The sequence below is a fragment of the Plecotus auritus genome, assembly GCF_963455305.1.
Source record: "Plecotus auritus genome assembly, chromosome: 11".
In the NCBI taxonomy this organism is placed as follows: Eukaryota; Metazoa; Chordata; class Mammalia; order Chiroptera; family Vespertilionidae; genus Plecotus; species Plecotus auritus.
Window position 1 is genome coordinate 9,927,580 of NC_137777.1, and position 71,449 is coordinate 9,999,028.

General features: G+C 45.5%; 2 protein-coding genes across 5 annotated transcripts; both read right to left on the bottom strand.

The window, feature by feature from the left end:
- Nucleotides 1-17,628: 17,628 nt before the first annotated feature.
- Nucleotides 17,629-41,819, bottom strand: CFAP418 (cilia and flagella associated protein 418). Of its 4 annotated transcripts, XM_080646849.1 has the most exons (8): nt 41,423-41,684; nt 39,330-39,417; nt 36,065-36,129; nt 35,451-35,516; nt 30,772-30,867; nt 25,230-25,372; nt 19,564-20,382; nt 17,629-18,309 (listed from the first exon to the last, which is right to left on the bottom strand). In XM_080646849.1, the coding sequence occupies exons 1-7, from the start codon at nt 41,614-41,616 to the stop codon at nt 20,303-20,305; spliced, it is 732 nt and encodes a 243-aa protein (XP_080502975.1). In that variant the 5' UTR covers nt 41,617-41,684; the 3' UTR covers nt 17,629-18,309; nt 19,564-20,302. The 4 variants fall into 4 exon arrangements, with proteins under 4 accessions (XP_080502975.1, XP_080502976.1, XP_080502977.1 ...); XM_080646851.1 differs by lacking the exons at nt 17,629-18,309; nt 19,564-20,382 and adding an exon at nt 40,157-40,272 and having other exon boundaries at nt 22,697-25,372; XM_080646850.1 differs by lacking the exons at nt 17,629-18,309; nt 19,564-20,382 and having other exon boundaries at nt 21,980-25,372; nt 41,423-41,819.
- Nucleotides 41,820-56,076: 14,257 nt separating this feature from the next.
- LOC308236755 (thioredoxin, mitochondrial-like) lies at nt 56,077-56,588 on the bottom strand (the record flags this gene model as incomplete). Its single annotated transcript, XM_080646741.1, has 1 exon — nt 56,077-56,588. The coding sequence occupies one exon, from the start codon at nt 56,586-56,588 to the stop codon at nt 56,088-56,090; it is 501 nt and encodes a 166-aa protein (XP_080502867.1). The 3' UTR covers nt 56,077-56,087.
- Between the last annotated feature and the right edge of the window lie 14,861 nt (nt 56,589-71,449).

The following is a 71,449-nucleotide window of genomic DNA, read 5'->3' on the forward strand; positions in this document are numbered from 1 at the left end:
TGTTGGGATACAGGAATTCCCAGGCCCATCCAGCTGGCTGTGCTAAGGGCTCAGGCACCTGGTCAGGAAGGGACTGCAATCTGAAATCTCTCCCACCTGAAGGCAAATAGGAGGAGGGTGCTGGCCCCAAGGATGGGCATTTGGCTTCGGCTTCTCCAGGAGTCGACACGAGGCCGGTGGAGGGACAAGCCTGGCCCTGTTCTGGGTGCCTTCGTGTACAAACCCACTCAATCCTGCGGCAACCTCATGAGCAGGTACTATTATCACCTCTACTTTATAGGAGAGGAGATGGAGGTGCAGAAAGGTTAAGTTACTTGTCTAAGGTTGCAGAGCCGTTAAGCGGCAGAGCTGGGATTCAAACCCAGCAGTCCGGCCCAGACCTCACGTCCTTATGACATTTCCTCTTTATTAAAACGTTTCTTACATACCATTCTATTGGCTGGACCGAGAAAATACTCGCTGTGGGCCGCACGCAGCCTGCGGGCGGCGAGTTGGACATGCTTGCTCTATCTAGGCGGAGATGGGGCGGGCCTCATCCCTTCAACGGGCTCCTCAGCCTTCCCACAGAGTGTGCCTCTGTTACCTGCCATCCAGAAACTTGAATCTTCTTAATCAGCCACACAGGATGTGTGTTCTGTTGGCCCTACTCAGGAAATTTAATCTTACAATGATAGCGATCTAGATTCTATCAAAATCTTGGCCCTCTAAGCATGTGCCCGTTTCAACAGTGATTCTTGCATTTATGCTCATTGCCGGAAAGTTCTAGCAAAAAACGACATTAGCCCAGTATCCTAGCAAAAGGGCTTCACTGTGTTGGGTTTTATGTTAAACCTTTGGAAGAAATGGCCACGTGAACACTCTGGTGCGTTCCAATAAAACTTTAAGGATGTTGCTCAGGATTTTGTTCATCATATAATATGGTATTTTTCTTTTTTTTAAAGTTTAATTATTAAAAAGTTTATTTGAAATAGTGTAATGGTATTTTTCTTTGGGGGGGAAAGAAACACCTGAAAATCATTGACATGTATTTATAGAGACCCTGTGTGCATGTCACAGACCCTCACTGACGGTTTCTTCATTAACTTGTACAGTGGTCGTTGGCCTTGGAATACATGTACTTAATGTTACTGTTCTAGCTCAGACCCTAACTTTTTGTCTTGCTTTTCTGAAATGACCATGTTATCCTTCATAGTTTCCACGATTTCTACTGGATTTTTGTGTGATTTACTAAACAATGTCATTTTTTTTTCATGCACAGCAATGTCTTCTTACAATGTGAATGCTAAAAACAAACAGAAAAAGAAAAAAAAAAAAAGAATTGACCAGATATATCTCTTAGTATCATGCTGCTCTGTCCTTGGCATTTAACATTTCAACAAATGTTTATTAAGACACTGACTATTGAGAGGTACTGTGCCAAGGACTCGAACTACAGAGGGAGAAGACAGATTTCCAAACTTTTAAGGAGCTCACAGTCTGAGGCGGGGTGTAGGGGTGTGTGGCATTAGAGTGGACAGACCAACTTATGACACAATTGGTTAAGTGTTGTGAGAGACCCACATAGGAGCCTGGAGCGGGGAGGCTGAAGAAGGCCTTCTGAAGGAGCTGAGTTTTGAGGTTTGAATAATTAATAAACGCGAGGAATGGGGAAAAGCACGTTCCCAGCAAAGGGAACAGCAGATGCAAAGACCTGGAGAAACGAGAGGGTGGGTGGAGGTGTTAGGAGCTGCACGCAGCCCTGCGGGCCGCTGGCTTAGGGGAGGGTACGAGGAAGCCAGGCTCCTGGGAGAGGCAGGGGGGCTGGTCATGTGGACTCTTTGGCCCGAAGTCTCCTTGCAGTGCTGGCACGTGCTTAGAGCCGCGGCTTGGAAATGTCAGCCTTGTCAACATAAACTGCGCAAGGAAGAGACGAAGAAGGGAAGCGGTGGCCATGGTTCAGGTGAGAAAGGATGTGGCTTTCGCTGCGGGAAGACAGGTGGCCACAAAGAGGTGGAGAGCGAGCCAGGAATTTTAAGGAAGAGGAACCTGCGGCGGTTTTCAGGCAGAAGAAGGTTCCAGGAGGAGCAGGTGAGGGCCAGGAGATGTGGAGCTTGACGGCGGATGTTTGCGATAGGGGTTGGCCCGACGTGCAGGGGGAAGGTGAGATTTAGGGGTTGCCAGTGCCCAGGTGCTGGTGAGAACAGGAATGTGCTCATCCGTGGTGAACGTTGTGATGTGCCTGCGGAGCTGTGAGACAGTTCTAATCAATCAAAAATGCTGATGGGATGCCAGCTGTGGGCCCGAAACCTTCACCATTACCTCCTGAGCCCCCTGGAAGGGCTTGTTTACTGAGTGCTGCCCTGGCTGGAGAAAGGACGGGCGCCTGTACGTTTCATTATCAGTCTGGCAGTGAGGTTCAGAGACGTGAACTGAGCAGCTCCAGCTTGGACCACACGACACGGGGCAGGGGGGATTGGGAGCAGGTTTTTACAGTGTTATTTATTTTTTAAAATGCTTTGATTGATTCGAGAGAGAGAGGAAGGGAGAGGGAGAGAGAAACATCAATGTTAGAGGGAAACATCCATCAGCTGCCTCATGCACGCCCCCTACTGGGGATCGAGCCCACAACCTGGGCATGTGCCCTGACTGGGAATCGAACGGTGTGACCTCTTGGTTCATAGGTTGATGCTCAACCACGGAGCCACGCCGGGCTTTTATTTGTTTAAAAGAAGTCATAGACGGCATAATTACCTTGGGACGCTACACTGGCCTTGTTGCTGTTCCTTCACATTTCACTGGTTTTCCGTCTTCCCTCCCTCTCCCCACAGTCGGCTACACAGTGCATCCTTGCAGCCATGTGCTTATTCCACATCTCCAACACCCTCATCCGCAGGGTCAGAGTTCGGGCGTGCGAACCCGCCCTGCCTGGGGGAGAAGTGTGCTGGGCCAGGCCTCCCAGGATGGCTAGCTCCAGGGAGACGCCAGGGGAAGCAGCAGCTCGCTGGCTGTCACTCTTCTGGATGTGGATGGGAACCTTTCAACATTGGTTCACGTGTTCACTGGTGTTTACCCGTCTGTTCTTGGTGCATGAGCCTTGCTCGCCCCAGCTCTTCTACGATTTCTGAGCCAATCTGGTCGGTCTCTGCAGCGATCTGCTGAGAATGCTCAATACTCGCCCTGGCCGGTGTGGCTCAGTTGGAGGGGCATTGCTCCATGCATGCAAAGGTTGCGGGTTCTATTCCCAGTCAGGGCGCATGCCTGGGTTGCAGGCTGGATCCCTGATGGGGGACATGCAGGAGGCAGCTGATTGATGTTTTGCTCTCACATCGATGTTTCTCTCATTCCCTCTCTCTCTCTCTCTCCTTTCCTGTCTCTAAAAATTAAATGAAATTAAATTAAAATTAAAAAATGAAAGAGAATGCTCACTACTCTGGCGGCCCGGTGCAGGCGGGCAGTGCCTGGTAAAAGCAGCGCCCGTTCGGACTGCTCCGGTGTCTGTGCCATATGTGTGCTCGGCCCCCAGGTGTGCCCTCAAGGTGTGCTTCTCGCTGCCCGGTGGGGCTGGCAAGACCCTTCGGTGGGCTTGACGCTTACGTCATAGGGCTTTGGGAAGATAGCCGTGCATAACGCACTTCCTCTTCCCTATCTGCCAGCATCTCACTTGCTTCCTGTTGCTTTTCATCAAAATCTCTTCTCTTCTGTCCTCCCAGTCCCCAGGAGCCACTCTGCCCCCCTCCACGCCCCCCCAGGTCTTCACGGAGGATGCGGAAAATGTGCGGCTTCTTGAAATGCTCAGAGGAGGCGGTGCAGGTGGCCATGGCTGGGATTCTGGGACCTGGACCCCTACCGACCCCTGAGGTCCGCCACCCAGCCCCGCAGGCATTTGGGTGACTGAGCAGGAGATGCTTACTTTGAGATGGAACTGGATGCTCTCCAGGGGGTTGCATGAGTCAGTGGAGCGAGGACAACCTGACCCTGACCTTGACTCAGCCAGAGTCACGCACTGGGTTCTTCATCTAGTGCCCCCTGGGGAGTCTCGGCACAGTGACCCCGGGTCATGTTTGGAGAGGGCTTGGCCCCCAGTGAGAGTGGGAGGCTTCCTGATTCTCTCAGTCCTCCGCCCCCCCTCCCGTCCTAGCGGCCGGAATGGAGGGCGCATTGAGCCAAACGACACCAGGGCAGGCCTGCCCCGCCTAGGCCAGGGGTTCCCAGCCTCAGGTGTTGAAAGGTTTGCACAGGGGCTGGGAGATGGGGAGCAAAGGGGGTGCCGGGTACGGAGGCAATGACACATTTAGGGCAAGGCTGGTATAGTGGGTTGAATTGCCCGCCTGCCCCCACCCCCTGCTCCGCTCCCACAAAGGTGGTCCAAGTCCTAGCCCCTGGCACCGGTGAATGTGACCTTTTTTGGAAAAGAGGTCTTTGCAGGTGTAATTAACAAACTCCCGATGAGAGCATCTTGGATTTGGGGTGGGCCCTAGATCCCTAAAAGCTGGGTCCCTAAATCCAGTGTTTTTTCTTTTTTTTCACTGAGCCAACACAGTTTATTAACTGAACGGCACTTTCACCTTCACACAGAGTATTTCAAAGAGCTGGAACAGGTGTGTGGCGGGGTTGCGGGCTGGCCAGGTGCCCCTCATAAAGAACACGGAGGTGTCGTTCTAAAAGAGAGGGAGAGGTGACAGGCATGGCCGAGGCAGCCTTCGGAGGGAGTGCAGGCCTTGATTTCCACCCAGGGACTTCCGTTTCACACTTCTGGCCTCCAGGTCTGTGAGAACACCCATGTCTCTCGTGTTGCTGTAAGCCACCAAGTTGTGGTAACCCGTTTTGGCAGCCCCAGGAAACGAATGCAAACTACCTGGCCGAGAAGTGGCAGGCAAGTGCCTCCTGAGGCCAGGCAGAGCTCAGTAACCACTCGGCCTTGGCCTTCTTTCCCCAGGAACCTCACACCCCATCTCATCCTGTCCACGGAGCCCTCCGGCACTGCCGCCCCGCGCCTGGAGAGGGCCGCTCCAGGAAACCTCCGCATCCTCGCCGGAGAGCCGCCCTCGTGCCTAACCCTGGGCGGGGCACTGCCAGGCCCTGTGCTCAAGGGCTGGGCGTCCTGCGGGTGCGGGTGTGGGTGTGCCGCCCCTGCAGCAGGAACAGCGCCGTCAGCCTGTGAACACCTGCTCAGGCCACCGGACTCTGCTCAGCGGCTGGGCCTCCTCCAGCTCCCGTTCCCCTTGCCCCCCCCCTCTCCGCCCCGCTGCCGTCCAGGGCAGCTCTGCAGAGGCCCCTGGGAGTGCTGGCTGCACCTGCGGGCGCCTAAACCACCCACTAAGCATTAAGCAGTGAGAGCCGCCCCTGGGGCCAAGAGGGTGAAGAAAACGAACCGGTGCCTGGGGGTAAGGCCTGTGAAATTCCCGAGGGAGCCTCCTCAACTCTTGCTGGAGCCACAGGAAGAGAGCGGCACAGAGGCAGCGTGACACGGGAGCTGGGGCTTGCAGGGGGAGTGGGAATGACCCGGCGTGGAGAAAGGGACAGAAATCACTACAGATGCAGCTTCCCCTGTCCTCCATGGGGGGAGGGGGGAGGGGGAGGGGAGGGGGGAGGGGAACTTCTTATCCTTCTGTCGAGGGCTGATTCCTCACTCAGGGCACTTTTTCCCTTCTTTTCTTCCTTTTTCCCGGCCCATCCCCCCTTTCTCTTTACTCAGCTTAGCCCTTCCATTGCTTACATCAAAATCACTGGCAAAAAAATAAAATAAAATAAAAAATCACTGGCTATATTTATAAAAACGCAGATTCCCGCCTTGACCGGTTTGGCTCAGTGGATAGAGCACCGGCCTGCGGACTGAAGGGTCCCGGGTTCGATTCCGGTCAGGGGCATGTACCTTGGTTGCAGGCACATCCCCAGTGGGGCGTGTGCAGGAGGCAGCTGATGGATGTTTCTCTCTCATTGATGTTTCTAGCTCTCTCTCCCTCGCCCTTCCTCTCTGTAAAAAATCAATAAAATATATTAACAACAACAAAACACACGCAGATTCCCGGCTGCATCCCAGACATTGAGAATCTCTGAGGACAGGACCGAGGCATCTGTGCCTTTAACAACCTCCCCAGGTGATCTGTGCACCATCAACAGGGACTGACTGGCCTAAAGGTACTTCGAACAGCGCACCGTTGGGACTGGCACAGAAGTAGGTGCGTGCGCTTTTAGGCAGAGCCCCATCTTCTGCTGGGAAACTGGTCACGGGACTGGAGGCTTCTTGGCTCAGAACAACGCCGATGAGTGGGCCAGTTTGGGCAGGCTGAGCACAGGGGTGTAGCTCTCAGAGGCTAGCCCGGGAACCAGTGAGAACGAATGGCTTTGCTACTTATTAGGTGGGTGGCTGTCAGCAAGTTATTTAACCTCTGTCTCCGTTTCCTCATCTGTGAAGTGGGACTATCAACAGAACCAGCTCCGAGGGTGGAGAGGACAAAATGAGGTGGGCATGTGACAGGCCTCATCTGGAGCAGAGCACAGAGTTCACTGGAACAAAGCTTTTTTTTTTTTAAATGATTATGATGAACAAAACTAAGTCATACCTTACCCGGAAGAGAGGAGGACTGGATTGAAAGCATCGTTACAAAGCCCAGTTGAAGCTGGGCTGTGTGGGAGCTAATGATCTAATTGGTGAAAATAGGCTCAGGTATGCCGGGAGGTCAGCAATGATTCTCGAATACTGCCCTTCAGTCACCGGGGGGCGTTCAAACACATCCGTGTCGTGATCCCTCCTCCCCCCCCCCCCCCCCATTAAACCAGAGTCTCTAGTGAGGAGGCATCACATTATTATTTTTTTTTAATGAAGAAAGAAAGGAAGGAAGGAAGAAAGAAAGAAAGAAAGAAAGAAAGAAAGAAAGAAAAAGAGAAAGAAAAGAAAGAGAAAGAAAAGAAAGAAAGAAAAAGAAAGGAAGGAAAAGTTTTCTCTGATAAGAATCATCTGAGGCACTTGTAGAAACCTCTCCTGCGGATTCTGCTGGAGGGGCTTGGGGTTGGGTCTGGATTGTGCATTTTATTTTATTTAAGTATATTTTTATTGATTTCAGAGAGGAAGGGAGAGGGAGAGATAGAAACATCAATGATGAGAATCATTGATTGGCTGCCTCCTGCATGCCCCCCGCACTGGGGATCGAGCCCACAACCCAGGCATATGCCCTGACCGGGAATCGAACCGGTGACCTCTTGGTTCCTGGTTCGACGGTCAACCGCTGAGCTACACCCGGCTGGGCTGGATTGTGCATTTTAAATCACGTGCTTCTGTTACCGGACAGGGGACCTGGCCCTGAGAGGGTCTGTCTCGGGCCAGCTGGGGAGGGGGGTGTGGGTTCTTGACTTCGTGCAGGAAAAATTTCACAACACGAGTCCAGGGGATATGAGGGAACGTTTATTAAAGCTGGGCCAGTGAAACAAGGGAGGGCTGAGCACAGAAGCTGCAGGAGAGCCGGGCGGAGCTGCTGTGGCTCCCTGGGAAGTCAGAGGAAAGGGGGCCTCGGAGACAGGGTCAGGGGCGCAGCCTGGATGAGTTGCCACAGCCCCTTGCTGGGCCTAAAGCAGCATTGTATGCAAACAATTGTTTGCTCTAAGGATGGTACTACACATAAAGACATTAGCATTAGCACCACTATTAGCTAGCTCATCTGCTCCATAGACATTCCTTCCTTCTGTTCACCTTTCTCCCAAGTACCCCTGGCCTCCATCTCCTAATCGGAACCCTGTTTGCGGTTCTGCCTGAATTGGTGCTTGTAGAAGTGGTTTGGATCTCAAATGCTTGTTGCCTCTCACGTTGGCCTGTTATTTTGCGGTGAACAGACTCAATCCTGAGTGGTGGGTCCCGCGCCGGATCCCACAGTCTTGGCTTCTGTCACCGTCAGCTTCACAGGCTGCTTTCACCGGGGGGCGCTGGGAGGGTGAGCAGAGTTGGGTGTTAACACACGAGGAGGGAGAAGACTGGCTGAGCCTGATTAAGATGGGAACCTACGTTTCACACACACTTCAGGGAGAAGCCGGAGTCGCTCTGCCATATGGATTAACGTCTGTCCGTCCGTCCGTCCGAGTGGGCAGGGAAGACCAGCTTTCCAATCACCCCAGAGCCGTGGTCGGCAAACGGCAGCTCGCGAGCCACATGCGGCTCTTTGGCCCCTTGAGTGTGGCTCTTCCACAAAATACCACGGCCTGGGCGAGTCTATTCTGAAGAAGTGGCGTTAGAAGAAGTTTAAGTTTAAAAAATGTGGCTCTCCAAAGAAATGTCAATCGTTGCACTGTTGATATTTGGCTCTGTGGACTAATGAGTTTGCCGACCACTGCCCCAGAGGATTAAAGGGGGGAGAAGAGGGAGGAACACTGAAGGGAGAAGTCCTCTTACTGCGTGCCTGAGCAGCGGAAGTCAAACTGGCAACCATAAAGGGGAGGAGACGAACCTGGGAAAATCTGGGGGGAAATCGGACAGGATAAGGACGCAAGCCCAGGAAAAGCCAGGAAAAGCCCAGGAGAAGCCAGGAAAGGGACAGAAGGTTTGAATGAACGCCTGCTCCCTCCCAAGCCCGAGGAAACCCAGGGGAGCTTAGCAAAGGCCCAGTCTCTGTCCGGCAGCTGCTGGGCCTCAGCTAGACCGCTGCTGGCTCCACTGGGGAAGCGCGGCCGCCTTTTAAGGGCATCTGCGCCCTGCGCGTCCCTCTAATAAACCTTGACACTGTTGCTCAACTCCTCCATTGCAAGTGTCCCTGAAATGCTTTGCCCAGGACACCGGAAGAACCTCTTCCCAGACTGGCCCTTCAGTAGGAGGCGGAGGACTAACCCTTCCCAGGTGCTTGAGCCGAGGAAGGGCCTGCCTAGCCAGCCCAGGGAGACGGGAGCAGGGAGAGGCTAAGACTCTCGCTCCTCCCCTGCCCCTTCTCTTTCTAAGGACCGTTCTCCCCATCCGACCTCCTGTCTGGGGCCGGCTGCCAGCGGGGCGGCTCTGCTGGCTGAATCCCCTGCTGCTGGGATTTGAGCTTTTCTGATAGGACTTCTGCAACAGGGACTGAAGGTCACACTTGGAGCGGGATCGTGCTCACATAGTCACGTTTGGAGGAGCCAGGCGTACCAAGCACGTTGCAGTACGGAATGGATCAGTGCTGGATTGACAGCATTCTTCCAAGGCTGGACCAAGGACATCAGATACGGTAGGAGCTCAACCGGGGCTTGCAAGGTAATTTAGGAAAACAATGAGAATCGGCTACTCTGCAAATGTACTAAAAACCGCTGAGCTGTACACTTTAAACGAATGAATCGTATACCATGTGAATCATATCTCAAAAAAACTGGTACGCCCACCTACCCACCCCCAAAAGAGAAGGATTAATGCTGAAATATAGATGATTCCCTGGAAAGGTAGTTTCTAACTTTAAGATATAATGACTGCCCTGATCGGTTTGGCTCAGTGGATAGAGCGTCGGCCTGCGGACTGAAGGGTCCCAGGTTCGGTTCCAGGTCAAGGGCATGTACCTTGGTTGTGGGCACATCCCCAGTAGGGGGTGTGCAGGAGGCAGCTGATCGATGTTTCTCTCTCATCGATGTTTCTAACTCTCTATCCCTCTCCCTTCCTCTCTGTAAAAAATCAATAATATATATATATTTTTTAAAAAGATATAATGACCAACCCTAGCTGGTTTGACTCAGTGGAAAGAGCTCAGCCTGCGGACCAAAGGGTCCTGGGTTCGATTTCTGTCAAGGGCACTTACCTTGATTGCAGGCTTTTCACCAGCCTGAGCCCTGGTTGGGGCACATGCAGGAGGCAACCAATTGAACTATTTCTCTCACATTGATGTACTCTCTGTCTTTCCCTCTCTTTTCCACTCTCCCTAAAAATCAATGGAAAAATATCCTCGGGTGAGGATTAATAACAACAACAAAAAAGACAGAATGACCAGCCTGTGTGGGACTTGGTTTTCTCTCCTGCCCTATCCTGTTTAGAAATACTTGTGATCACCCATCAACACCACATGCCAGAAGCCAATTCCAGCATGTCAGCAGGGCTGAATCATCTGGAAATGGCTGAGGGCATTTTCCTAAACCTGAAAAGGATGCATAAATTGATTGCTTGCTGCCAGACAGCTAAGGGCATCTTAATCTACATGTTATTGCCTCCTCCTGGCCAAACACCTGAACAGCTGGAGGTAATTCTTCCAATCTGATAATGGATTCTGTGTACTAAACCCTGGCCTTTGAAGTGCATATCTACCTTGCCTTAGGACAAATTGTGTTAATAAAAAGCAAAGGGTCCTGAGACAAGAGAGAACTTGGTTTCTTCAGCCAAGCTCCTCTGGCCCCCCAAATGCTTTCCAAAATTATGTTTTGTCTCTGGACTATTATTTAATTTACACACAGCACTTCTCCAGATTCCTGAACCCTTCTAGATGCTGGATCAAGACCCCCGGCATTAACCACAGAACCTGACCCATCCCCACCCCCACAAATCATGCTCCGATGAAAAGGGTGAGATTTGACAAATCCCCAAAAAGCCAAAGAGGCAGGCCATTTTTTAGGTTTGGGTTTCAAACTGAATCCTGACTACCATTGATATTAGTAGCTAGCATTTGGCACTGGAAGAGTTACATACCAGGCACTGCCCAAGCACGTTCAACCCGTAAGAACGCTATAAAATAGTGCTAGTCGTATCTGCATTTCACAAGGGAGGAAACGGAAGTACAGTTTGAGGGAGTTGCCCCAAATCACACAGCTGGTACAAGGCCAAGCCAGAGTTCAGCCTCGGGTTCTAACCTTGGTTGCGCATTGGAAACATCTGGAGACCTCTACAATCCCACTGGCCCATTCCCGCCCCTGGAGATACTGATTTTATGGGTTGGGGGTGTGGCCTGAAGATCAGCTTTGTTTTGGTTTTGGTTTTGTTTATAAGGCACCAAGTGATCGATAATAATAAAAGCATCCTATGCTAATTAGACCTGACGTCCTTCCGGACGAAGCCAGGGCTGTGAGAGAAGCCTGGGTCCCAGGTGCCAGAGGGAAGCCAGTGTCAGCAGCCAGAGGAGGGAAGGCCTACTCTTGCATGAGTTCCGTGCATTGGGCCTCTAGTTTTAGTATAAAATACCCTCTGGAGTCCAGGGTCTTCCTGCAAGAGGCAGTTGAGGCTCTGCAGGCACCACGCCCATGACTTGGTCAGCGGCCCTTGCAGCCTGCTGAGATTCCTCTGTTTGGGGTTCACAGAGAGAAGAGGAATGTGAGTTTGGGGCAGTGGCTGTGGTTGCAGGCTCCTGCGCCATTTGTCAGGGTCTGTCTGATGTTTAGCCTCTGCTTGCCTCCTCTCCCCACAGTTGGAAGCCATGATCTCACCCCCAAATCCAGCCCCACTCCACGGGAGCCTACTGCCCAAGTATCATCCTGGGTGGATGGAGGTGGGGAAGGGGGGCGGGGGGGCTGGGGGGAAGATTCAAGGCAGTTCAAGAGTGCGTCATCAGCAAGAATCCCTGGTTGTTAATGGACCCAACCCTATGTCAAGTTCCTATCACCAGCCTTTGGACTTTGTTCTGGGTCCGCACTGTGGACCTAGTTAAGGTTCTGCCCAAAATGTCAGGAATGCCGCTCCTTTCTCCAGGGCGACCCCTGCATTTCACTTAGGGAGGGACCAGGCTCTCTGCAGCCGCTGCTCCCTGTTGCTGCCCCTTTGGAATGACAGTCCCTAGTTCCTGTCCCTCCGTCTGGTTTTGTGCTGGTTTCTCTTGGCGTCCTGGCAGGCTTCTTCCTAGGAAATGGTTCTCTTAAAGACCCACAATCTACATTTTCAACTCTGTAAGGGTCTGCTCTTCAAAATGGAGATGTAGAGTCCTCTGGAGTCAATATGGAAAGGAGGTTAGAAACACACAGTTAAAAGAAAGTGGGAAACCTGAGCCTGAGAATACGGTGTCCCACCCTCGGGAGCTCTCAGTCGGGGGGGGGGGGGGCGGCCCCCCTTCTCTGGCATGCCGGGGTGGCTGTGGCTGCAGAGGGACAGCCTCTCTGCCTGCCCTCCCAACCCTGGGCTGGCCTCCTCTGGCCTCTACCGTCAGGGCAGCTGCAGGAAATGAGCAGAGTCTCCCCAAACCCGACGAGCCGAGCAGGAAGCTGGCTCCACTCCACTGAAGAATGTGAGCCTGGTTAGATCCGTGGCTCTCAGGTTGACCTCCGTCTGAATACGGGCCTCTCCTGTGGTTGCCCAGAGAATGCTCTGATCTGATGGCTTTCAGCTCCTCTTCTCACTGAGCGCCTCATCAAGCCTTTCCGTTGGCCTCGTAGGAACTCGCTTCCATTGACCACACCCTTTTCACGGCCACCAGCTCCTTGCAGAACCTCTCTCTCCCCTCTCACTGGTTCCAAGGACCATAACGGCCTGGAGCCCTTATGGGTGGAGGTGGTTTGTTCTCACACCCCCGATTCCCCGCGGGCCTGGAACCCACAGTTGACATTCTTGGAGCCTCTCCTCGCTGTTTAGAGGCAGTGCGTGCTCCCCCTCCTCTGAGATCGGTGCCATCCTCCCACACCATCTGCCACGTTCAGGATTAGTTCCTCTGCTGACAGAAAACCTAAAATAGCAATCTTAAACACACCAGATTTTATTTTTTAAGTTAAAGATGTCTCAGAATCAGACAGTCGAGAGCAGGGAAATTGGGTTCATGAATTCCTCAGGGACCTAGGCCCGTGGTCGGCAAACTGCGGCTCGTGAGCCACATGCGGCTCTTTGGCCCCTTGAGTGTGGCTCTTCCACAAAATACCACGTGCGGGCGCGCTCGTACAGTGCGGCTGAAACTTCGTGGCCGATGCGCAGAAGTCGGTTTTCGGCTCTCCAAGGAAATTTCAATCGCTGTCCTGTTGATATTTGGCTCTGTGGACTAATGAGTTTGCCGACCACTGCCCTAGGCTTCTCCCCGTTCACTGTCTGCCATTCTTAGGATGGGACCCTGATGCCCAGGACCCAAGATGCAGCTCAAGCTCCAGGCAGCACAGCGGCCTTCCACGTGGGCCCAGAGGGAGGGGAACAGGCTTCCGGAGGTACCAGCGGGCAGCCACTTGGCCCCTCCAAGCTGCCAGCTCTGCTGGGCAATGTGATTTTTCAAAATCCGGTGGCATGGTTCCAGCGAAAACCCAAAACTCCTTATTGCTGAGGAAGAAGGGGTGGGTGGATATTGGGTGGCAACGCACACTTCCCCACCCCCTTCCCTGCCATCTTTATCGCTGCCCTCCGCCTACAGTTCGGTTGGTCCTCACGAGCTCTGAGGACTGTGGTGCTTGTTTCCCTCTCATTTGACCTAGTCTTGGGAGACCTCAGCATCCCTGTCAATAACCGCTCTTTGATCTCTATCCCGGCTTCCCTCCAGCCGCCCCCACCTCCCTGCTCTGCTCGCTGTCCCCAGGCACATCTTCTGAAGTGGAGGCGCTGGGGTACAGCCCCCAAGCTGTTGCTGGGGGAGGGGAGGGAGGGCAGAGCTGTCTCGGGAGCGGAAGGCCTTGTACCCAGCAAAACACCTCGGAGAGGCTGGGCTTGTGGGAGGCGAGTCATCTAGGGCGTGGCTCTTTATTTTTTGTTTTTTAAATCCTCACCTGAGGATGTTTTTTGGTTTTTTTTTTTTTGAAATATATTTTATTGATATTTTACAGAGAGGAAGGGAGAGGGATAGAGAGCTAGAAACATCGATGAGAGAGAAACATCGATCAGCTGCCTCCTGCACACCTCCTACTGGGGATGTGCCCGCAACCAAGGTACATGCCCTTGACCGGAATCGAACCCGGGACCCTTCAGTCCGCAGGCCGACGCTCTATCCACTGAGCCAAACCGGTTTTGGCTGGTTTGTTTTTTTGTTAATCCTCACCCCAGAATATTTTTCTCATTGATTTTTAGAGGAAGTGTAAAGGGAGGGAGGGAGAGAGAGACTGAGAGAAAAAGAGAGAGAGAGAGAGATCAATGTGAGAGAAACATAGATCTGTTGCCTCCTGTACGCACCCCACCCTGACCAGGGATTGAACCTGCAACCCTGGTATGTGCCCTGACCAGGGATCAAACCCACGACCTTTCGGTGTATATGATGACGCTCTGACCTACCGAGCTACACTGGCCAGGGCCAGGGCTAAGGCTAGGGCTTGTTTTTAAAGAGACCTTAAGTGGTGTGGGGCTTGGCAAGGAAGATGGATGTTTCAGACCTGGCTTTCCACTGTGGGCGACAGTGGCTGTTAGGGCCCTTTGCTGGACTCGGTTTCCTTGTTGAGAAAGAGCCTCGCAGGAGCCTGGAAGCCTGGCCCATCAGCAGCGAGAAGCAGCTGCTCTGGGATGGAGGCCATGGGGAAGGCCCACAGCCACGCTCTCCGCCTGCCCTGCTCAGCTGGTGGCGGGAGGAGGGAGGAGGGCTGGTCCGTTCCCGGGCCTTGTAGAAACAATGGTCGCACCGACATTCACACGGATCAGGTCCTGCTTTGAAGAGCTCTAAGCCATCTCTATAATGTGCCCGGAGATACCCTGGAGAAAAGCGGAAAAGGGGCAGCTGGGTGCCGAGCAATAGGGTTGATGTCCTAGTGGGGTGGCTCCGGGCACTGCCAGGGTCTGGGCCTTCTCCTCGGCTGGGAGGGCCTCTCACAGGTCTGGGAGCCCTAGCTCCGGCCAGCGAGCAGCTCTGCGCGGGCCTCCCGTTGTTCTAATGTCGAGAAATAGAAAATGGAGATTCACCAATTGTGCAAAGCTGAACGAAGAGCAGTGCGCTCGGACAGTCTGGGAGTCGGCCTCCAGGGGTTTCAGGGTTGATCGCTCAAGTCAGTTCTAAGAGCAGGCCCGAAGGAGGGTAATCTTCTAGCTGACACATGAGAAAATGCAGATGGCAATTCCTGCAGATAAACCACATTCGAGAACACTGGAGCCCCTGTGAGGCTCTATGCACGTTCTCTGTCCTTTTGCATAAAAGAGATGATTGGCAGGAGCTGGCTGCGCTGTTGGCCAAACACAGATGTGCACTTGCAGCTGTAGTTACGCTCTGGCTGGCAGGAGGAAACTGTACATTGTGCATTAACGAGCAATAACTGAACAGGGGCAGCTGACCGTCCACCCGCGGGGCTGTTTCCACTGACAGCACAGAGTGAGGAGGAAATGCCCCACAACCTGGGAGGACCTGGTTGGTCTATAGCAAACTCGTCACACCCACGGCCCCTCGGTGCAATTACAAACCCCAGCCCCGTTTTCACAACAGTCTTCTTCTTTCATTTATTAGTCTGCTTCCTGAGAGTAATGGAGGCAATGTATAATTAAAAACACATATGTAGACGGGGCATCTTACATATGTCAGAAAGAGATCAGAAACCAGAGAGGAAGTGGGGAGAAAATTCTACCGAGAACCCAGGGCAGGAAAGAGCAGGCATTAGATAAATATAGTCCTGGCCCTCTCTCTTATCGCTTTGTCCACCTTCCTATACATGTGGCCCTGAAGACGGCGCATTTGCCATAGCTCCCTCCCAAGAAATTACAAAAAATTTCAGCAGGAGTTCAAGGTGGAGTCTGGTCAGCGTCCAGCAGCTGTCGGAGCCCAGAGGTAGTGCTTAGGACCATTGTTCCTGGTCCTGTGGCCCCTGCTCTGCTGCTCTCTCCTCACCCCAGATGGTCACTGCTCACTCCCCCTGCTGTCACAGTCCACAGGGTAGGTGTCCAGCTGGGTGTCTCGGAGAGAGGCAGCCCCGGTGAGTACAGCCTGAGCACAGGTCCTAGGGACAGGCTTGCAGCTTGTGCTCACACCTGTCCTGACTCCCCTCCGAATTGGGGGTGTGGGACCAGCCGCCAGGGAGACGCCAAGGTGGGGAGAGACAGGAGCCCGGAGAGCAGGCAGGGCCTCAACGGCCATGTTGAATATGAGACTCTGTTCGTGTTTAAAGCAGGGAAGTGACCTACTGGTCAGATTTGATCCTCATAGTCATGCAGCTCTGGGACCCCAGCAACCATGTGGGTGACATGTCTGAACACTCAGCCCACCAGAGAACCGCTAGGTGTCGAGTTCACAGTGGACTCTGGCTTGGGTTCAAGGTGACATCATATAGGCTCCTGTCCCATCTGAGCTGCCTGCCTCACTCATGTCACTGCCCCTGGTCGCCCTCTCCCCCCACACCTGTTCTCTGCGCTCCAATCAGATTGTAGAGCTTTAAGTTCCTCAAAAGGGCTTTGTTCTCTCTTGCCTCTGGGCCTTCTCATGCCAGTTTCTCCTTCCATGAATACAAACCTACAGCCTTCACCTGACGGAGGGCTGCTTCTTCATGAGGGCGCATGTCCCTGACACCTCACCCCAGGTCAGTTTCCTTCTTTGCACATTGCAGTTCCCCTTTCAAATGTTCACCTCACTTGTAATTGATGGGGGGGCGGTGAACATGTGTTTAAGTCTGAGATCACTCACTCACTCACTCCCACTGACCTAAGGTGGTGATGGTACGAGCCTGAGGGTGTTTGGGCCACCATTCATAGTGTTAAAAGAGAAAACCACAGACCCAGTATGGCGTCACTTGTGCTAGAGGCTCATGGCCTAATTGCAGTTTTGGAATACACCAGAAATGTAATCCTAAACAACCCGTCTGGAATATTCTGGTCAACACCAATGAGGTGTTCAATGTGGGCCCTCTCCATCCCTCCCATAGGAAGAGAGGCCATCTGCATGATAAAACCCTTCACCCCCCCCAATCCCCTCCCCCCCCCCCCATAAAGCTGTCTTGGCCTAAAAATAATCCTTTCTACTCTTTGCCAATAGCTCTCTTGTTCTACCTTTCTTCCATTTTCTATGATCCCTCAGAGCCCTTCCGGTTGTTAGATGGGATGCTGCCCAACACATGAGTCACTTCATAAAGCCAATTAGATCTTCAAATTGGCATGGCTGAGTTTGCTCTCTAACAGTAGCCTGAGAACTTACCCAACCCAGAGTGAGCAGAACCAAGAGATGGCTCTTAGTGACAAAACTTAAGCGCTGAATCAAGCTGTATCTAAAGCCAACTCTATCCTTGCACATTTCCCTTAAGAGAACCAATCAAGTCCCTTCTGACACATAGACCTGTTTGGGTTGGATCTGCTGTCAGCTGCAACTGAATTACTCTAAATGACAGCCTTGGCTTATGCTGTCTTCCTTTCGCCATGAACGCAGGGAATTTATCTGTGTCCTCAGAGTCTGGCTCAGTGACTGGCCCCATAGGAGTGTTCAACAAGTGAATCAACCAATGAAAAGAGGGGCCTCAGAGCTTCTCCAACTCCATGACTTCTTCATTTGAGACCTGGAACTGAGGCAGCGGGTTGCGGTTCTTCCCGGGTGATGATCTTGTGACGCAACCCCACTGGAACCAATTTTTTATGGAGCAGGGAACTTCAACTACAAGAGGGCAGCCACTACAAGTCATGATGAAGGGGCCCTGGGAAGGCCTGCTGCTCAGTGAGGTTTTCAGTGCCTGAAGTCCTACTGATAGCAGGATTAAGAGAGTCCCGAGAACTCTTGAGACTTCTCTGTAATTATGTAATCTGTATTTGCTTGTACGAGTATGAAGTAACTCTGAAAGGATACACAAAAACTAACTAAAATGGCCACTTCCACAGGGTTGGGAGGCGAATGGCTCCATGGAAGGCATACAGGCGTAGGAATGAGAATTTCTATATTGTTTGAATTTTGAGCCCCATGAATGTATTGTCTTTTCAAAAATTAAGTTAAAAAAGAAGATCCGTGAGAGCGCAGGACCACTAGGAGCTATTATCAGCTCTTAACAGCTGGCGGAGGGCACTACCAGTTCCTTTTTCAGTGGGGGAGTTGTTTTCAGTGGGGGACACCCTGATAGACTTAACAGGATGGTTTGTCTTGGTTGAAGAAGGGGGAGATGAAAAGAGGGATAAAGAACCCAGGGGAGAATCTGGAGAGATCTGGCCTGGGCAGGTCACACACTGGACAAGTTGAAAGGAAGAATGATTAGGCCAAAGTGCACGCAAAGGATCAAAAATACTCTTTCTTGGGACCCACCTGCCCCTGGCTGGACTTGATAATTTCCTGAACTTCCTCAGCCACCTCTGCCAAGCCTGTCACCTTGATGTCCCACCTTTTGTTGTAGGTGAGGATTATTTCATTGCTCCTCTTTAAGTTTGAATCCTGGAAGTGCTTAAAGATTTGGTTTTTGAAGCGAATCAGTTAACACGTTTCCATTTCCTTCCACAAGCTCAAGATGACAAGTGCTTTTGAGTAAATTTCCTGGGTCAGACCAATCTAGTGTCTGTGGACTGTCCTTTTAGGCAGGGTGGTTTCGACGAGGGGCGATTTCTATTTTCATTTCGATAAAAACAGCGGCGGGCAGATTCTGATGAAAAACAGAATGGATGATGTTTTAGAAGTGTTCCTGGTGCTTTCCCAAGACCAAAGCCCGTGAAGGAAATGAGATAGGGTTCTCAGTACACGCCTGCCCCCTATGGGTTAGATTCTCAATTTATTAGTCTCGCCAAATCTGTGGGCTCAGAATGTTGGGTCTTTTCTAGTCCCCACGTCCCTGGAGCCAAATTCATCTCGTTTTTCTTCACGGTCACTACCTTAGCCCTGTAAAGGCGCCTGCAGGATAGGCTTCCGTGGCCGGGCCCCCCAGGCCTCAGTGAGGCCGAGGTTGGGCTCAGAACGTGTGACTTGACTCAACAGCTGACCCGAAATTGCATTAAGAATTTTAGACTATAAAAGGGGAAGTTTAAGCTTTCCTTTCTCCCCGCTGGAAGCAATGTATGTTTCCAGCATAAGTATTGACACACAGGCTAGTGGTTTCCATTTTGGTGATGTTATCATCAATGATGAGCAAATGGGGAATGTTCAGTGTTGACTTTCACCAGGTTGTGAAATAGCCTGAATGTCCCAGCTCGGCCTGTAGATGTCTGTATTTTGATGTTTGGTATTGACCAGAATCAAAGCCACTTAACATGAAAGACCGATAACTACCACTCCCTAGGAAACCGTGAGCTCTCCTGTCTGATGACTGGTGCCTTTGGGCCCCATTGCCACAAACCCCGCACAGCGCAGGGGGGCACTGTAAGTGAAGCAAACCCCGCACAGCGCAGGTGGGCACTGTAAGTGAAACGCACTGTGCTTTGAGGCTCCCTTTAAGTGGATAAGATGAAGCTCGGAGGTTCTAAAGATGTTTACATCAAAATAGGAAGACAGCTGAAAGGGAAGACCTATCTAGAATCATGGCAGAAAGTTGTCCTTAAGGTATGCATTTTAATTTTTTAAATTATTATTTTTTTTAGAGAGAGAGGGTGAGGGAGAGATAGAAACGTTGATGGGAGAGGAACATCATCTATCAGCTGCCTCCTGCATGGCCACTCTCCCCACTAGGGATGGAGCCTGCAACCCTGACATGTGCCATGACTGGGAATCGATCCATGACCTCCTGGTTCATAGGTCGATCCTCAACCACTGAGCCACACCGGCCTGGATCCTATCCTTTTGAAACTCACATCTCTTTGACCCCAGAATCTGAGCTCTTCCCTATAACATGTATCTCCCCTTGTCCCAATGTATGGCTAGTGTAACACTGGGTCTATAAGTATTTTAAAAGGAACAGTATTCATACCATTGCAAGCTAGAAGACTTATGTCATTAAATCCAGCTCTCATTTTGTAGATCAGCCTGCAGACACAGTTGCTTACTCACAATGATCCAGGAAGTCAGTGGCACAACCGTTCCAGACAGTAAAGAGTCTGACATCTAATGCCCAAGAAGAATAAAATAAGCACACAAATAATTATAATACAAGATACAATATAAGAAATAGAAAATTCAAAAGCAAATAGGAGGAGGAGAAATTACACGGTTTGGCTGGGATAGGCTGTGGGAAGGGAGGGTAGTCTAGACAGGGTACAACAGTTCTCAACCTTTTTGGTCTCAGGCCCCTTTTTCACTCTAAAAAATTATTATGAACCCCAACTAGCTTGTGTTTCTTTTGTAGTTTTATCTATTGACTAGAGGCCTGGTGCATGAATTCGTGCATGGGTGGGGTCCGGCTGGCCCGCCCTGTTCGGAGTGGGGGTGGGCCGATTGGGGGCGGGGCCGGCTGGGGGGAAGGGCTGCAGGCCGTTGGCTGGCTGCCCCCATCCCCTGGTCGAACTCCTGGTCGAGGGGACAATTTGCATATTAGCCTTTTATTATATAGGATATTTATTGTATTAGCAATTAAAACTAAGAACATTAAATACTATTAATTAAAAAAATAAACCCATGATGTGTTGTTGAATTTTTGTAAAATTATCTGTATTTCCCAAAACAAATATAGTGAGAAGGGTGACATTTGTTTCACATTTCTGCCCATCTCTTTAATCTCTGGCTTGATAGAAGTCAGCTGGATTTGCACATCTGCCGCTGCACTTTCTTAAGACGTTGTTTTGGTTGAAGCCTAAGAAGAAAATTGGGCCTCATGTGACTATTCTGCATGACTACATCACAACTTTCCAAGTGCTAGTTTTTTAAAAGTTAAGTGCAAGGTGGAAACGGAAATCATATCGATGAACTTTTAGTATTCTGCTACATTAAAATCCATTGGTCTATCTTGCACTTTAAATGAACAGTTTTGTAGTATCATGCATTGGTCATTTGGTGATATTGGTTTGCTGAATTACACAGATCTCACAAATATTGTCATGTTTCATGATATAGTATCAAAGATTTTTCTTGTTCATATTACCACTAGTCTTAGAAAAGTCTTTAAGTATGGGGAAGATGTCACTGGTGAATACAAATTTTCTAAACTTCTAATTTTTGCTTGAGGACTCGAATTTTGTCATTGCCAACAAATACTGTCAGTTATTTTCCTGGGGGTGACTCACTCAGTTCATTTTTGAGAAAATGTATGGCAAATATTCAATATTCTGAATGACCACAGTTTATCTGTCAGTTTTCTTTCAAGCAAAAATGGATTCCACGAAGAGTTGTTTAGCTCACAACTCAATTGCTCAAGTTCTTTTTGTGTGCTCCCCATACAGTCAAAACAGAATATTAAAAAGATATGTTCTTTATTAATTCTGAGATTAATAAAATTAATAGTTTTTACTGCCTTTAAAAAGGATTTAAGTGAAATTGGCTTTTTCTACTGCAAGTGCTCGGTGCCACTGCTTTGGATTATGTTATGTAAGGTGCCAGCAGCTTTAATATCTTAATGTTACTAAAACAGGTTTGACCATATGGCCCCCCCCCCCCCACCCCAAGACTCCTGGAGATTCCCCTGAGAGTGGATAACACTCTGAGAACCATTGGTGTACAAGATATAGGCTTTGAAAAATGTGTCACACTTAGATAGGATGAGATAAGGAAGAGTAGAAATATCAAGACAGTAAAATGTGAGGGATATCTAAGGGACTGTGGGTAGGATATAGGTTTGGTTGAAAGAGAGAAGCAGAGACAGATAAAGCTGAAAAGATATTGGGAAAGGCTCGGCATGCCTTCATGATGAACAATTAGTTTTAAACCAGACAGGAAGAGACTAGGGTGAGCGGATTTTTGGTTTGTTTTTGAAAGTTGTAGCTTCAACTTACGTAAAGATAAAGCTGGCCACGTTTACATTTACTAGTTATAAAATAAAGACAATAGCACAGCTGCTCTTCTGATAAGGAATATTTAGGGAATGAAAAAATACACACGTTGTCATAATACTTAAGCTACAAAAAGGTTGTCACCATTTCATTTGGGCAAATGAAACCAAAAAGTTAAGTAACTTCCCAAGGGATGTATGTGACTTTCAACTCTGATTTTGTAACACTTCATATTGTCACCCATTATCTCAAGGCATTTGGGGAAAATCTGAAAATAAATTTATCAACCACATGTATATGTATATATCCCATGCAATCTTTGAAAAGAGGGCACAAAATGGTGTCATATACACAAATAAATATGTTAACTCTAAAGAGACTGTATAGTTTGAATATTTTCTTCCCTTCAAGAACTATTTTTTTTTGTAATCCTCATTTGAGGATATTTTTTTCCATTGGTTTTTAGAGAGAGTGAAAGGGAGGGATGGATGGAGGGAGAGAGAAACATCAATGTGAGAGAGACACATCTAGGGGATTGAACTTGCAAGCCAGGTACATGCCCTTGACTGGGAATTGAACCTGCAATCCTTTGGTGAGCAGGCAGGCTGGTGTTCTAACCACCTAGCCACACTGACCAGAGTTCAAGAACGATTCTACATAATAGGTTATGCTGATTAATAGGGGTAGTGTGTTAGCTGATAGAGATTTTGTTAAAACATAACAACCGAGGAAAACCAACATTTGAAAGTGACTGCTAAGCTTCGTCAGAGTACTGATTAGATACAAAGACCTTTTCGTTCTTATTTTTAAATACCAGATCAGTAAATGAAGGAGGAAAAGCAATTCAAAATTATAGTCTGACGACATCTTCTTTCACTCAAGAACAGAAGGGTGCTACACCACCATCTCCACGTGGCTTGTTCTTCCCGCACGTGGACCTGGCTCCTTTGAATACCCACATTTTGTTATACATGCTCACGCACACACCAACACTCACTCTCTCTCTCTCTCTCTCTCTCTCTCTCTCTCTCTCATGGTATGCTTCTCCTCCCCAATGTAAATAAGTAAATTATCTGTTCAATTGGATGGTTGGAAACTTTTTTGTTGACATTTTAAAAGAAATTATCAAAATTATTTCAAATTAATCCCAATATGAAAGTTTTACTACACAATAAAAATGTTACTAAATACAGAATAAAGCTATTATTTATTCATTTCTTGGTAGGATAGGGGCCAGAGAGTATAATACAGTTCAAATAAAGTAGCTACCTGGCTTGACAAAAAATAAATACTTGCTAAAGGTAGAAAATTATTATGAATATTAAAAACAAATGGGAAAAACATCTTTTAAATTTTATAGATTTTGCATTTTAAAATTATAGTTCACCAGAAACTATGCTTTTTGTTTACATTGATACTAAAGTAATTGCATTTTGGCTTAAATTATAACTGGTAATAATTTATCCCTTTGTATATAAAATAACATTCTATATTTTAGATTAAAATTGTACAATATTAAAAAGCTTATAAAGTAAATTGCAAACAAAACATGAAGTCATATATATGTTTCTGACATTGGGGAATTACTACAATTACTATGTTATAAAATGCCAGCCAGCCCAGCCAGAGTGGCTCAGTTGATCGTCCTGTGCACCAAAGGGTTGCCGGTTCAATTCCTGGTCAGGGCCCAAACCTGCATTGCGGGTATGATCCTCGGTTGGGGCACATATGGAAGGCAACAGATCAATGTTTCCTTCTCACATCGATGTTTCTCCTTCTCTAAGCATGTCCTCGAGTGAGGAATAAATAAACAAATAAAATGCCAACTATGGGTAATAGATCCAGGCTATAGGACAGTTATGATGAAATAAAAGTATATTTTTAAATTAATAATCGAGTAAATTTGTTCTTTTGCATACAAAGCAAACATCACCATTATGACTAATGTGCCCAATTCCATGGGGTTCTGAATGTGTGAATCTTGTTGCTGTGCTATATTTTTTTAAAATAGGTGACTTCAATCCAAAGCCCTCTGTTTCTGGATACATTACTACAGTGATATAAAATTTTAGAGAGTAAAACATTTTTATTGAAAGATCTATAAACATATTCATAATACAAAAATGTGAGTTTCTGCCACCAGATTTGATGGGTTGCAACACTAGACTTACTGAGTTTTACTCATGTGCAAAGGTGCCATGGCTAGGAGAAGGCTTTTAATGACCAGAAGGCATTTCTTCTTTGCTTAAGCAGGGTGGCTGCATTAAGCACAAGACCAAGAAGATCATAACTTTGCTTCAATTGCTCTTTTTCAGCATGCCTTGTATCAACAATTGAACTCTATACTAGACACACGCAGTCAAGAGGTTTTGGCAGATGAGAAAGCTCTCAGAATCTCTTGATGGTGGCTGGGAGCTGGTAATTTTGAGGTAACTGATTTCCTGAATGTGCTGCTATGGTAGGTTCTCCAAGTCTCAGTAATGTCAGGAAGGAGCCCAACAGGCCATGCTGTCTCTCTCTTTTCATGCTCATCTAATAAACAGTGTGTCACCTGATCCCTACCAGAAAATCAACAGGCTCCGGAGAAAATATCTTACTTGCTTGCATTTTACTTGATTATAGAGTTTTAGGAATTAAAAGCTAGAAAGTAATGAAAAAAAACAAAAATGACCTGTCCATATTTGGATCTTTCCTTGGAATTTTAGGTGCATCAATATCTTAAAAAATACATAAATGGCTATTTGCTAAAATAAAAAACCAAGTAACTTTTGATATATATACAAACAAAAGGAGGAGAAAGAAGCTAAAACCTAAAATACACACCTACCATTATTGTACATAATATCACTTTAAGTTGGTGAGGTAAGATCAGATGTAGGCAGTGTATTCATTTACAGTATACCTATACTCCTGAAAACCCTTCAATTAGTCACTGCTTACATGGTTTCTGCCACATCTAAATTATGATCCTTTGCAACAACAGCTCTGACTGGACGAGGGGATGTATATATTCCTCAACGACCTCTCTGCACTGGCCGGCTTTAGCCCATTTAAGTGCTATGAATGAGGAATATTTACGCTAAGTGTATTAGCAGTCAGTAATACTGCAGTTACTGATAAATGGCTATAGATTGGTATAAAACTGCTTAATTAAACTTTCGTTAAATAGAAGTGAGGCTGGCAAAGAAGAATTTGAAGAACTTGTTTCTTTGCTTACAAAATGAAATGTCCATTATATATCAAAAAGGAATAATTCTAAAATGTTAAAGCACATTATCTTCTTAAGTCTATTTGTCTTCGAAAATTTGTATAGTCATTAAATGAAATTTATTGTCTTTTCCCAAGGGCATGATACTGCTATGTACCTTTACTTAAATGTTATGATGATTAATAGAGACTGCTCTCAGGGATGTATTTGCCTGAATGTGAAAAGTCTGTATTGTTTATTTATTTAATCCTCACCCGAGGATATATTTTTTAAATTGGTTTTTAGAGAGAGAGGAAGGTGGGCGGGGAGAGAGAGAAAGGAGATATCGAGGAGAGGACAAACACTGATCGGATGCTTCCTGCACACCGCCCGACCAGGGATCGAACCCAACCCACAACCTAGGTGCCCTGACTGGGAATCAAATCCGCAACCTTTTGGGTTATGGGATGATGCGCCAATAAACTGAGCCACCCGGCCAGGGCAAAAGTCTGCATCCTTAGTGTTTACCACAAACCCAACGCAGCTGCTGGTCCGTCTGAAGGTCGGTGAGTTCTACAACCGTTCTCCAGCTGCACTGGCAGGCATACGCCCGTGCTCCTTTCTTCTTTACCAGCTTCGCTTTCAATTTGTGGAATTCTGGCATGTTGTTCCTATTAGTAAAACATGAATGTTTTAGAACAGTGGCTTTTCCAGTGCTTAATGACTTAAAAAAAGTTCTAGTTGCTTTATTTTTTCCATCTTTATTCACAACTGAATACTCAACAAACCTTGGTTCCCATCACACAAACAATAGCAGATATGCCTCCGTGTTCTTTCGGATGGTATTTCCTAGTAACTAGTACTTTTCAATGGCATTTCTCTAGGCCTGTTTATTAAGGCTGTTTAGAACAGAATGACCTAAAAAAGCTGAAAAATTAACATTTGTTTTATCAGAGATGACATGATACGAGAATATGGTGAATTGCTTCTCTGACTCTTTGCTCAGGTCAAGTGAGAACAGAGTGAAAAGGGTGGTGGTTCATCTCCTACCTCCGATACTTACTACACCAAATGCTAAAAGCCGGCAATATGGCAAATGGAGGGGATATAAGAGGCATAAAGTAATGTGCTTCTGATGGGTTAAGTACAGAAATTTTTCATTACTAGGGAAAAAGTGCCTGCTATTTCTATGTGTTGAACTGATATATCTTTCGTTTTTTAATGATATGTTATTTACTTATAGTGTCAGCAATAAAATAATACCTAACCTACATTAACTGACAATGTTAAAATAATTAAATCAATTGGCAGGACCATCATGAAAATGATAACCATCTGATTGATGTAATTATAAAAAAAGACTAGAGAAGTTAATTTATGTTTAATTAATTGAAAGTAAATTATGATTTTCAAGATAATCCATGTCCTGAATTTTCAAGATAATTTTCTGTCCATGGCAGAAGAAAGATAGAAACATTCAAAATAAAATGATAAATGCGAAAATGATGAAACACAGTATAAATATTTCAAAAAAGAGATATAGTCCCATCTTTTCTTTTTATGTCACTGCAGGAGAAGGCAGGCTACAAAGTGCCCTCTGGTGGCCAGTGGACACCACATTCAGTCCTGTATTGTACAAAATCCAGGCACTATTTTGAAGGTTAGAACCTCCCAAAACCTGAGAGATTTTCCAGGTCAACTGTCTGATTCAAGAAACTGAGACTTTGACGAAACCGGTTTGGCTCAGTTAGAGCGTCAGCCTGCGGACTGAAAGGTCCCAGGTTCGATTCCGGTCAAGGGCATGTACCTTGGTTGCGGGCATATCCCCAGTAGGAGGTGTGCAGGAGGCAGCTGATTGATGTTTCTCTCTCATCGATGTTTCTAGCTCTCTATCCCTCTCCCTTCCTCTCTGTAAAATATCAATAAAATATATTATAAAAAAAAAAAGAAACTGAGACTTTGACCAGCTAAGTCTTAGCTAAGGTTATAGTGAGCCAGGGGAAGAAATGAATCATCTAAGTTTTGTAAGGAAGAAAAAAAAAAAATCCACAAAACTGTATGTGTTTAATGAAAAACTAAAATGTTAAATGGTTCGATTCCGGTCAAGGGCATGTACCTTGGTCGTGGGCACATCCCCAGTAGGAGGTGTGCAGGAGGCAGCTGATCGATGTTTCTCTCTCATCGATGTTTCTAACTCTCTATCCCTCTCCCTTCCTCTCTGTAAAAATATCAATTAAAAAATAGTTAAATGAAGAAAAAAGTTTTTTATTCAATCTGCAATATATTTTGACAAATTTAACATCTGATACCTGATTGAATTTTTTTAAAAATATTTTTTAAAATTGATTTTTAGAGAGAGAGAAAAAGAGAGGGAGGGAGTGAGGGAGAGAGGCAGAGAGAGAAACATTGATGTGAGAGAGAGACATCAATTGGTTGCCTACTGTACCAACCTCATCGGGGATCGAACCTGCAACCTGAATATGTTCCCTGACCAAGAATCGAACCCTCGACCTTTAGGTGCACAGAATGATGCTCCAGTCAACTGAGCCCCACAGGCTAGGAAGTGACTGAATCCTTAATTAGGGGTTTTAGGAATGCCAGAGCTCTGACTCCTGTGACAAAGGTAGTGGTTAGCAGTCTGGGGGCTCTGGCTGTGGCCACAGTTCTGGAGGCTGCTGCTGACCTGGAATCTGATGCTGAGACAAATGATGTTAGAGGAAACAGAATCCAAAAGAGCCAACAAAAAGCCCTGCTGGATGTAGCCTTTCCCAGACACCCCGTTCTTGCTTTCCTGGTTTGAGCTGGGATGTTCCCAGGAGGGTTCTGAGCTCTCTCCAGACGGTCTTCTGCTTTAATGCCCCAATCCTCACATTCCCTCACCCCCTGCATCTGACAATGATTGGCAGTGCCTGTGCCTGACCCGGAATAAAAATAAAGCTTCTCTTTCTCATTAACAAAACAAACAAACAGGCAAATAAACAAGTAAGCAAAGCCAGGCTACCACAGATCTAGAGTTCTTAACTGAGACACTGCAAGTTCCTCAAGTACCGACTAAATCACCAAAAATCTCACTTAACGCCTGTGCTCACCCCAGTTTTGGTATTACATGCATTCTATTATTCTGTAAAAATTGCATCTTGGTGACATATGGGAATTGTTAATCACTCTTTAAATGAACCAGAAGTAGTATGTAGCAGAGGAGTTAGAAAAGTCAGAAAAGGCAAAACAGACCTGAAATGAAAAGTTAACTTTTCCAATAATGGGATTAAAGGTAGGCTAACCTGACCTGGGATTTTGGGAGGTCACTAGGCTTTATTTGGATTGAGGACTGTGAAACCTCTTAAATTATACTTTTTCGGTATATTTGTACATTTCAATTTACTTTTGTGTGTATGTAGAGAAGATTCAAAATTTTCATAAGATTTTCAAAGCAGTTCTGAATGTGAAAAAAATTTAAAAGTTATTATGTTAGAGGAAACTCCTAGGGATTTACATGAGAATGGATGTGGGAAGAGGTCTGGAAAACTCCCCCTTTCTGCTACTGGAGAGTGCTACAATGTATTATGATTACTTGTATCCGCATAGACAGTCTTTGTCTAGGCACAGGATAGGAACGCCAAAAATGAATGATATGTGCGCTATTAATTTTTAACTCTAAATTTTTATTTAAAAAAGTGAATGCATAGTTTAAGTATATTTTTATAACTTACAACATCTTAAAAACATTAGGTAGTCAGTAGTGTATAAAAATGTATAAATTGCAAAAGTATGAGTAAGCCTATCCTGACCGCAAGGAGGGAGGCAGACAGGTATCAACCTAAGATTTTCAATCTTATATTACAGTGAGTGCTATCCTGATAAAAGAGTAATATGCAAATTGACTGCACAGCCACCACACCCACAAGCCACGCCCACCAGCCAATCAGGAGCGGGTATGCAAATTAACCCAACCAAGATGGCTGCGGCCACGGAGCTGCAGCAAGCAGGAGGCTTGGGTTTCCCCAGCAATGAAGGAAGCCAAGCTTCCCTGCCGCCCTGGCCAGCCCAGGCCTACACTCAAGGCTACAAAGTTTCAATTATAGAAGATAAATAAATCCCAACAAAAATGGCTGTGGCCACGGAGTGAGCAGGAGGCTTGGCTCCGCTCAAGGCTACAAAGTTTCAATTATAGAAGATAAATAAATCCCAACAAAAACGGCGGCAGCCACGGAGCTGGAGAAAGCAGGAGGCTTGGGTTGCCCCTGGCAATGGAGGAAGCCAAGCTCCCACAGCCCTGGCCTGCCTTGGCCTCTGGTACAAGGTTTCAATTATAGAAGATAAATAAATCCCAACAAAAATGGCTGCAGCCACGGAGTGAGCAGGAGGCTTGGCTCCGCTCAAGGCTACAAAGTTTCAATTATAGAAGATAAATAAATCCCACATACCAGGGCCTCCACTTGGGTCACCGGGGGGCATGGCCGGCCTGCAAACCACCACAGGCCCCTTGCCCAGGCCACCCCACGCCCCAAGGAAACCCCCACCCTGATACGGGACACCTTCAGGGCAAACCAGCTGGCCTCCACCTGTGCACCAGGCGTCTATCCTATCTAATAAAAGAATAATATGCAAATTGACCATCACTCCAACACACAAGATGGTTGCCCCCACCAGGTCAAAGATGGCTGCCCCATGTGGACACAAGATGGCCGCGACAAGATGGCCAGGAAGGGAGGGCAGTTGGGAGGGACCAGGCCTGCAAGGGAGGGCAGTTGGGGGCGATCAAGCCTGCAGGGGAGGGCAGTTGGGGGGGACCCAGGCCTGCAGGGGAGAGCAGTTGGGGGCAACCAGGCCTGCAGGGGAGGGCAGTTAGGGATGACCAGGCCTGCAGGGGAGGGCAGTTAGGGGCAATCAGGCTGGCAGGGGAGCAGTTAGGCATCAATCAGGCTGTCAGGGGAGTGGTTAGGGGGTGATCAGGCTGGTAGGCAGAAGCGGTTAGGGGCAATCAGGAAGGCAAGCAGGCAAGCAGTTGGGAGCCAGCAGTCCTGGATTGTGAGAGGGATGTCCGACTGCCTGTTTAGGCCCTATCCTACCTGGATCGGGTCTAAAAGGGCAGTCGGACATCCCTTGAGGGGTCCCAGATTGGAGAGGGTGAAGGCTGGGCTGAGGGACCCCCCCCCCGCCCGGGGGCACAAATTTCATGCACCAGGCCTCTAGTAATAGGTATAAAGTGCTGTGGACACGCAGGAAAGGATGAATCAACTTTCGAGTTGAGAATAGTGAGGGAATCGTAGAAGATGCATAATGAATTGTACCCTGAGGGACAGGTAGGGCTGAGGTAGATAAAACGGGAAGGTGTCCCAGGAGGTGGAGAGCTTGCACAAAGTAATGGGGAATGGGAGTATTGAGGAATTTGATGTAGCTACAATCTTGTGAAGGAGGAAGGTATACTGTGGAAAGACAAAGCTGGGTGATGGACAGGGGCTAGATCCTGGAGGGCCTTGGGTGCCATAATAAGGAATTCGGACATGATTCTGTAAGCAGAAGGGTTCCAAGTAGGAGAATGGCACACTCTTAGTTATGCTTTAATTCTCAGCAAGGAAAAGGTGGTCTGAAAGAAGATACTGTAGGCAGAAAAGTCAGTGAGAAGGCTATATCTATATTCTTTTTAAAATATATATATATTTTTATTGATTTCAGATAGGAAGGGAGAGTATGAGAGAGAGAGAAATATCAATGTTAAGAGAGAATCATTGATTGGCTGTCTCTTGGGGGTCAAGTCTGCAACCTGGGCATATCAAATTCCCCTCCTGATCAGGAATCGAACCGTGCATGACCTCCTGGTTCTTAGGGTGATGCTCCAGCACTGAGCCACACTGCCTGGGCAAGAAGGCAATATCTAGATTCTTGTCCAGAAGCAACATGTCTTACCTAGGCTGACAGCAGACAGATGGAAAAAAGGAGATGGGTGAGAGGAATATTGAAGAGGCAGAGGCCACACAATCTGGCCAAGTCCACAAGAGACATTACAGCAAAATAGAAATATAAAGTTATACTTGGTACATTTTCACAGTGAAATTCTTTAGAAGCATACCTGAAAAACAGATAATCACATGACTTGTCCCACATATAGTCATCGTAGCTTACTACCCAGAAATCACACGCTGTACAACGCAGATGGTCACATGATCTGTTTAGAGAAAAAGAACTGTACATTAAAGATTATTGGTATGTTTAAATATAAAAATATGGTGATTTATTTATAGGATATACCATATATTACAAATTACTGAGTTAACAACAAATTACTGAGTTAACAACAAAAAAAGATTAAACTGATTGTAAATTTTTATACTAAAGGACTAATTATATACCTAAAATTCCAGGTTAAATTTCTACACGTACCTATTTTACTAAGATCTTATACACTGATACATTTATGCACACATGTATATTGTACAGATAGAAAAGAAAGGAAACGGATGTGTAGATCTTTTAGTTCAATGGTTTTCAAATTGTGCCTGAGGGAAGTCTTCACTTAACTTCTTTAAGTTGCTTCCTTTCCTAATAAAATTTTCAAGAATGCCTTTATCACAGAACTTGCCACATTATATCGAAATGAATGTCTCCCCCTTAAGCTACTTAAGTGCTGGGACAGTATCTTATTTGTTTCTGTTTCCCCAGTGGTTGGCATTAATGCATTTCATCCACCCATTAAAAAAAACAACATCACACACACAAAACAGGCAAAAGTAGGTTTATAGTTGTGAGTACACGAAAGTTTACTTTTATATTATTATTTACTAAGTATTGTATTATTTTTCACATAAACAATTGTAAACCTAATTTGCTCCATTCTGTATTTACTGAAAGCCTACTATGTGCTAGTAAGATTTTGTCCTCATGGAGCTTAGATTCTAATGAGAAAAGAAATAAACAGTACTCATCACAATGTCAGAAGATAAAAAATGCTTCAAATGAAATAGAGCAGGAAAAAACAAATTGAGAGTACTGGAGGGAGTGCGTTGCAATTTTAAATAGAGTGGTCTGCAAAGGCCTCTCTGAGAAGGTGTATCTGAGCCATTTAAATGGAAGTGGGGTTAAGAGAAAGGAGGGAAAAAAGCAAAGATGCAGTGAAGAGCAAAATGATGATGCAGGAAAGAGGGCAGAACTGCTAGAATTATGCTTAGTGAATATCTGTGGAATTCAAATGCCAAGCAATTCTTAAAACTCACATACTACATGTAACTTTAGGAATAAAATGATAATAAATGACAAAATTTATGAATTGCTGCTGCAAACAATTTGATTTGTATAATAATTGTGACTTAATTTAAAGAATATTGCTTGAAATATTTAAAAACTAGACTCAATATAGAGTTTTTAAGATGCCAAGAACAGGAGCATTTGACATCTTGCTTCCCAGGAATGTCATCAGTTAGGTGCACATTAACATATATAGCATGATCCTATTTTTGTAAAAACAACAAAAAATCCCTATACAGGTGTTTATAAGGTAAGAACATGGAAAAAAATGTAGACAGTAATATACTATCAAGGCCACACTGGCTGTCTCAGGAATGGTGGGAATGGAGGGAGGGAAGGAGATTATTACCCTTCTCTTTATACATTTTTCAAGTTTGTTTTTATAATAAGGATAGAATCCTTCTGTAATTAAAAAATAATAAAGTAAAACCCAAATATTTTTCTTTTCTATTTTTTAAAAATATATTTTGATATTTTACAGAGAGGAAGGGAGAGGGATAGAGAGCTAGAAACATCGATGAGAAACATCGATCAGCTGCCTCCTGCACACCTCCCACTGGGGATGTGCCCGCAACCAAGGTACATGCCCTTGACCGGAATTGAACCCCGGACCCTTCAGTCCTCAGGCCGACGTTCTATCCACAGAGCCAAACCGGTTTCGGCCCAAATATTTTTTCACTTATTTTCCTTGAAATTCAAATATGGTAACTTCAAAATTGCAAATTTTTTTTTTGGCTTAAAGATTCCTTTGAGAATAAATGCTTTCTATGTCTAAAATTATGTTTAATCATAACAGTAACTAAACATTCAAAATCTATACAAGTTTCATAAGTCCATATTTTCCTTTAAACTGTGAGCAATTTATGAAGTTGTACTTGTACATATGGAAATTCAACACAATTATATTCGTACACATTTGAACTTGGATTTTGAATGTACAAAGTCAGGAAAGGCAAAATGATGGTTCCCAAAGCTGCCATAACGTGCTTTCTTATGCATATGTAGTTTATTACATGATTGCACAGAGTGTTAACTTTAATGCCTTAATACATATGTGCAATTTGGCTGAATTATTGCTGTTGTGGGAACTATAATTTTGAATTTCCTGACGTTTTGTATGTGTAAAATCTCAACCATAATGTTACATACAGCTTTTTAATTTAATTTAAAATTTAGTAGTTTATTCAAATCTATTCACACTACCACAGTTTCCTACAAACACTGTCCTTTGAGAAAAATAAAACTCACTTGCAGCTAAGAAATCATTCTGCTGCTACGATTCACTTTGTTAGATCATAATTAGTACCAGTCTATGCAATAATTTGGCCTTGCAAGTAGTTTAAAAAATAATTAGGAGTAAAATTCGACTTGGCTTGAAAATAACGCCTTAGTCTTATCTATACCTTATTAATGCCACCACGCTTCCTGCTACTACTCTTTCTCCCTTCCCCACCAACGGGGTAAAAACTCACATCTTTATACTCTAAAATCATTGAGTATTACGTCTAAACCAGAACTCTACCCAGAAATCAAACAAATAAAACACATGGAAAACAGGCAGAATAGACTCAATTTCACTTATGCCCTGGACATGTAAATCAGTGCATATATTCAGGGCTTAAAAATATTTATCGTCCATAACTACGTATAATTAGAGCATACCTAAAATAAAGGAATGGCCCAACCGGCGTGGCTCAGTGGTGGAGCATCAACCTATGAACCAGGAGGTCAACGCTTCGATTCCCAGGCAGGGCACATGCCTGGGTTGCAGGCTCGATCCCGTGTGTGTGTGTGTGTGTGTGTGTGTGTGTGTGTGTGTGTGTGTCCAAGAGGAAGCCAATCAATGATTCTCTAACGTCACTGATGTTTCTATCTTTCCCCCTCTCCCTTCCTCTCTATAAAAATATATTAAAAAAATAATGTAATGATTCCAATGAAAGATAAATTGTCACTTTTCGTTTTCTAAAATGTGGAGGCAATTGAATATGAAGGTGTCATCAACAGTTTTGTCCCTTTGTCCAGCCAATCAATAGGATGTTTATTATTTTAAAGATGTTTATGATGGGAATTTTCCAAGTACAGCCCAATATAGTCTTCTGCCCAGACCCTGTGGTTTTCAGTAAAATCCTGTCAGATCTACACAGTAGACTAGGGACTCTTGATATTTGGACAGATGGAAAAGAACAGCAGCTGCAGTAGCAAAATCAGCCACAGTTCTCCCCTCTTACATATATCACCTGGCCTTCTACAAACTGGTTTACTAGAAAGCATAATGGAGCAGGACTCAGTTACCCATTTGAGTCCTTGCTTTGTGATACTTTATGTGACCGTGGGCAAGGCACATTACGTGGGAGTCATTCCTAACCATGTCCTCTTAGTCATTAAGTTCACCGAATTTTGTCAATTCTAGATTCTAAACAGCTCAAATGTGACACCTTTTCCCTACAGCCACTGCCACCACTCGGCTCACAGCTACCATTATCATCTCTTTCCTGGACCACTGTCAATCACTGCCTGCTGACTGGCCTCTCCTGTCTTGCCTCTCACCTTCCAATCCATTTTCTATTCAGCAGCTAAAATAACTTTCTGAAACACAAATATGATTAGGTGACTCCATCTGCTAAAAACCAACCAACCAACCACCACTTGCACTCACTGCATCTGTGACCAACTTTTTCTAAAATCTTCAGAGGACTACAGGACTGCCAATGATCCAAATGTCCCTCAACCACCTCTCCAGCCCCACCAGGAGCCATTCTTCGCCCACTCGCTGCGCTGCAGCTCCCCAGCTGCTCTTTGCTCCTCCAACACTCTTCCCAGCTCAGGGATCATCTAACACGGCATGCCCTCGGTCCCTACGGTCCCCTCTCTTTACCTAACTTCTACTCAGTTTTCATTTCATAGGCTGATTCAATGTTACTTGCTTAGGGAAGAATTTTCTAACCCTTCATATTAATTGGGGTGCCAAAGATCTATGCTTACAGTATTCTGTACTTTCCCTTCACATTACATAGCATGTGAAGATTAAATAGCTATTTTTGGAGTTGTGTAAAGTCCCTCTCCTCATCTAGACAAAGCTCACTGCGTGCGGCTCCTCATGCTGGCTGTTTGGCCAAGTCAGTGTAGGGAGAACGCCATGAAGCTGCGGGCCTGCGCTGCTTTGCTGCTTCGCTTGTCTCACCACCTGGCTTCCTCTGCCCAGAAGGAAAACGCAAGGCTCACGCTCCCTCTCCCGGTGTCCTGTGGGAGCCAGGCGGGGACTGGCGTGATCCAGGCCCTTCACGTGGGGCGCAGAGAAAGGCGTCACCACAATGAGCAGCAGAAACCCACCATCACAGCTTTCAACGGCGATCACCCAAAAATAACGAAGATTTCAGTAAAGTGCTCTTGGATTGGCTAAGAAAATATACTTGTGATTATGAAACAGATCGATGCCAAGATTACTGTTTTAAAAACAGGGTATCAAATTGGAAAACCTAGTAAGAAAGTGTATTTCTGACATCCCACCTCTGTGAAGTAGTTGTTCCAATTCCACACGGAGCAGTGCTTCCACCAAGGTACACGGGGCTGCAACTAGATACATTCAACAAACGGGAGGAGAAGAAAATCACAAGAAAGAAATATGAGACGTTAGTTTGGCTTTGTTAACTCTACAGTCTTATAATCAAACTGTATATTTTCCGGAGCAAGCCAACCATTTTAAAGAAGAGGTATTTATTCCGGGATCACTGCTTTATTGGATATAACCTGTACATGCAGGAACACTCAAAGAGTTAAAATGAGTCACAGAAAAATGTGTTTGCCAAATAATGTAAGGGACAAAGTAAATACTGAAGAATATAACAGAACATTAATTTTGAGAAACTGTTCACACTTTTTTTTTTTTTTCACCTGGCAGAAAATTATTTACAATAGCAATAATCTCTCATTCAAGTTCCTTTACACGAAGGGGTCACAGACCATAGGAACACTCAAGATATTGCCATTGGTCTTTCTCCTGAAAGCCAACCAGTGCTTTGTTGTTCAATGTCACTGTTGTTTAAGGTAATAAAATCTACTAGACTATGCTCGTAGTGTTTGCTCACTAGTGTGTGTAACTTACCAAAGCAATCTCAACTTACCTCTTACCCAGGCCTTGAATGGAACCTCTGACAGATGTGTTACCTGAAGATTTAGATTTTAATTTCTGTTAAAAAAACAAAACAATGAAAGGCCAAGAGTAACTTAGATAATTGTAACATGAAAACTAATATTCTTTATTTCATAACAAGAATATTTTTTAAATGACTTAAAAGAAAAAATCTGTATCATTTTAAAGTTTCTGAAATAAAAACAATGATCAAAACCTTTTTCTTAAAGGCAAAAGGGAAGTCGACCTCCCTTAGGAATTTGCAAATTACTCTGCTTTTAGTCTAGGAAATTGATATACTGCCATTATTAGCATGCTAAGATTTAGAGTCACTTTATAATTCTTCAATTAATACTAAAGTTCAATGATTTAATATGAAGGACTTTCTATTTAAAACCTCATCCTGGAAAAATTCAATTGAGAAAAAAAACACACACCTCAGACTCATTTTTAAAGGCTGTGAATAGTACTCACCTGAACTAAAAATAAACTAACTAAACTCCTGGGTAACTTCAGGAATATTAATTTTGATCAAGTGGAAAGGTATCAACCAATAGGCATTTGAGGAGACTGTAGACCTACCTAGCCACAACCATACAGTAGTTCCTATATGGTTACACAACATCGTCATCATTAGCAGGCATTTATTAAGTGTTAACTGGTATATCGAACCAAACAACATAAACCTACATACTAAGACCACCGCCAAGGAGAGGAAGTGAGATGGAGAAAAGCAATTTAAACTATGCAGCAACATGGCTTCATTTGACCTAGTAGGTGAGGAAATTTAATGGAGGCAAAAATATTTCATTTTACTATTTCTTTTAACTCTTCTATTTGATGTTAAACAGAACTGGGAAAATTTGGGGCGCATGTCTCAAAAATAATCATGTGCATGAGTCTCCTCCCGTTTCTCCAAATGTGTCATGTGCCATCCAGGTTCATGCTTATGACCTGGAGCTGGCGAACTGTGATGTTTACTGTGGTTTCTGGGCTCTTCTGTGTGGGCCTGAGAGCAGTTCACCAACAGCAGAATGCGCCAGCAGTGGGGGAAGGAGCCGTACTCTCAGGAGCATGATCTGGCCTCTGAGGATGAGGTGGGCACGGATGGGCCGTTCAGACACTGCTTTTCCTTATCCAGTCAATAAGACCTGCTCTCCTTCAGACGTTTATTAGGGCTTCTTTCTCCCTTGCAGGCTGGAAAACTGGATATAACCACTTAAAAAAGGAGCATGCAGAAGAACATAAAAGTTTATTTCCTCATGATTTATTTCAAATTTGTATACCTTTTTTTGTTAATCCAAGGATAATTTTCCCATTGATTTTTAGAGAGAGTGGAAGGGAGAGAGAATGAATCATTGATGATAGAGAGACACATTGATTGGTTGCCTCACACATGCGCTCCACCTGCGACCGGGGATTGAACCTACAAGATTTTGGTGCTTGAGGTGACGCTCTAACCACTGCACCCACTGGCCAGGGCTCAGATTTGTATATCTTAAAGCCAAGCCAGAGACATAGTTCCTTCTGCTTTTGAAATACTCGGAACTGAAGAAATAGTGCCTCACATACAGATATGCACTAAGTATTTAATAATTAATTGCTCAGGTGATCAATGAATCCCAACAAGAACATTATGTAGTTTATTTTTTCTACTGCTATTTAAATCAGCATAGCTATTTGGCATTTATGATGCATTCTTGTTCACAGACTATTCAACACCATTGCTATTGGGTTGACATGTAAATCAATGAGGCCATCAGTTTATTAATGACCTCGGATTAACTGAAAATGTTAAATTTAGAGAAATAAAGATAAGTCTGTACTAGCCGTTTCATTCTTTGTCCGGTTGACAAAAACGTGATTGGCCCATGTCCACATCCTGAACACCAGCACTGCCCAGTGATTTTCAGCCCACTGTCTTGCTTTAATCTTCCCTACCCTTAAAAAACTTTGGTATTAATTTATCTTTTTAGATTTTTTTTTCTTTGTGGTCCTTGTAACTTAGACTTTCATTTAAAATCTCTTTATTTAAAATCTAACAAATATGCCCTAGCTGGCTTGGCTCAGTGGATAGAGCGTCAGCCTGCGGACTGGAGGGTCGTGGGTTCGATTCTGGTCAGGGCAAATGCCTGGGCTGCGGGCTCGATCCCCAGTGGGGGGTGTGCAGGAGGCAGCTGATCAATGATTCTCTCTCATCACTGATGTGTCTATCTCCCTCTCCCTTCCTCTCTGAAATCAATAAAAATATATTTAAAAAAAATCTAACAAATATATTTTATAATGACCAACATGGGAAAAATTAAAGTATATAAATGCTCATACACTACTGGTAAGAAGAATATAACTGACACAGCACTTTGGAAAACACTTTGGCAGTGGGTAAAAAAACTGAAAATGAGCACACCTTATAAACTAGCAATTCCTCTTCAAGTTTTATACATCCTAGAGAAACTCCTGTACGTGAGTAAAAGAAGAATGCAAAGATATCTGAAGAGGCATTGTTTGTAAGAGCAACAACTGGGCATAATTTAAATGTCCATTACCAGGGCAGTGAGTAAACTGTGGTAGAATTACTTAACAAGGTATTATTCAGCAATGAAAATGACTCATGGTTAATACCTATGTTATACAAGTATGGATAGAAAGGTTGGTGGTTACTTCTGGGTAGAAAGGCAAGAAGTAGGATTCGGAGTTTTTAAACTATACTTATAATTTTTATTTAAAAAATTAAAGCAAAGCAAATATGGCAAAACATAAATATATGTTCAGTATGAACAGTATATAGGTGGCTGTTATAAGCTTTTCATAAAGCTAATGTAGATACACAAGCATTTACGGGTAAATATTTAAAATATTAACAATTTACTCATGGGTTATGGGATAACAGCAATGGCATTGCATCTGAGATGCTAAGCACATTCCTATGTGAAAGCTGTTTGTTTTCGGTCTTTCAGAAAAGTGTTCTTATAGGGTCTGTAAGTAAATACAGACAACCAGCTTCAACTACGAGTTGCCTTTTGTTCTAGCAGCTTTTCTAATTTCGCATTCTTGCTGAGAAATGAATAGCAAAAAACACACTGAGAGTTTTTAATATTTTATTTCTTCTACAACTCTATGTGGAATAATTTATTTAGATGATAGTATTCCTCAGAATGCAAAGAACTGTAGTTACTTGTGCATTCTGTAAGTTTTCAGACTATTTTAAACATCTTAAAAATGAAAAAATTATTGCATATTTTTAACACTTGACTTACAAAGGATTTTTTATCAAAGTTGGGATCTTCAAATATTTCATTAATAAGACTGTCAAGATCATCTTCTTTTTTAAATCCTTCTGTTGATCTGAAAAATAAAACAAAACAGCTGAAGCTTAAGAGCATATAAAGTCAGCCAAAAACAGAAGAGTTTTATTTAATAAAGTCTATTATTAGAGTTGATAACAGAGGGATAAATGCGACATTAATTTTTTTTCTCTATGGACACAGCCTAAGTTTGTTGACAAAAATGTAAGCTGTCACTTACAAATTTACATACTTAAGACCTTTAAAGCTATACATTATATTCAAGAAAAAGCTGGGCATGTACTTTTAAACACCGACTGCTTATTTAAAGAGCAGTTGTTCCTGGTATCCAGGTGTAGCATGGTCATTTATTTTATTATTTGCAGAGCTATCATTTTAAAGAGACAATTTCAGTATTTTAACTCATAAGGAAAAGATACAGGCTACTTCACTATACAATGGACAGGTAGTCTCCTATTAATAAATGCATAGTATAAATCAGTTCCTAACTTTTAAGTATCAATTTTGGCTCAGGAAGATTTTTTTAATGTTTGACATTATATATCCGGTAGGGATTGTATTTGGTATTAGGTTTAGGGCCTTTGCTGCTGTTCCATGATTAACCTTTACAACTACATTGTCAAATGAAAAGTTTTAACACATGAAAACTCTTCTGGTTTGCTACAGCTTTTATAAATGTATTACTGAAAAATCTGATGTGGTAAGGTGAGGTGGGGTGCTAGCAGCATTACGGATGGATTGTAGTGGTCTAAAAGGACCTGTGTTTGGAGAGCACCCACCTTAGCAGCCCTTTCCATTTAAAGCAGCCTGCGGCAAGGCATCCTACCACTCTGCCCCTAGTTCTCCTAAGACAAAACAGGCACTGGAAGGCTCTTTGATAAATTTTCTCCATTCCCTGAAGGAACGAATAAAAAGAATAAAAGAAATCGCAAGGTGATACGGCTGTGGGGTAGGGAAGGCGGAGGTGCTGGGAAGGAGTACAGGAGGATCTCCGGCATGTGTATGATGATATACAAATGAGTGAGCGATACCTGCATAAGCATCCCATCAAACGAACGTTAGCCCATTCCACGTAGTCCGTTTTGTTGGCACTACACTTATTTATTTTTCTTACAATGCTGCTTAGTACTCAACTACTTTTTAGAACTTGTTTCTGAACTTTAGAATCTTTTCAATGTATTTGTCTTCTGAGGGTGAATTGTTGTAAACAAATATACGTCATTAGAGGCAAGACTGGTCCATTCGCTAACAGCGAAGTGGAGAAGTACTTCCGGGAATCACGCACGTGCACAGCAAAACAAAACCTCAGCCGCAGCCACAAAGGAACACGAGTGCCTCTGTCGGCTGGTCCCAAAGCTGTGCACGTCCACAGGCGTTCCCAACCGAGTCTAGCAAGGGTCACTGCAGCGGCTCCCTCGGAAGGGCCATCTCGTTCAGACACAAAATCTGTGTTTGTTGGGGGTGAGGGGGACATGAGACGAAGAAGGAAGTCCTCCTTTTATGACTACACAGAAGAAAAAGATTGGCAAATTCGAACGGTAGTTTTTCGGATCAAAACCCAAACGACTTAAAATCTTTTCCCAAAATCTCCGAGCCAAAGAAAAACAAACATCAGCTCAAGACTACAGAACGGAATGATTTTTTTTTTTTTTTTTTTTTGGCAACAAGTGTTGCAAGGATTACTCTGCTTGGGGAATGGGGTCAGAGGCAACAGGCTGAAGTTCTCTTTGCGGGCACCTCACCGGGGGTCACCGAGGGCCCGGAGCGGCCCCCTCGCTCCCCACCTCCATTACGACTCGCGGACTCGGTTCCGGTAGGGCGCGGGCTCCCGAGGCGGGGCCAGCTCTCCGGGACGTGCCGGGGGCGGAGTCAGGCCCGGGGAAGAGGTGCCCGAAACCTCACGCACACTGAGCAGGGGAGTGCGCGGCCTCAGGGGTGGGGACTGAGAATCGTGGCCCGAACTGGGGGGAGAGCTGGGAGGGAGGCTTCAGGGCTTGGAGCAGGCTTTCCCAGAAGAGCCCACCCCTCTCCTCCCGCCCGGTAACCTGAGCTTTTCTTTCGCCTCGGCTCGGTTCCGGTCGTTGCTGAGGATGCCGCCGCCGTAGCCTTTGGGTCGCTCGGCCATGCCCAGTCTCAGCGGGTCTGGTCTGCAAAACTTGGACTCAACCTCATCCAAGAGCTCGTCCAGGTCCTTCGCCATCTTGGAAGGCTGTGTCTTTCTCCGCTCACCTCGCGGCATCAGCCCAGCGGTTTCCAGGGGCAACGCGAGAACGTGCCGCGCGCGCGCCTATCCCCCCTCACCCCCCCTGCGCATGCGCGCGTGGTCCCGAGGCGGCCCTGGCGGGGCGCTGACGCGTTCGCGCGGAACTAAGCTCCGTGTCCGCGCGTCGGCCGGCGCGGGGGTTCCCGTGGATTGAGATCCGAGCTCTCCCTTCCTGCGCGACCTCGCGACGCTTTGCTTTCGCTCGTTCCAGGTTGTCTGGCGCGTTTCGGTCCCATCTCCCCCTCCTGGGTCCAGACTGTCACTACACTCACGCGACTCCCGAGCTCCTTCGTCCGCTCCTCTTCCGGGCTTACCGAGGGGTCCCTGTTGTACTCCAGCCATTCTTACAGCCCTTAAGTTATCTGCGGGGGAAAAATTGAAAACTCTCCGAAAGGAAAACAAAGCAAGTATTGGTAGCAAAACTTTGGTTCCCGTAGTCGGCAGGATTCGAACCTGCGCGGGGAGACCCCAATGGATTTCTAGTCCATCGCCTTAACCACTCGGCCACGACTACCTCTGTTAATTTTAGCAGTGAAATCTATATGGAACCAATGCACATGTCTGCTACAGTAACATTCGGATCAAGGAAGAAAACATGGTTAAGAGAATATTTGAATGTTCTGGCTCTAATCACTTTAGCGTTTTGAAAGGACTCTTAGAGCATATCCCCTCCAAACTTGCCCCCCTCCATCAGAAAAACCGAGTCAATCTGTAAAGTTAAAAGTTAGAAAACAGGAGAGAGGGAGGAGATCCCAGCACTACTGTCCCCTTGCGTGCACAGCGATGGAGCCATTTCCAGGAGGAAACCCGGAACGCTGGCGTGGCTGACCAGCCTGTAAGCTTCCTTGAGTTGCTCCCAGCTTCATTCCGCAACCTCGCTCTTAAACAAACAGCTCCCACAATTCTTTTTTCATCCACTGACTAGGGTATTTAAAATGCTATTTCCCCGACCGATAGAAATTCGTTATGCCCCACCGTTCCATAAAAGCACTACTTTGAAAAGAGTAATGGGTGATAACAAATGTAAGGTATTGTCACTTAATGGTATTCCTATAAATACTACACAAATGTGACCTGAACTTTAAATATTTCTAAAGTGGGGTAGCAAAGAGATTGGCACCCTTGGAAACGAGATAGTTTGATCCAGATGATTTAGTAGCTTCATTTATTGGGTTTGTTGTTTGTTCAAAGTAACTTTAATGACCCTGAAGAGCAACTTGCAGGAGTGAAAGGTACCTGTTAAATTTTCCCCAAATTTGGGTGCCAGTTGTTAATGCAAACATTATTAAAATTAAATTACATAAGCATAATAAAATTATGAAAACAAAAATAATACTCAAAAATCACCATGGTCTAAGTTACTTCATTACATTTACTATAATTTATGCTTGAGGCCATTTACATCTATTGCATCTGAAATATTGTGCAATGGTTTGCTATTGTGAATCTCTTCTTACGTTTCCATTCAGTGATGTACTTGGGTAACTTGAAATTAGCCTTCATGGGTGCATTTACACTAAGGAACTTGCAAATACAACAAAATATGGCTTTTTCTTCCTAAAAGCTGATTGTGAAACATTTACCAGCATGCCATGTATGTGACCATCGACCACCCTGAATATTCCCAGCAAGGCAAAACTCCCCTTACATGCAGGGTGCTCTGGTTATTCTCCCTGCAGCTTTGTTTGAGCAACTAGCGTCCTGGCATATTGTGTGATTGCCCACTCAATTTTTCAAAGTGTTTTTTCCCTCTTTTTTACCCCCTCAAGTTGCCTTGCAATGTGATTGTATTTGGAATTGTCCCCTAGCAGAAAGACAGGAATAAGCCTCTTGATACTGAAGTTGCCCTTACAGCCTGGTTCTAGGGGGAGTAATGAATAGTTGCCATCCAGTTTAATGGGCTTAAGTTAATGATTTGATTTTTCTCGAGAAAAGATGAAATCTGAGATGGTATATGTCAGTTGACTGTTGAACAACACAGGGATTAGGGGTGCAGACCTCTATGCAGAGGAAAATCCTCTCTAATTTTTTGGCAGCTTTTGGTCAAGATGGTGGAGAAGGTAAATGTTGTACTTGCATCCTCCCATGACAACTTCAAAATTAAAACAAAGCTGCAGAACCATCACCGTTGAGGACCTCCTGAAGTCTAGCTGAACAGAAGTTCTGTAACTAAGGATATGTAGGAGTCACATGGACACTGAGATGTGGAATGAGCAGGTTCCACTCAGCTGCGGAGGTTGCCCCTGAGTGAGGGGTCCCAGCCCCACACGAGACTCCCAACCCAGGGTTCCAGTGCCAGGAAGAGAGGTCCCCATAACTTCTGGTGGTGAAAACCAGAGTAGATTGCAGTTGAGTGAGAAGGAGGATTGCTGGAGTCCCAAGTGTTCTTCTTAAAGGGCCCATGCACAGACTCACTTGCTGACAAACCACTTGCCCTGAGCTCCAGGACTGGGGCAGCAGCTCAGAAAGCACCAGGGACATATGGAGAGGAACTGAATTGTCTGGCTCCAGGGCAAGGGATGGAGGGGCAGCTTTTCCCCAGACAGAAGTGCTGGCAGAAGCCATTGTTCCTTTACTGAGCCCTCCCACTATAGGCACAGGTGAGGGCCATATCCGAGCCTCCATCAACCTGGCTAACACTGTTTGCCCCATCCTGATGATTCCCTGAGACCCCACCACACCCAATTTTGGGGCCCACCCAAGCTACTCCCAGTGGTTATTTCATACAAATAGCCTGTCTTGGCTTATGCTGTGAACTTCCTTAAAATCTTCCAAAGGTTCACAAACCCCAGACAAGCAACATCTCGCCTCAGTGTGCCCGGTACCTCTCGCTATGTGGCCTCAGGTCAGCCCCTAGGGGCAGCCAGCCTTGGTTTGCAGCTTGGCCTCTACCAGGCGCATCCAAGCCCAGCCGAAGTGGTAACCATCTACAGATCACTTTGTATCACTTTGTTTATGCCCCAAGCAGGGCATGGGCAATGGCTGACCTTGGCCTGTACCTTCTGGATGCCCTGGAGCCAGCATTAGACCATGTTCGAGCACCATCCAACCACCTCCACGAGTGAGACACTCAAAGGACAGACTTGGGCCCTGCCAGTGGGGCTCAGTGGTTAGAGCATCAGCCTGTGAACTGAAGGGTCATGGATTCGGTTCCCGGTCAAGGGCAGGTACGTGGGTTATGGGTTTGATCCCTGACCCCGGGTTGTGTGTGCAGAAGGCAACCGCTCAATGTGTCTGTCTCACATCAATCTTTCTCTCTCTTTCTTCTCTCCCCCCTTTTCCCTTCTACTTGCTCTAAAAAATCAAGGGGGAAAAATATCCTCAGGTGCAGTTTAGCAAACAAACAAAGGACAGACTTTGTGGGCACCAGAGCCCTGCTGAAGTGAGTTCTGTTCCACGGGGTCAGCTTCTGCATAGCAGCTCCTCCTCTACAGTCATGGCTGGTCCTTGCAACCAATCGGCCTGGGGGTCAGTCTCTGCCATTAAACAGCTATTTCATGAAAATGGAAACAAACAGACAAAAAAGCTGGAGTAGCAATATTTACACCCAACAAAACTGTAAAACAAAGGCTATAACAAGAGACAAAGGAAGGACCCAGCAATGAGGATGTAAAATATCAATAGTATTGTGATAACTATGTAGGATGCCAGATTTATCAGAGTGATAACTTCATAAGTTATATAAATGTCTAATCACTGGACCGTATACCTGAAACTAATACAATATTGTATGCCAACTGTAATTGAAAAGTAAGAAAATTATTAAAAAAGAAAGACCTTCCTCTATAACTTTTGACTCCTCCCAAACTTAGTTGTTCTTTGATGTCCTCAGGGGGTTTGTTCCAGGACCCCCTCAGATACCAAAATTTGTGGATGCTCAAGTTTCCAAATATAAAATGGCGAGGTAGGTGAATGTACAGAGTTGGCTCTTTGTATAGGCAGACTCCCAAACCCGGATGGAAAACAGTACAAGTGTTTATTGAAAAAAAATTCCCCATTTAAGTGGACTTATTTGGTTCCATCTCATGTTGTTCAAGGGTCAACTGTAGGAGAAAAAATCTATTAGCATGTAGAAGATTTGCATAAAGGACCGTGAAAAGATAAAGGAGGAAATGCCTTTAGTTGTGTGTTTTGTTTGTATGAATATTAGGAAAAACAATTGCAGCTTGTGTTCTTCTTTTACTCCCACCCCCATTTTTAAAATTTTTATTTTATTTTTAATCCCCACCTGAGGATATTTTTCCATTGATTTTTAGAGAGAGTGGAAAAGAGGGAAAGACAGAGAGAAATATCGATGTGAGAGAAGTACATCGACTGGTTGCCTCCTGGATGACCCTGCAACCAGGTATGTGCCCTTGACCTGAATGGATCCCGGGACCCTTCAGTCCACAGGCTGACGCTCTATCCACTGAGCCAAACTGGCTAGGGCCCACCCCCATTTTAATAGATCATCTAGAAGCTGGTGTTTTCAGAATTTCATTTATAGCCCATTCAACACTCCACTGAGACTTTTCACTTCAGTTGTGTTCTGTTTCTGCTGTGCCTTAGAGAGAGAAAAGCCTGTGTTTACAAGGAGAAATGCCACATATCACATATGTGTGTGATAAATTGTAAAATGATAGTACACGATTAAAAATCTCCAGATGTCAGGAGTTATACCTCGTGTGCTTCGGAGGACTCTAAACAATGTAAGTGGATGTACATGATAAGTATACATGGCTTTAGAAGATTCTGCATTCATGAAATCATATTAGAAGACAATTTTAAAAAATTGTATTACAGCAGTCCCTGTGAGGATATGTTCAAGACTGCAGTGGATACCTGAAACCAGATAGTCCAGACCTATATATTCTATGTTTTTTCCTATGCATGCATACCTATATGAAGTTTATTTAAAAATTAGGCACAGCAAGAGATTAACAACAGTAAGTAATAAGAAATTAGTTATAATAATGATAATGATAGGCTGTAATAAAAGTTAGGTGAATGTGGTTCTCTCTCTGAAAATATTTGGTTGTACTGTACTCACTTGTCTTCTTGTGATGATGTGGGGTGATAAAATACCTTATTAAGTCAAGAACTTTTATATTTTTACTGAAAGGAAGCACTTTATGGCTTCTCTTTGGTGTATCAGAGTTTCTAGCATCACTACTTTTGTGCCTTATTAAGTAAAATAAGGGTTACTTGAACATGAGCACTGTGATACCTTGACAGTCATCTGATAATTAAGTGACTAATGGGTGCGTAGCGTATACAGCATGGATATGGTGGACAAAGGATTGTTTCACACCCTGGGTGTGGGTGTGTGGGAGCGGTTTGGTATGAAATTTAATCACACTACTCGGAACAGTGTGCAGTTTAAACCTTGTGAACTGTTTATTTCTGAAAATTTCCATTCAAGGTTTTAGACCACAGTTGACTGCAAGTAACTGAAAGGGTGGAACGTGAAATCACAGATAAGGGGTAAGGACTGCATTCATACTTTTTGGTATTTTCCTTTCGTTTCTCAAAGTGCGGAATCTTATTTATTACCTCTGTAATGGTTACTGTGTGTAACGGTGGTGTGAAGACGTGTCCCCTAATTCTTTATCAGTCTTGGAAAGCATGCTCAGCAACAGATGTTTCATAGAGGAGTTCAGCCAGGTGTCTTCAGAGGACACATTACTGTGGTCAATATGGCAAAAGGGACATGGCATGTATTAGTACATTTAGTTGGTGTTCCAAGGAAGTGTTTTAGGGGAAAGGTGTCCCAGTAAGAAAACAGCCCTGTTGGTTCTCCCACGTGACGGAAGCATGCTCGGAGCCTGCCTTCCTGCCAGCACCTGATCGAGGCAGGGGTGGCGACACAGCTGGTTCTATGGTCCCGCACAGCTCCCGGCCAACCCTTTCCGTTAGAAGGTGTTCTATCCTCCTCCTGACTCTTCACATAATAAATTGCAAGGCCTCTTTGAATTCCCATCCACTTGGGTTTAATGTTCCCAGCCCTGCTTTTCTCCCACACACTGCAGACCTTCTAAAGAAACACCCACTCCTGGGCAGTGACAGGGGTGTGAGGGGAGGCCTCGGCCCCGAGCAGCGCAGCCCCCCAGCAGCGGATGCTGTGGAAGAAAGGGAGTAGCAGCGGAGGCAGCTCTGGTTCTTTTAAGTGGTCCCTGAATTAGGCCTCGATGTCATGTAGGTAAACGCAGTCCAGAGCACGCAGCATCTTTATTGGAATTTGTACATCCATCTTTCACAGCTGTGGAGAGTTTAGACTAATCACAACTCTCACTGGGATACTATCGTCTTCATAATTTGAAAAAGGATCAGGAGCCTGCAGGCTTGGAACATCTTGAGAAAACTCTGGCCCTGAAATACATCATCACACGTGGGGGACACCACTTGCAGCAGCATCGCAGAGCTGAAGAATGCTGAAATCAAGTATTTCTCTGGCGTGATTTCAAGCGGCCTGAGAAATCTGAGAACTGGTGTTTTTTTTTTTGTTCCTTTTAAAACTGCAAAACAGATTCTTTCCTCTTCCATCAACCCCATTGCTGTCAATGTGTCCGATGTTAGGTGCCAGAAATGAGCATGGCCTCTTAATGATAACAATGCCCAAGTTAACATGGCCACCAGGGCCTCTCCCAAGAATCCGTTAGGGTGTATTTTGATCCACAGACACGTTCCAAAGGCATGCAACTCCTGAATCTTTCTATCCTCAGTACATTTCTCTTCAGCAGCCTGCATAAAACCCGTCACTTGTTGCCAGACCTCCTCATGCTTTGGGGCCCCTTGGACATGATTTTTCATTGACCCCAGGTGTCCATATGGTAGGGCTAGGCTCGAAGTTGGTATTTGGGAAGCAGGCTCTGACCGCGGAGGCCTGGTGAACTATAGTCATTTGTTCAAAAAGGCCAGTATTCACAGATGTGCTGCTAGAGTGTAATGCAATGTTTGACCCCACCCAAAAGGATATTTGATCACCGCCCACCTAGCAACCAGACAACGGATCAGCTGGAGCAGGCAAGTGCTAATGTCTGTCGCTCAAGCCAGTCAACTCTCTGGGGAGTTAGTAGTCCAGCCTTTTCTTGAGACTTTAACATGAAAACGTTTCTTTCAGTTCTACAGTTATGAGTACAACTCCCTCTTTCCTCCTTTTTGTTCCATATTATTTTTTTGCTTTATGATTTTTCAACCTTCAGAAATTAAACCTGCTTCAAGAAAATAAAAAAAATAAAAAGGATCAGTTGGGGGATTAGAGATGGGGTGTAGGAATTTCAACGAGGCGTTATAATGAAAGCAAAGTAGGGACCAAATTACGGAGGCAATGGGATATGTCCCACAGCTCTGGGCTTAGGCGTATGGCCTATCAGTCTTCCATTCCCCCGATTGGCCATATTGTCTCTTAGGGAGGAATCCAGGGTTTTAAGCAGACAAATTTGCTCTGTGTCCTCAGTCACTTTTCCACACGTCAGCCAATCTTTATGGCCTGTAGGTTTCTGAAACCTGAACGTTCTCTGAACCTCCGAACCATGGAAGGGTAAGGCTAACAGAGAACTCTTACAATGAACTTCCCAAGGACTATGGGGCTGGAAAGGACTTCAGGGATTGCGTACAAATAAGTCTCTTACACTTTACAGACGAAGCAATCATGGCCAGACAAGTGAAACAAATTAGAGATTCTTTGATTATTAGGAGATTTTCATTGCAACCATGTATTACATTGTCTTATTTCATTTTCATGCTGGTTATTCTGGATAAAACTATTTCTGGTGGCCATAGATTGATGATATAAATTTAATATCAGATTGCCACATTTTGGAATCCTTTACCCATCACTCTATAGTTTAGGTCTATGTCTAGACCTCATATTACCTCATATTACATATGAGGAGAAGGACTGTAACTGATGCATATTTTTTTCTCCTATTGTACGTAGGAAGGGAGGGGGAAGTGCATCTTTTGAGAACATCTATATTAAAATCCTATCATACTGCATTTGGGGGCTAGGGAACCCCATTGTGTTCTAACAGTGAGGCTGATTCTCTAACCTGTGAGTTGGAAGCCTGTACAAATGATAGTTTTAACTAATAGGCTGCAAAATGGTCATTCAAGGCAAAGAAACTGTTGGCTAAAGGATGATTAGTCTCCTTTGAGCATACAGGGAGGTCTCAGAGCTAGGAGAGGCTGTGGGGGCTACAGAGGAGAGTCAGAGAAGACCATGAGCTCTGGGAGGGCAAGGTGTGGGCTCACGTCTGCACCCTCAGTGCTGGCATGTGCCTGGCCCGTGAAAAAGCATATTTTCTGGCCTTTTGTTTTTTTCTTCTGAAACCAACATCATCTCCGACTGCATGTGGCCAGGTTCTACCAGACATTACCATTTATTGGCAGAACGCCACTGGTTACTGTGTCAGTGTCAGTTTGCCCTGCTCCGTTGTGGGTATTGAAATATCCTACCTGCAGGATGAGATCTGCCAGCCTCTGAGCCAACATAAGATTTTCTTGTTCTCTCTCTCTGTACTTTTTTTTTTTCTTGTTCTTCTTCATCATTGCTAAATCAGGATTGGTCTGGAGAGCCTCCATCTGGTATCCAGTGAGCAAAGTGCCACACTGCTGTCCTCCCCATGGTCCCCTGCAATGAACTTGTACTCTACCTTTAGATTGCACTCCACTTGTATTTTTGGGCTGAAACTGTGTCCAAACCCTAAACCCTTGCCCAGGGCTCTTGTAGTTTCTGAGGGCTGCCAATAACAAATTGCCAAACTTTGTGGCTTCAAACAACAGAAATTTATTCTTTCAGTTCTGGAGGCCAGAAATCTGAAATGAAGATGTCCTCAGGACCACATTTCCTTTGGAAGTTCCAAGGGACAATCTGTTCCTTACCTCCTCTAGCTTCTGGTGGCTATTAGCACTCCTCGGCTTATAGCCTCATCACTCCAATCTCTGCCTCAGTCTTCACATTGCCTTCTCCTTTGCCAGTCTCTCTCTCTCTCTCTCTCTCTCTCTCTCTCTCTCTCTCTCTCTCTCTCTCTCTCTCTCTCTCTCGTTTATTTAAATAAAGATACATGTGATTGCTTTTAGGGTCCACCCCGATTACCCAGGATAAACTTCTCCATTAATCACACCTGCAAAGGCCCTTTTCCCAAATAATGTAATATTCAGTGATTTGACAGGGATATCCTTTTTTGGGCATCATTTCTTAGCTTATTACAAGAGGCCTGACAAACTCCTGGCACATGCTGACCCCTCTTCCTGGGAGACTGCCCCCTGTCTCTCTTAGTTCTGGCTAAGGATATGTTTTAATATGAATGAGTGTGTCCGGAATCAGATTCTGTCGTCCACTCGACTATGAGTGTATCCATAGCTCACACTGTCTTACTGCCTTTCCAAGCCTCCATTTCCAGCCACTTGGGTATAAGTGTCAGGCTGGCTCAGATCCAAGCTTGCCTTTAAATACTATTCTTTTGCTTGTGGGACTCCTTCCCCCCAAATATAGCCAGGGTCAGGTCAGCTCTCTTAGGCTAAGCCATACTGGCATGGTTTCCAACCTCCTGTCAGCCTGGCATTGAGGTCTCAGCATGCCTCAGGGCATGATTGTGTTGTTGGGTGTGCGGTTCTCATGTCTGTAATCTAATTTATTGGACACTTACCATATTCTGAGCTCTTTATATAACTTTAATGTCACAACTGAAGAAATAGGGACAGAGAGGTAAAGTTAGTTGCATAAGGTCATACAATGTGGGTCTTGAAATTGGGTCTAAGAGTGAAACCTATGTTGATTTTTTTTTAAATCCTCATATGAGGATATTTTTTCATTGATTTTTAGGGAGAGTAGAAGAGAGAGGGAAAGTCAGAGAGAACCATCGATGTGAGAGAAACACATTGATTGGTTGCCTCCTGTATGAGCTCTGGGCACAGGCCTACGAGGAGCCTGCAACCAAGGTATGTGCCCTTGACTGGAATCAAGCCCAGTACCCTTTGGTCCGCAGGCTGACACTCTATCCACTGAGCTAAACCAGGTGGGCTCCATGTTGATTTTATTGTGCCATACTATATTTTACATGTTGGCATTATTTATCTTAAGGTTGTCTTCTTTCCTCTTCACTGAAAAAAAACAAAACACAAAAACTGAGGTGAAGGTAAGAATTTGCTTTAATTTGATTTTATAATTACTTATAAGGACTTGGTAGGCAAATTTATTCAACCAGACAACTTAATTCTCAAATTCTTGTTTACGGGGGGATCTTTCCAGATCAGTATACATGAGTTTATACTTCTCTTGACAGTTCACATTATTCCCCAGTTATTTCAGTTCCCCACTGTGAGTAGAATCTGTCTGTACTCTCTTAACATTCTCCAGCAACCACCCTGTGTCCACAGAGAAGATGAGATGCGAGTGTGAAGGAAAATGCCAAATTCAATTAGCCAGGAAAAGCTGAAAAGTCCATGTTGCAAAGAAAAAGTGGTGCAGCCGAAACCGGTTTGGCTCAGTGGATAGAGTGTCAGCCTGTGGACTGAAAGGTCCCAGGTTCGATTCCGGTCAAGAGTATGTACCTTGGTTGTGGGCATGTCCCCAGTAGGGGGTGTGCAGGAGGCAGCTGATGGATGTTTCTCTCTCATTGATGTTTCTAACTCTCTATCCCTCTTCCTTCCTCTCTGTAAAAAATCAATAAAATATATTTTAAAAAAAAGAAAAAGAAAAAGTGGTGCAATGAATTTACACACTGGCCTCTCACTGAAATCTAGACCAATATCCCCACTCCTAAGCACAGTGAGACTACAATTCTTATTTGTTACTTGACCTTGCTAGCCTTGGTTTTATTTAGCTTTAGCTCCATTACTATATTATGATCTTGGGTGAAACATTTATCCTTCGTGCTTTCCAGTCTCCTTATTTGTAAATTGTGACTAGTAAATACGTGTGCTTTCCATACTTTCTATGGTATAACAAGCTAAAATAAATGTTTTCGCTTTTTGCATTTAAAGGAAACATGATTTAATGGTGCCGAACACAGGCCTTTAGAAATCACATGGGCCTGGTATTTAGTCTCACTTCCCCCATTGACTAGCTGAGGGTGGGGTGTGCGTGAAGGCATTATCTTCTCTGACTATCAGTTTCTTCATCTTTTAAAAAATGGAGTTAACAATGCAGTACTTAACTGGCAGGAATGTTGTGAAGGCTGAACGGAAGCCCACTTTGGAGGCCACAGAACTGCGGAGCTACCGAGAGACCCAGGTTGGTTTCTAACAGTGACTTCAAGAGGAAAAGACCTTGCAGCTCTCTGGGCTTGCCTAATGCTAATGTTTGCTCTCCAAAGCCAGGGCGCTGCTTTGTAACAGACAAATCACTGGACCAAGCAGAGAGGAGTTAGTTTCATTACTTTAAAACAAACCCACACATCAAAGACTGCTTTGCTTGAGCCCTGGGGAGGGATGCTAAATGGAGGTTAAGTCTCCTGATAGTGAGGAAGCAGGCAGGCAGGTCAAAGGGGAGACATCCAACAACATGGATCCATCTCCCAGACATATCATAGAGGGAAAGAAGCCAGTAAATACTCGATAATTCCATTACATACTGTTAAAAAACAGGCGAAAACCAGGAAATGGAGTAATAACGACCTGGTTGGGGAGAATGACTAGAAAGTAGCAAGTAGCATGGGAAGTGTTTCTGAGGAGCTGGAAGTGTGTTTCTTTTTGGGGGTGTGTTCATTTTGTGAAAATTCACCAAGCTGTATACTTGTGATTTGTGAACTTTTCTGTATGTAAATTATTTTTAAACGCTTTAAAAATATATATATTTTATTGATTTTTTTACAGAGAGGAAGGGAGAGGGATAGAGAGCTAGAAACATCAATCAGCTGCCTCCTGCACACCCCCCACTGGGGATGTGCCCGCAACCAAGGTACATTCCCCTGACTGGAATCGAACCTGGGACCCTTCAGTATGCAGGCTGACGCTCTATCCACTGAGCCAAACTGGTTAGGGCTTAAACACTTTTTTTTTTTTTTAAAGTACATGATGAATAAAAAGTGTTTAATAACTTTAGATATTATATTAATATTGGCCTGAAAGACCAAATTTTGAATCCTGGCTCTGTGGTCATGAGACTAGGGAGTCTCTTAAACTCTCCATTTCTAGAATGATAAACAGAGATAATGATACTTGTATGGAAGAGAGGGGAGATACTATGGAGAATTGGTGAGATGAGATTTTTTAAATGGTGTCAGCCTATTTAATATCCAGCAGACAGCTTCGGAGCAGATTTTTATTATAGGAACAATCACTTGAGTACATCTGTTAGATGTAAAAATGTAAGGCAGTAGATACCTCTTACCCTTGGGGTAATATTATTAAGAGATTTTTGTTTATGATCTGACAATGGTAGCTCCCTCACCATAGCTCTTGTTAGGTAGAACTGGTCCTGAATAGGAACTGGTAATTTTGCCAAGGGGCCACGGAGCCCCCTAAGGGGAAAGGATGAAAGTCCTTGGCCTTTCTCTTCAGAGGGTTAATATTATTAGACACTGATGTATTGAGATGGACTAGACTGGAATTTAATGGAAAGAAAGAACACCAAGGGCCCTAGACTGGAGTTCACCATGGTCGTGTTGAGAAGGCTAAAAAGGGCTTATTCCAATGTAACTCTGATATCTGGGGGCTAGTGATCTGAATCCATGCCAGCAAGCTCAGTGTACATTCTTGATAACCTATAATTAAGTCACTACCTCCTTCCCAGATACTGGTCTTGCAGAACCTGTTACTGTGAACAGTGCACTGCCCCAGAGGGAGGGTTATTAACGCTGGCGCCAGGCCAGACCATCAGATATGGTCTCGAGACCCCCAACACCTGGGGGCCTTCTTGCAAGGCCCGTGAAAAGGACTGGAAGCATAATCCATATTTGCGGGACAAAGACCACAGCGAGATATAAAAAGAAGCCCCATGCATATTTCTGCACTCAGATTTGGAAAGCTATTCCCTGAGTCCGCCGGTGTATTAAACAGTGTCCCTCCTCTTCTTTAAGGCGTCGCTTGGTTTTTCTTTGGTCTTCTGCAACCATGTCTGGCCTGGTGATCTAGGTTAAGATCTCACGGTGAAGAGTAGTTTATTTGTAGCAGATGGTTGAGGCAGGTCCTTTCTACACTCAGCTAGCCTGTCACAGTTTCATGCCTAGGGATGGTGACCGAGCAGATGCATTTGACATAAAAGTATGAGTGGAGGCTCACCTGTGGACTGGGACAAACAAGGACTTCTCCATGGCAGGAGTAATTAGTCATTGGATTGGGTGGGACCAGTGTTTGGTATATGCATAGGTAGTCACCAAAGCAGTGGTACTGGTGAGCTAATAGAACTTTCTAGTTGTTTCTATCACCTCACATTTGGAAGTGTGATTGATTTTTTAGAAATGAGAAAGGCCCTAGGACAGTGGTCGGCAAACTCATTAGTCCACAGAGCCAAATATCAACAGTACAATGATTGAAATGGTCTCTTTTTTGAGAGCCAAATTTTTTAAACTTAAACTTCTTCTAATGCCACTTCTTCAAAATAGACTCGCCCAGGCCATGGTATTTTGTGGAAGAGCCACACTCAAGGGGCCAAAGAGCTGCATGTGGCTCGCGAGCCGCAGTTTGCCGACCACGGCCCTAGGATGTTGGACCATATTGGAATGAAAGAGTAGGAAAGGCCTCATGGAAGGAATTTCAGACTTTCTGCTGGTAAAGTGTTTGGGCCTCAAGCAATTCACTAGAAGAGTAAAAGAAATGAAGCTTGTTTGTATTCTAAGCTAGTGAAGCATACATCTAGTTAATAGCTGGAATAATAGCTATCGTTTTATGGGCACTTAACTATGTGTCTGGCATGGAGACTGATCTTTGTTCACCAAAATTTGTTCTCCCCTTCTTCCTGAACATGTGACTAGGCTAGCTTTCGCCAACATCCTTTCATTTTTTTTTTTTTTTTTAGAAGAGATCACATAAAGTTCTTTATTACAGACCTACAAAAAATGAGAGAATTATATATTACTCTCACTTGTTTGGATTTCTTTTTACAAAACAACAGCAGGAAAGAAAAATGCAGGAGGCAGATGAACCAGGCACTGGGGTTAGGATCAGAAGGGCCCCGGGGAGATGAGGACAAGCTGTTACTGGGGACAGGAACGTGGCGGGCTGGCCCAGGCTCTCCAAGCACCTTGGGAGAGCTGCAACAGCCCTAGAGGGAGCAGACACTGGGAGTGTGGGAGACCGCTGTCCCCAGATCAGCAGCAGCACCATTCCTCTGGCGGCCACTCTGGCAGCCAGCCGGGCTGGAAGCACTGGAGGATCCGTGCTTGGAGGCCTGGTCTCCAAACATGGGCCCTCAGGGCCAGATAGAAGGGAGGAGGTGGGAAGGGCCTGCACAGGACAGTTCTATCAGGGTCCTCCCAAGACCACGGGGCCCAGTGGGCAAGAGCATCAGGGTTCTTTCCTGCTTGTCAGGCAATCAGCTTCTTCATGAAAGCCTCCAGCTGATCCTCATCCTTGATGCCCACAAACTTGTCCACCACGTCCCCATTCTTGATGGCCAGCACGGTGGGCACAGCTGACACCTCATACTCTATGGCGAGATCTGTGTGGTCATCAATATCCATCTTGGCCATCACCACCTTTCCATGCTGCCTGGCCACCACCTTCTCTAACCTTGGCCCCAGGATCTTGCAGGGACCACACCACTGTGCATGAAAATCCACAACCACTGGTGTCTCACTGTTGACAACTCGGTCTTGAAAGTCAGGTCCATCCTGGATGTTAAAGGTTGTTGAACAGACTCTGGTGGTGTATAATGGCCAGACTTGGCTGGGTGTTACTGTCAGGTCACCAGGACTGTGTTGTGGGGTCTGCAGAGCCCTGGAGATGAGGGGTACCCACCAACCTTGAGGGGGTTTTCTGGAGATGACAGAGGCCAGGAACCTCCTCAGGAGAAGTCGCTGAGCCATCTCCCTGCAGCGCGAAATGCACAGCTCAGCCCTCCCTCCTGTCAAGGGCACTTCTCGCCAACATCCTTTCAGTTAGTGGTGTCTCTGTGATTAAATTCAGAGCAGAAACATCATGTAGCACTTACGGTTTTAGGCCTTAAGACAATAGAAGGTTCTCCTCCAACACTCTGTTTCCTTCTGCTGGTTGAAGCCATAGCAATCCAGCTTTGGCCAGGCACATGTTAGCAATGTCCTAGAAATGACACAGCAACATAAAGGCTCATCTACAAATGACTGCATGGAGTCGAGCTTCCCTGCTACCCTGGATTTTCCCCCAGGAACTATTATGTGAAGAAAAACAAGCTTCTCTGTTCTTTGAGCTTGCATTCTCAAATTTATTTATTTATTTATTTATTTTTTTGGAAGTTTTTATTTTTTTTTAATTTTTTTAAATAAATCTTTATTCAGATTATTACAATTATTTCTCCTTTTCCCCCCATAGCTCCCCTCCACCCATTTCCCACCCCACCTTCTGCCCTTACCTCCCCCTCACTGTCCTCATCCATAGGTGTATGATTTTTGTCCAGTCTCTTCATGAACCCCCCATACCCCTTTCCCCCTGAGAATTATCAGTCCACTCCCTTTCTATGCCCCTGATTCTATTATATTCACCAGATTATTCTGTTCCTCAGGTTTTTAATTCACTTGATTTTTAGGTTCGCTTGTTGATAGATATGTATTTGTTGTTCATAATTTTTCTCTTTACTTTTTTCTTCTTCCTCTTCTTTAAGAATACCTTTCAGCATTTCATATAATACTGGTTTGGTGGTGATGAACTCCTTCAGCTTTTTCTTATCTGTGAAGCTCTTTATCTGCCCTTCAATTCTGAATGATAGCTTTGCTGGGTAGAGTAATCTTGGTTGTAGGTTCTTGCTATTCATCACATTGAAAATTTCTTGCCACTCCCGTCTGGCCTGCATAGTTTCTGTTGAGAAGTCAGCTGACAGTCGTATGGGTGCTCCCTTGTAGGTAATTAACTGTTTTTCTCTTGCTGCTTTTAGTATTCTCTCTTTGTCTTTTGCTCTTGGCATTTTAATTATGATGTGTCTTGGTGTGGTCCTCTTTGGATTCCTTTTGTTTGGGGTTCTGTGTGCTTCCTGGACTTGTAAGTCTATTTCTTTCACCAGGTGGGGGAAGTTTTCGGTCATTATTTCTTCAGATAGGTTTTCAGTATCTTGCTCTCTCTCTTCTTCTGGCACCCCCATAATTCTGATGTTGGTATGCTTGAAGTTGTCCCAGAGTCTTCTTACATTACCTTCAACTTTTTGGATTTTTTTTTTTGCTTTTTGCTTTTTCGGTTGAGTGTTTTTTGCTTCTTTGTATTTCAATTCTTTGACTTGATTCTTGTGTTCCTCTATTCTGTTTTTGGGTCTCTGTATAATATTTTTTATTTCAGTCAGTGTATGTTTAATTTCTAGTTGGTCCTTTTTCATATCTTCGAGGGTCTCGTTATATTTATCGGCCTTTTCTAGGATATTCTTAAAAAGCCTTATAACCGTGGTTTTGAATTCTATATCCAGTCGTTTGTTTTCCTCCATTTCTTTCGTTTGTGATCTGATTCTTTGACGCCGCATTTTCACTGCTTCCCTGAGTTGGTAAGGTAGATATTTGTGCTAGGTTTCCAATATGGCCCAGTGGGTCTGCCTCCCCAGTTAACCTGAGGTGGACACTCTTGGTGCACCCCTTTGTGGACTGTGTGTACAGCCTTGTTGTAATTAAGTCTTTATTGTTGTTGGTATCACTGGGAAGAATTGACCTCCGGGCCAATTGGCTGTAAGGATCAGCTGTGTCTATGCTGGGAGAAGTTCGGTGCTGGAGACAACCTTATAGGATTAGACTTGCCAAATTGCAATAGCCTCTGTGCTCAGCTTGGATGGGGTAGAGTCTCAGTCTTGGCTTCCTGTCAGCCTTGCCCTTGCGCGCATGTGCGCTTTCAGTCCTTCGCCTTCCCCAGCTCGAGTCTCCGCCTGAGAGTCCAGATTCCCCCCACAAGAGCGTGGGTCCCCAGGGGCTCGCCTGGAACTGGGGTTCACTGCAGTCAGAACTGGGGCTCAGTGGAGTCAGGATCCTCTGACTCCCTTCCACTAGGGAAAGCCTATGGCAACCTCCGCAGCCTTTGTGCGCACTGGCCCGCGCGCGCCTTCAGACTTCTGCCTTTCCCAGCTCGAGTCTCCGCCCGAGAGTCCAGACTCCCCCCGTAAGAGCGTGGGTCCCCAGGGGTTCGCCCGGAACTGGGGTTCAGTGCAGTCAGAACTGGGGTTCAGTGCGGTCGGAGGCTTCCTTCCCCCTTCCGCCAGAGAAAGTCAGCCAGGCTCTCAGCCGCCCTTCCTCTCTGCGCGCACAAAGACCCTTTGCCGTACCTCCAATTCTCTGTGAGCTTTTCTCTTTCCTTCTAGTTGTAGAATTTTCACTCAGCCAGCTTTCCTGTGGTTCTGGATGGTGTCCGTTCTGTCTTTTAGTTGTAGTTTTGAAATTGTTGTGCGAGGCAGCAGTTTAGGTGTTTACCTATGCCGCCATCTTGGTTTCTCCTTGCATTCTCAAATTTAATGGGCCCAAGAATCACCTGGAGATCCTGTTAAACGGCAAATCCTGATTCAGTAGGTGTTGAGTGGGTATCTTGAGTGGGGCTTGAGATTCTGCATTTCTAACAAGTTTCTAAGTGATGTTAATGACGTTGGTCTAACTATACATTCAGTCCCACCTATTCCCCAGGAATTCTAATTTAATTGGGAAAAGGTTCTAAAAACAAACAAAACAAACAAAACCTCCCCAGGTGATTACAATCTATAAACAGGGTTGAGGCCTATTGTGTGGGAGGAACATTGTCTGCGGATGCAGGATTCCAGTTCCTTTCTGGTACCCTTCAGAGGAGCAGACAATTCCTTCCAGCTCTTCTACACAGCCTTGTCATCCTGTCTTCTGATTAACCTCTTATGGATAACTAGTGGCCCAGTACATGAAATCATGCACATTAAAAGGGGATTAGAGGAAATAATTTAGTATTGCTATTTACCTTTTCTCTATAATAGAAGAGTCAGAGATGAAAGAAAATTAGTAAAATGTATATGAAAACCTTCCTCCTGTCAGAGTCTGGGGCTCACCACAGGACCCAGAGTCAAGTCCCCGCCCACCCACATGCACCTCAAAATCAAGGGAGACCCAGACCCGGCTGGGCCCCCCACTCCCCCCTCATTGGGCTAGATCCAGACCTGGCCAATCCCACCCTTGTCAAGCCCTGCTGGGCAGGGGGCGTAGCTTCAGTGCCAGGATGGGGGGCGTGGCCTGAGGTACCCCAGCCCAGACTGGGGCGGGGGCATGCCTTGAGGTCCTCTGTCAAGCCCCACCAGGTGGGGGACACGGCCTGAGATCCCCTGTCAAGCCCTGCTGGGTGGGGGGACATAGCTTGAGGTCCCCCGTCAAGCCCTGCCAGGTGGAGGGGCACAGCCTCAGGTCCCCTAGCCCAGCACTGGGAGTGGGCACAGCCTCAGGTCCCCCATCAAGCCCTGCTGGGCAGGGGTGTGGCCTGAGTTTCCCCGACCCAGCACTGGAGGTGCACCTTGAGGTCCCCCAACAAGCTCTGCTGGGTGTGGGCATAGCCTGAGGTCCCCTGTCAAGCCCAGCCAGGCAGGGGGGCGCAGCTTCAGGTCCCTGGCCCAGTGCTGGGGCAGGGGGCGTGGCCTGAGGTCCCCTGGCCTGGCACTGGGGCAGGGGGAGCAGCCTGAGGTCCCCTAGCCCAGCACCAGGACGGGAAGTGCACCTTGAAGTCCCCTGTCAAACCACACCGAGTGGTGGGCACGGCCTGAGGTCCCCTGTCAAGCCCTGCTGGGTGGGGGGGGCGTGGCCTGAGGTCCCCCGGCCTGGCACTGGGGCAGGGGAGCAGCCTGAGGTCCCCTAGCCTGGCACCAGGACGAGAAGTGCACCTTGAGGTCCCCTGTCAAGCCCTGCCGGGTCGGGGAGGGCATAGCCTCAGGTCCCTGCTGATTGTTCATTAAGGCTCCTTATGGGAACTTGGCCTCAGCTGTGGGTGCAGCCTCCTTTGTGATGGAGTGATGGTCAATTTGCATATTCCCTCTTTATTATATAGGATGTTTCTGGTTGCTTGTCTGCAACTGCTGGGAGTACTTGTCTTCCGAAACTATTTTAGCCAGAAAGTTCTTTTTTGACCTCCTCTTGTTTGACATCTTGTTTCAGATGTTGAGCTTTAAACAAAATAATTCAAGATGGTGATGCAGAGAGAATCTGATTGTAGACTCTTCCCCAAATCTGCCTTTAGGGACCACATATTGAGCATTTACATTTTAAACACTGCAACAGCAGCCTAACTTGAGGTTTCAGCCCTAAGACAGTCAGATGCTCGCCATTATTGAGATAGATGATGTAACAATTAAACTACTATTTTGTGCAATCAGTTTCACCTGAAGGTTCTAAAGCCGTAAGAACATCTGGTGACAATTTGTAGTTAACACAACATTTTATTAAGTGTTGATAATATACTAGGTGTTGCAGAGACTACAATCCTTATTCAGAGGTCAAGGAAGAGAACAAATATGTCCCAAAAGAAAGAAGCTGAGGCTTAAAATAGCTAAGCATTTTTCCTAAAAAATCTCTTTTATCTTAGTTGAAACTTTAGGATTTTGCAAAAACTGTCATTTTTGTAAAACTTCTGCAGTCTACAAAATGTTTTTTACATAGATGACCTAATTTAATCTTCACTTTAGCTTTGCTGTACTGTGATATAGTCAGCAGCAAGCAACAGAAAACCTGATTCCAATGTCATCCAACAATAAGGAAAGTTATAATTGTCTTAATTCTAAATCCTGAAGTGCAGTGGTTTTAGGATTGTTAACCCATCAAGTTTGTGAGGACTCAGGTAGTTCTCTCTTTCTATTACATCATCTAGGGCAGTGGTCAGCAAACTGTGGCTCGCCAGCCACATGCGGTTCTTTGGCCCCTTGATTGTGGCTCTTCCACAAAATATCATGTGTGGGCGCGCACGTACAGTGCAATTGAAACTTCGTGGCCCATGCGCAGAAGTCGGTTTTCGGCTCTCAAAAGAAATTTCAATCGTTGTACTGTTGCTATTTGGCTCTGTTGACTAATGAGTTTGCCGACCACTGATCTAGGGCATCAGCTCCAGCCAAGGCTACTTTCCTTCATGGTAGTGAAGTATAGTAACCTCCATCTTGGGTAAAAACTGCTGTTTAAAACTTTAACCCTGCTATTCTGGCTTCTATAAACGTTTGCTTGCTTAAATAATAGGGAAAAATAAGACTACTCCCATTCCAGAGAGGCCGTAAACTATGCCCCAGAGTTATCAGTGCTGGCGCCAGGCCAGGTCTTGAGATGTGGTCTCATGGCCCTGTCCCAGCACACAGGAGTTCTTTCTCAGAAGGTCTGGAAGTCTCATTCCAAATTTGGAAGACAAAGAACTGAAAAACATATAAATAGGAAAGGCTTGCTCTGTTTGGGGCCCAGAATTTGACAGAGACACTCTACTCTGAGCCTGCTAGTACTTGTGTGATAAGAAAAGACTCCAAATTAATTTGGCTTACTGATTAAGGCATCTTCTGATTTACAATATAACAGTAGCAAGAATTCTGTCAGTAGCAACTGGGGCTACCCATCTCATTATTCATGTCTAGCTCAAAAGAAGGAACATCTCTCACCCAACCATGGAAGAAAAGTCCTTCTCTTCTCCTAATTAGTCATTTTAGGTAATGTGTCCATCTCAAGGGGATGGGGTGGTGACCTACAGTGACTGACTTGGGCTCCTGAGACAATTACTGGCAAGGAAGGCGGGGATTACTGTGATTGGCATAGACCAGTCAGGTCCACTCTTAGAGCTGGGCATGGAGCTGGATCCTCTGGGTCACATGGAGGGGGTGGATGAAAGGGCAGTCTGTTCTGTTAGGAAATTAGAAGAAGGGAATGGATGCTGGTGGCACTCACCAAGGTTTACTCCAAGTATTTGGTGCTAATTGACAGAGGAAAAACCAGGGCTTATGGAAATTGAATGATCGCCCAAAATCTCAGTTAGGTGGGTGGCCAAATGGAGACTTCTAACTACATATCTGTTGTTCACCTTAGCAGAAGAACCAGCTCAAGGCAATTCTCAGAGCAGAGGTTTGTCTGCAGCACCTCCCTTTCCTCTTACTCCTCCTCCATCATTCTCTTTCCCTTATAATTTAGAAGAAATAAAAGCACTCACAGGTGTTGTGTTTTCCCAGACTATTGGTAGCCATCCTCTTTAGAGAGAGGAAATGAGAGGGAGAGAGAGATAGAAACATCAATTATGAGAGAGAATCATTGACTGGCTGCCTTCTGCACATCCCTCACTGGGGATGGAGCCTGCAACCCAGGCATGTGCCCTGACTGGGAATCAAACTGTGACCTCCTGATTCGTAGGTTGATGCTCAACCATTGAGCCATGCTGGCTGGCAGTAGCCATGCTCTTGACTAGGAATGCCTGAGCTTCTTTTCAGGCCCCATCAGCGTCACTCTTAGGGAGCCTCACAGGCATTGACTCAAGCTGGGCCAATGTGGCTGGACTGGTCCTTGTGGTTCTTATTGTGATCACAGGATGCACTTCAGCAAAATCATCAGGGAACTTGGAGGATCAAGATTTGTTACTCATGAGCTTTAGACAGTACATGACACACTCAAAGGCCACACAATGAGATCAAGGAGGGGAGTAGCAGGGAGTGAGAGAGATGTGGGGCTCTACCTTTGTTAGGGTTCAATGGCAGTATATACTAGTATGTCTAGGGTTTTGCAAATTCACTCTTTATTGGTTAAAGCATAAGAGTGGGAATTAGGATGTGGGAAGGGACCAGTGGGGTCACTCAAGAGGTCAGTTAGTAGGTTACCCAGAGCTTTCTGAAAGAGGGAACTTCACGGGTGGAGGAAATCTAATTCCTTATCTGGTTATTTTGTTAGTAGCTGTGTTTAGCAATATGTTTATTCAAGATGGATGTCTTTTGAAATGGATGCCTCAACAATTAAAAAACTTAACGTTAGGCACTTATACTACAAGCACAAAGATACCAGTTTCTGCAATGTCATGAACCCTAGCACCTTGGGCACATTATTTGTTTCTTTGGGTTTCCATTCTTCAAGGAGGCATTAGGACTCTTGCATTTGCTAAGAACTTGAATCTTTGTGAATTTTACAAATCTTTCCTCTTTTCCCTATTGCCCTTAAGCCTCTGCTTATCAATGGTTTCAGATTTTTTTTTGTAAATACACATCATAAGATGTATATTTTATATGATGACCCAGTGTACACATGTGCATACATACCCCTGACTTAAGTTTCATTGAACAATATTTACCCTTAGTACAGAATGTAATGCACTCTTCCAGTACAGTCTACTCTAGTCTATTTTATATCTTATCCTATTTCAACTTACCCTATCCTGTCTTTTTTTTTTTTTTTTGCTGCAAAAAGCGTTATTGTTTCATTTGGCCCAGTGCACGGGAGAGGGCTCCAGGGTGGTTAGAAGAACGGCTAGTAGTTCCGGGAAGAGGCTCAGGTAAAAGCCAGGCCCCAGGGGGTGCAGAGGGGCCCCTCAAAGGCCTCTGGGCCCCTCAGGCTCCTAGACCTGCTGGAGGGTGAGCCTTTCCGAGAGACACTCGCCCAGCCCAGCCCGGGCCGCCGCCTGTGGAGGGGAGTCAGGTGTGGCCCCTCTTCTGGATGAGCTGCACCTCCTCGCCCCGGAAGTGGTTCTGCAGGAAGTCAGGGAGCTGAGGGCCTGCGGGGAGACCCAGGGCCTGCCGCTCCCCAGGGGTCCTGGTCAGGCTCCTCTCCCAGGCCAGGCGGCTGCCATGACCTGAGTGCGGTCCCCTCGCCTGGGGAGGCTCAGCACGTCCTGGGAGAGGCCGGCCGCGCTGGGGTGGCGGCTCTCAGAGGCTCCGCGCCCTCCGCTGCTGCTCCGCCAACTCAGGAGCCGCACGTCGCGGTGGAAATGAAGCCCCGAGAGAGGTAGGTGTGGGCCGCAGAGGCCACTGTCGGGCGGGGGGCGCAGCCTTCACCTCGGTGGGGCATTCTGGCGAATGGGGAGCTCCTGGTGGTTGGGTGGGGCATTCTGGCGAATGGGGAGCCCCTGGTGGTTCGGTGGGGCATTCTGGCGAATGGGGAGCCCCTGGTGGTTCGGCAATGAGGAGTGAAGGTGGGAAGCCGGGGTGCGGCCGGGCCCGCAGGTGGCTGTGAAGGTGGAGATGGAGGAGACGCAGGAGGGGCGGAGGCTGGAGGCAGGGGGTCCCTGGGGCTTTGCCGCCCGGAACACTGTTGAAGCAGGAGGCAGAGCTGGGCCGCCGAGGACAATGCCCTGTCTTATTTTTAAAAATTCTGGAGCAGAATGGACTATGTTGATTTCCTAATCCTTCCATGGATCTCAACCTTTAGGAGAGCTTTCAGGGTCAACCTTCAGCTGACATTTTGGGCCTTAGACTCTGCGTTCTCCCAATCTCCCCACCCACACCTGACACCCAGTAAAATTTCTCCATCAGACATTTCATCTCCTTGGGATCCTGGCTTCTGCTTTCCCTTGTGACAGTTCATCAGTTAGACACGCTGACATTTGGCTGACATCTTTATTCAGCCCCACCCTCTTTAGCTCAAGCTATTATGCAATCCCCTGGTTAGATCTGATTGGGTCTTTAGGCACAGTTGGGTCTCTGTTCACCTCTAATACTCGTAAGTCACAAATAGAGAAACTATTCTACAATAGAGATAAAAGACTAGATTAGGGCATTAAAAAAAGTGAGTCATTTTTTCCTTCAGATCGCTGTACAATCTGATTTTTTTGGTCCTTTTCTTCCTACCTCCCGCCTTTCCCCTATCACTCATCTTTTCCTCTTGTCAGAGTGAGCTGCACAAGTCTAAGATATAGTAATGGTTTGTCCTACTTAAATACGAAACCTCATCACCAAGAATGCTTGACGTTAGCACTGCCGGGAGAACTATCGCTCTGCCCAGAATTCCTGCAGAAATGCTAGATTCATGCAGGTTCACCAGCAACATCCACCCCCAGAAATCCAGCCCAGTCTAGCTATTCCTAAGTACATAAATCATTCTAGGGAAGGTGAAAGGTCATCTGGCCCAAATTTCTCCTCTGTTTTTGGTTTATCTTAATTAGGTTTTGCTATTTTTTCACCACACCCTCAATCTTCTCTGTCTCCAAAAGAAGCATAACTGCCCCTCCTCAGCTTTCATAAACTCTGTTAGAGCCACTTTTTCAATAACTTATTCCATATGTTTCATACGCGAGCTCCACCAGAATTCCCCCGCCCCTAACCCCCTGCTTTCTCATTTTTGCATGGCATCCCTCAGTGTTTGAATCATTACAAGGAAAAGGAGGAAATACTCTCCAATCCCACACCAATGAGGCCTTCTCTTTGGTGTGTTCCACGTGTTCTATCCTGTAAAAGGTTTTGTGGAAGTTTTTCTCACTCAGCGTCCTACTCCTTCTTCCCCGGAAAGCCCCATGGAACTTGGGTAGTGCCGCCCTTCCCTGATCAGGACACTACGCTTCCTGGGATAAAGGACAGGACAGGCCCGGCTCTCCCTTAGAGGCGTCCAATAGGAACTCAGAGCAGGAAGATGACACCTCTCTGGTTTTCCGCTGCAAAATAGACTAATTATTCCATTTCTCACTAATAATAATTACTTTTAATTTTCAGGTGCATATAGTTTTTCTGGTGATGAGATCTTTTCTGTGCACCAAACAGGTTTTATCACCCTTTACCTTCTTCCACACACATCTCTCTGAAGCAGGAGAGGGGGGACTCGTCCGCTTTACCCTGGGCTGGGCCCCCCAGGTGCTCACTGGGCAGGGCTGCGTGGGGAGTTGCATGTCATTAGGTCTGATTTTTCTGATATGCCTCTGGGAAGCTACCTTCGAGTGTGTGCCATGCCTCACCGGCATCAAACCCTGTGGATGCAGTTACTTTGTAGAGGCTGTAACAAGGTTCCTGAAAGGGGGAGTGATGCATGTTGAATATTTTAAAAAAAAATTATTTACTGGTGACAGCACTGCAGATATCCCCTTTCCTCCCTTTCTCTGCCCCCCTCCAGGCCACTCCTGCCCTATCTCAGGCCTTCCCCACACTATTGTCTGTGTCCATGGGTTATGCATATATGTTCTTTGGTTAACCACTTCCCGTTCCCTCCACCCCCATTCCCTCTGAGATCTGTCATTCTGTTCCACACATCTATACCTCTGGGCCTATTTTGTTCTTCAGTATATTTTGTTCATTAGATTCCACATATAAGTGAGATCATGTGATATTTGTCTTTCTCTAACTGGCTTATTCGTTTAGCACCGTGGTCGGCCAACTGCGGCTCGCCAGCCACATGCGGCTCTTTGGCCCCTTGAGTGTGGCTCTTCCACAAAATACCACGGCCTGGGCGAGTCTATTTTGAAGAAGTGGCATTAGAAGACGTTTAAGTTTAAAAAATTGGGCTCTCAAAAGAAATTTCAACCGTTGTCCTGTTGATATTTGGCTCTGTGGACTAAGGAGTTTGCCGACCACTGGCTTAGCATAACAATCTCCAGGTCCACTCATGATGTCTTAAAGGGTAAGAGACCCTTCTTTTATACAGCTGCACAGTATTCCATTGTGTAAATGTACCACAGCTTTTTCATTCACTCATTAACTGATGGGCACTGGGCTATTTCCAGATCTTAGCTATTATAAATTGAGCTGCTGTGAACATAGGGGCGCATACATTCTTTCTGGTTGGTGTTTCGGAATTCTTAGGATATGTTTCCAGAAGTGGGATTGCTGGGTCGAACAGCAGTTCCATTTTCAATTTTTTGAGGAACCTTCATACTGTTTTCCAGTGGCTGTACCTGTCTGCACTCCTACCAGCAGTGTATGAGGGTTCCCTTTTCTCCGTATCCTCTCCAGCACTTGTTTGTTGATTTATTGGCAGTAGCCGTTTTGGCAGGTCTGAGGTGATAACTCATTGTAGTTTTAAGTTTGCATCTCTCTGATGATTAGTGATATTGAGCATTTTAAAATGTCTCTCGGCCATCTGTATGTCCTCTTTGGAGAAGTGTCAGTTAAAGTCCTTTGCCCATTTTTAAATTGGGTTGTTTCTCTTCCTGGTTTTGAGTTGTATAAGTTCTTTGTATAATTTGGAAATTAACCCCGTATCAGATGTATCATTAATGAATATTCTCCCATGCAGTGGGCTGCCTTTTCATTTTGTTGGTCGTTTCTGTTGCTGTGCAGAAGCTTTTTAGTTTGATGTAGTGCCTTTAGCTTATTTTTTTCTTTGTTCCTCTTGCCCTAGCCCAGTGGTCGGCAAACTCATTAGTCAACAGAGCCAAATATCAACAGTACAATGATTGAAATTTCTTTTGAGAGCCAAATTTTTTAAACTTAAACTTCTTCTAACGCCACTTCTTCAAAATAGACTTGCCCAGGCCGTGGTATTTTGTGGAAGAGCCACATTCAAGGGGCCAAAGAGCCGCATGTGGCTCGCGAGCCGCAGTTTGCCGACCACGGCTCTAGGATATGTATCAGTGAAAATACTGCTATGTGAGATGTCTGAGATTTTACTGCCTGTGTTTTCCTCTAGGATTTGTATGGCTTTGTGACTTATATGTAAGCATTTTATCCACTTTGAGTTTATTCTAGTTTATAGTGTAAGTTGATGGTCTAGTTTCATTTTTTTTTTTGCATGTACCTATCCAATGTTCCCAACACCATTTGTTGAAGAGACTGTGTTTACTCCATTGTATGTTCTTGCCTCCTTTGTCAACTATTAATTGGCCATATTGTCATGGGTTGATTTCTGGAGTCTCTATTTTATTCCATTGGTCTATATCAGTGGTCGGCAAACTCATTAGTCAACAGAGCCAAATAAAAACAGTACAACAATTGAAATTTCTTTTGAGAGCCAAATTTTTTAAACTTCTTCTAACACCACTTCTTCAAAATAGACTTGCCCAGGCCGTGGTATTTTGTGGAAGAGCCACACTCAAGGGGCCAAAGAGCCGCAGTTTGCTGACCGCAGGTCTATATGCCTGTTCTAGTGCCAGTACCAGGCTGTTTTAATTACAGTGGCCTTGTTTGATATATGGCATTGTGATCCCTCCAACTTTGTTCTTCTTTCTTAAGATTGCTGAGGCTATTTGGAACCAGTAAATCAATCAATTTGTTCAATGGAGATTGATTTATTTACAAAGAGAAATGTAATAGCTATGATAATACATGTTGGTTATTTTCTCTGGTCACTCTCTTCCAGTGAGCAAATCACTTGAAAGACCAAATCAGGATCAGTTGTTGCTAGATGAGCATAAACCAGAACAAAGACATTGAAAATAACTCATCAGATTGGATGGATAAGGAACCAGGAAGCATCATTGATCCCTCTGAACTCCAGCTTTGTTTTCCAGAGACACATTAGTTTTTGGAGCTGAGAGGTGATGCCTAAGTCTTTTCCCACAAAGCCTTAAGTCAGTGCCAGCAGTCCGGGGCACCATTACCAGCTCCACCCTAAGAAACAAGCAGAGCGGGAGCCAAAGTGAGGAGCCAAGAGAACCGAGAACCATGTGTGATGTGTGAGAGGGCTCCAAACGGGCGATGGGCGGCATTCGGGAAGGGTTTCCTGAGCCAGCGTCCAGCGTTTGCCACGGCTTTTTATGTGTGTCTCTAGCGTGGGCATCCTGGGAGGAGGGAAGGAGCTGCCACGGAGTCTTGATTTCTAGGACTCGGAGGAAGCTGCGTGGGCCAGCCTTCCTTCTTCCAGGGTGCGCTTCGAATGCTGACAGCGGTCCCACAAGCAGACCCTCTCTCTCTTGGATGGATCAGAGTCACAGTAACACTCCTTACTCTCAAATTCGTTTAAAAAAGTTTTACTTTGAAACAATTACAGATTTATAGGAAGTTGTAAAAATAGAACAGAGAAGTCCTTTACCCAGTCCCCCCGCCCGCCCCCGCCCCCAGGTAACATCTTGCCGAGCTAGAGTACAATATCAAAACAGAAAATTGACATTGGTACTGTGGAAAGCGGCTACAGAGGTTGGACAGGTTCAAGCCTTGGACTGATGAGAGGGCACAGTCCTCTCATGGCCACGTGTAAGTCCCAGCCTGGAGGGCAGAGCCCTCCCCGCACAATGATAGCCAACAGCTGTAGTTGTAAGCTTGAACCTATGGTCCGAACACGTGGCCCCACGTGCCTAAGTGATAACAGGCTGCAAGTAAACAAAGCTTGATCAGGTGCATGTAATTGAGTAGGATTGAAACCCACGAGAATGTTGTAAACATCTTGACCACGCCCTTACTTTGCCTCGTGGCATCTGGCTATAAAATAAAGACACGGCTTGTAGTCCCTGTTGCTGTCTCTCCATCCGGGAGCAGTGTCCCACCCAGACCCAGCTTTCATTCTCTTGTCTGTCTTTTCTCAATCCTTCACCGCCCCCTCTCAGGGTCACTGAACCTGGCAGAGTTGGTGTGGCACATAAGGCACCCTGGGGCTGAGTATGCCATGGCCGTGCCGGCTCGCCACAGGTACAACCCACAGACTTTTACCAGTTTTACATGCACTCATTTGTGTGTGTGTGTGTGTGTGTGTGTGTGACTAGTTCTGTGCATTTTATCACATGTGTAGCTACTAGTATGTTTAAACACCACCATGATCAAGATACAGAACTCTCTCATTACCACAAAGATCTTTGAATTTTTTTTAAAGAGGAAAAATTAACTCCTGAAAATATTATTAGCTCATGCTACTACAATACAATTGAGCAGGTTAGAGTTTCCTTTATACCTTTTGCATCTTACTGGTATTTTTGTGTGACTACATCCTGTTCACCGCTGAGGACTTAACAACCCTTGGATCTCTCTGACGGGACTGGGAAGTTAAATTGCTGACATGTTCAACACCTCTAGGTGAGCCACCTGAGGAGCGTGCCGGCCTCAGGAGTTCCAATGGCCATTGGTTAAGCTGCCATTTGAACCAGCTTTTCCTCCTAGCATTCTCAGTTTGGACAGAAGCATTACCTTTTCCTGCTCTAAGGTTTGATACCTGGTTGAAATTCTTTATTCTTAGTGTATTAATTCCCATTGGTTCTCCCTCTGACACAGTTTTCATCCCGTGTCTGGACTCTGGAAACTGAATGTCTGAATGGCACCCTGCCTTCAGAAACCACCCCTCCCTGCTTACACCCCATTCATACTTCCCATTGTTTCCCGTTGAACCCTAAAAAACCCTGTTATTCACAGTCTCCTCTAACTTGATCCCTAACCCTGTGTCCTTGGGGTCTGTATGCTCCTTGATGGCCCCCTTCACACAACATCTAACTCCTATGAATAAAGACAAAGGGACACACAGTAGTGTTTAAACACAGTGATAATTTTTCATAACAAGCTATCCGAACTTGGTGGCTCAAAACAACAGAAATGTATTCTCTCTCAGTTCTGGAGGCAGAAGTCTAAAATCAAGGTGTCTGCAGGATTGACCTTCCCCCAAAGACTGGAGGGGAGAATACTTCCTTAACTATTGTGGTTTCTGGGGGGATCCATGCGTTTCTTGGTTTGTGTCTGTATAAATCCAATCTCTGCCCCCATCTTCACATGGTCTTCTCTCTGGGTCTCCGCTGGGTGTCTCTTACAGGGATCCTTGTCATTACCCATCCAGGGAATCCAAAGTGATCTGATCTTGAGATCCTTAAATTAATTACGTCTGTAAAGACCCTTTTTCAAAATGAGATCACATTCACAGGTTCCCAGGGTTAGGATGTGAACATATCTTTTTGGGAGCCGTCATTCAACCTGCTACAATAATTAAACAGTCAAACCCAAAGAGCATTG

Bases quoted from the DNA above. Each gene is read 5' to 3' on its own strand.
- CFAP418 (XM_080646849.1), bottom strand. From the start codon at position 41,616: ATGCCGCGAGGTGAGCGGAGAAAGACACAGCCTTCCAAGATGGCGAAG. The intron at 35,517-36,064 runs GTAAGTTGAGAT...GAATGTATCTAG, and splicing joins ATTCAAGGCCTGGGTAAGAG to TTGCAGCCCCGTGTACCTTG. The intron at 30,868-35,450 runs GTGGGATGTCAG...TTCTCTAAACAG, and splicing joins GGAACAACTACTTCACAGAG to ATCATGTGACCATCTGCGTT.